Below are 72,089 nucleotides of genomic sequence, written 5' to 3'. Positions count from 1 at the left end.
TACAAATACCAAGTTTCTTCCAGAAACCGAAAATAAGCCCTGAACGAGCTCTTCACACCCTAGACGCCAGAAGGGCCGTCATGCAATACATTGAAAGAACAAAGGATCACAGGAAAACAAAGCAATTCTTTGTTTCCTTCGCAAAGAGCTTCATGGGAAAGCCAGTAACTAAAGGAACAATCACGAGATGGATCGCACAGATACAATTCTGCCACAAACAGGCAGGGGAAGAGCTGGCAGGGGGGACACGGGCAGGAAAAAGGGAGCTACAATAGCTTTCCTGGCTTACACACCCATTCAGGACATATGCCTGGTGGCAACATGGGCTTCAGTGCACACGTTCACGAAGCACTACTGCGTGGATATACAGATAAACAAGGAGGCACAAGTCAGACAAAAGGTGCTTCAACACATATTCAATAACCAACACTCATCTTCCACCCAGCCGCCACAAAAATGAGAAACCGCTACAAAGTTTATGCACAGCTTAGTGAATCCAGAAAGATTCACGCTGCAAAACGAATAGTTTCTTACCTGTCGGTGTAGTTTTGCAGCTTGAAGATCTTTCTGGCTTCACTAGCGAACCCACCCACCTCCGTCAGAAAGATGAGGCTGGGGAGGAAGGGGGTTTTAAAAACATGGACAACTACTTGAACAAACAAACCTTGAAGGTTAAAGCGGTGAATGACTTACTAGAACATTGCCATTACTTCGGTAACAGAACGAACACGAGAAAAAAGAATCCGAAGATGGCGCCCACGAGTGGGTGCTACTACAGGAAGCGTGCCAACGTCATCGGAAATACACCAAAGGGTGGGACGTCGACGCCCACCTGGGCTACGAAAAAAAAAAAAAACAAAGAAGACTACGATTCCGGACCCAACCACAAGACCGCAGAACAATGCACAGCATAGTAAATCCAGAAAGATTCACGCTGCAAAAGTATCTCTGCTGCAAGGTCCTTCCGTTAGCTCACTGTACCATATTAATTCATAACAGCTTGCTGTTATTCATAAATCTAGTTTGATCCACAATCTACAGATGGCATTAGCATAGAGTGGCAGGATCAATATACATGTAGTGGAATAGTGCTCTGGCAATATGATGCTTGGTGAAACTGTGCTCCGATTTGCTGAGAAAGTAACATTTTCAATCACATCATAATTAATCTGCAGTTTTAGTAATTTCATATGTGAGAATAATTTATAAAAACTACATTTTGGATTAATTGCTTCTAAGGATGCGGTCTAATTTAATTGTGATGCTCACCTGGGACTTTAGTATTACAGAGAAGTGCAAAAGGAAAAATATTTTATTTCCTGAGCCCCTTCATGACAGACTCTGTAAAGCATATCTTTGAATTTTTGTAATAAAATCTTTAAACTGTTCTGATGACCTAGAACTCCATTATTGAGTAAGCACGTTTACTTGCCTGACTTTTATTTTGATGGACCTCACCTTTGGGACACATTGTTTCATGAAAGTGAGATTGAATAATCTTCGATTAATCGAATTGTGGGCGTTTTTTGTGGTAAAACTGGAACCCCCTAAATCCAGTCTCATGCTGTCTTCTTAAAGATGGGTTACAGCTTTGGTACACCCTGGGTTTGCTGGGCTGATGGCATTGATGTAGACTGCGAGACCAGAGCACTTTGTATGTTAACGTCTGGCCCGGGAGGCGCCGTTATGCTCATTAAGCCGGTGAGGAATTCTGCGTTTGCAGGGGCAGCCCAGCTTTGCTTATACGCAACTAAACATTTGGGTCCTTCTCTCTATGATCTGAATCAGCAAAGAGACTATCTTAAATGCCCGGAACACATGGAAACAAAAATACACAGAGCTCCTGTTCAACATTTGATCCCCTCACATGATGTTTTTACAAGAAATTAATTATTTTAAACATGTCTACTCTAGGTTTGGTCACTATACTGTTATATAGGGAGTAAGTAGGTCTAGGTTTGTATTGGTGACTATAAAGCTTAAGTCAATTCACTGGGCATGGCTTGGAGGCCGATGGGGCAGGCTGCATGAGCTCTGAGCTCCGCGCAAGTCCCGCATTAATCCCGGTATATACCAATCTCTCGACCCGCCTAGCAGCACCAAGTGTATTAGAAGCGGTGCGGGCCTAGGCTGGCGCGATCCAGAGGCTTTTACTAGCGCCAATCGGGAGTTTTGGGCGACTTTCAGGACCGGGGCTGCTGCAGGCGAGGGCTACAAAATGGCGGCGGCACCGAGGATCTAACTCCTGAAGCCGGAGAAGGGGAAGATCGGCACTGCTGATGTAGGAGAACACACGCTGGTGAATTAGAGTGGCCGGCGCAGCAGAGATCTCCTTGCGATCCAGATCGGGGCTGCGTGTGAGGAGTTTGAGGACGGCCGCGTCCTCCCCGGTGGAGGCCCGGTCTAGGGTCTACCAGCAGCAGGGGCGGTGCGGAGACTGGAGGCGCAGGCCTGGAGGCTTTACCTTCCCTGGAGCGATGCTACGAGATCGGGAACAGCACGGCAGAGTGGGACTGCCTGGTACCGTGCGGAAGGACAGCGACACCTTTTCCTGCACTGTTGAGTGGGGTGTGGCACGACCCGGTACCCAGGGCCTCGGAGGCAGAAGCGGGGTGCTGGAGAAGGCCGCGGCCTGCGAGCTGGGGGGCCAACGCACATAGGGTGACGGATAGCAACAGTGACCCCAGGAATTGCTGTGGCATTGTTTGAGGCCCTTGTGATTAACGGGCTTGGAGACGCTGTGGATCTGGACCTGGGGCCCCTGAGACAGCAGGACAGTGAGTGAAGGGGCACGGCGGGGCACAGAAGAGGACGGCGAGGGAGAGTTCTGCACCCAGGGCGAAGCGATTCAGTGCAACCCTGGTGGCCTGGTGTTTTTGGAGTGACTGCGGAAGTGTGGAGCCACAGATGCGACCTGGACCCGGAATAGCAACCAGAGAAACGTGGCCTTGGTACCCGGACTGGCACGGAAAGGGAAGTGCACCCTGAGCAGGACAACAGGCGGTGAGGGTTGCAAGCTTGGGCCTTCTTGGAGACACTGGACCTGGGGTGCTGTGGCTGTCGGCAGGCGCGAAAGCAAGTGGACGGCCTTGGGATCGGCGATAAATGGCGAAGCTGGGACCTTGCTTTCAGTACTCTAGGATTGACATTACTGAATAACAAGGGCGCACCGCGGATTAGGTCACATGAACTGCTGAGCAGGGGAATTACCGGGGAGAGGGCCTACTGGTCTTGCTGGTCCACGCTGAGTCTTCTGTAGGTGGTCGGGACGTGGTGGAGCGCTTATAGCTAACGGAGCACGAGCTGGAAGACCTAGTCATGGGGAAACCAAAGAGAAGAAAGAAGGAGCGCAACAGTTATCGGACACTGAGGTACCAACCCAGAATGAACCGGGGGGTCCTGGAAGTACCTCAGGACCCTGGGATGCAACAACAGTTCGACCGAACTATTGCAGCCATTGCGGATTCTCGCACCGCCCTACAACAGGATATTGCACAGGTAGCGACAGGCCTTGGCCTCTTGCGAGCGGATCACTCGAAGCTAGCGGACAGAGTAAAATAAGTGGAGGGCATACTCCAAAATGTAGCGCCAGCCAAAACTGCCTTGGCGAGCAAAGTGGCGGACGCACTGGACCGTATCCTGGCACTGGAGAGGCGAGCTGAGGATGCTGAAAGTAGAAATCGGCGAAATAACATCCGCGTAGTAGGTCTGCCTGAAAAAGAAGAGGGGTCGGACATTGTGCAATACTTCGAGAATTGGCTGAAGACTGTGGTGGCCCCAGAGGGACTGTACTTTTTTTATACATTGGAACGCGCACATAGGGTACCCGCGAGGCCACCACAACCGGGGCGTCCACACCGCACAGTGGTAGCTCGGCTGCTACATTATAATGATAGAGACTTCTTGGTCCAAAAAGTGGGCACCAAAGGCCCATATCAAGTCGAAAACGGCAAGGTAACTATTCCCGGATTATACTTCAGATATATAGCGCAGTTGCGCGTACTTCATATCGATCAAAAAGGCACTAAGATCGGAGGGGCTCCAGTACTCCCTGCTGTTCCCCGCCAAACTGAGAATAATACTGGACGGTAAGACTCAGTTCTATGACACCCAGACGAGGCGTGGATGTGGTTGGAGTCCAACAGGGCTGGGACGGATCGAATGGGACTCCAGGCCCCAGACTTCGAAGGATCATCAACTCCGCAAGTCACAACGGCTTCGACACAGATGGCGGGGCCTGCGGAAACCATGGACGTCACAAACTGAGGTAGAGCGGCAGGGGGTGCTGGAGGCGGTGTCGGCACTATCGGGGGACCAGCTGACCCAATCACCGGAGGGTACGGACTCAGAACAGGACAAAGCACAGTTGGAAACCGAGACATCGGAAGCAGACAACGCATGCCGCAGGTCCCTCCGTCCACAGCTGATGGACTGTTGGATGAGTAATGGTTTGTACTTTGGGAGGTTGCTGTAGGCCTGCTGGGAGTCAATAGAAGAGCTGGTGTACACTATTGTGGCTATAGGGTGTCGGAGTTTGGTAGCCCACAGAAGGGGGGCTTTCAGAGATCGCTCAGCGGTGCAGGGACTGGACAATTTGTGGGGGCTCAACTGGTCCTGGAGCGGGGCACGGGGTGGGGGGGCGGGGGGGGGGGTGGGAGGATTCGGTGTTCCACTGGGGGAACTAAGCAGAGTGAGTCTTGGAGTTTACGTGGTCGCCTGTTGGCACTGAGCACCCCCGACTGCCCATAAGGCATGCCCGCAGTGACTACTGGTTTGGATGGGGACTGGCAGTTTTGTCCGAGGACCTGTTCTTGAGGGAGGGGGGGGGGGCGGGGGGACAGGGATGTTGGGGATATGGTTGGGAGGTAGGGGCCACTGGTGTGTATGTGCATGTGCAGGGAGAAAGGTGGAACTTGTTCTACTGCAATGGGGACATTACCTGATTTGCGTTGTGTCACTTGGAATGTGAGGGGTCTGCACACTATGCCGAGGCGCCATAAGGTACATGCATATTTAGTCAGGAGAGGAGTACATATAGCACTGCTGCAGGAAACCCACCTTACTAAAGCAGAAGGTCAGGCGTTACAGCGCAGGTGGAGAGGCCAGGTTTTTAGCACATCATATTCGGCATTTGCACGGGGGCGTTGGTCTGGGTGAGAGCAGGGGTCCCTTTTCAGGCAACGAAACAGGCAATAGATCCTGAAGGCAGATTTGTAGCGGTGGAGAGGAGACTACATGGTAGGGACATAGCAACGTGCAGTATAATGCACCAAACATAGACCAAGCGCACTTCCTAGACCGCATATCGGGCGCATTAGCACATTGCATTGCAGGCCCGGTGGTGTTGGGAGGGGATTTTGACTCCTTAGCAGATGTATCCCTGGACAGATCACAACTCCCCCTTAGCAGATTCCCCCATCCGTAGGCTGGCCAAATATAGACTGGATTGGCAAAATAGATGGAACCTGGTGGACATATGGTGCAGCCATCACCCACGAGACTGGGACTATTCCTTCTTTTCAGCGATGCACAAACTACATGTTAGGTTGGATGCAGTTCTATGTTCCCCATCAATAGTACCCACCATGGTGCGCTCTGAATATCTGACTAGGACACTGTCAGACCACAACCCGTTGCGAATTACCGTGCATTGGGTGACTGTGAAATCCGACATTCCCACTTGGAGATTGCGACCCGAAACGTTAGACGATCCTGTTTTCCAAAGGTAGGTTGGGGAGGGAATAATGCACTATTTTATTGAAAATGAAGGAACTGCTTCTACTAGAACAGTGGAGTGGGACGTTGCAGTGTGTGAACCCATGATTCGAGTAGGCACAGAGGCGAGAATTATCGAGTCCGTGGACATTTGAGCTCAAGACCCAGCCGCGTCGGGAATTGAACCCTGGTCCCGGGTCTGACCTCTGCATCAGAGTCTGCCTCCTCTAACCAGTGAGCCACACTTCTCCATCCGGAAGTGGATGCAGAAGTGGTGGAGGCGAAGGAAGCAGTTGCCAGGAGATAGAAAGGTTACGAAGCTTTGATTATAAGACCTATGTTACGAAGGTTCATGCTGAGCGCGACAAGGTGAGAACCTTGTTGGCATGGCTGGCTAATCCTAATTCAAGAGGCTCTCCAATTATGGCCTTGCAAGCACAAGATGGTAGCGCCATATACACTCCGAGTGAGATTATGGCTCGGTTCCTGGAATATTAGGAGGCGTTATATGAAAGCTTGCTAGTGGCAGGGGAGTCGGTAAATGAAGCCTTCTTGGAGAGCGGGCCACTTCCGCAGTTGGAGGAACAAGCATATTTTTTAGGCCGGGATATTACACTTTAGGAGATCCGGAGCGCGATTAAGCACATCGCTCGCAATAAAACTCCAGGTGTAGACGGTCTGTCCGTCGAATTTCACTCAAGATATGTAGATACACTGGCTCCGCGGTTGTTGGAGGTTTATATAGAGGCGCGGGAACTGGGTCACCTTCCTATGTCTATGAGGGAGACTGTCATTATCCCTTTATTAAATTCTGGGCGAGAACGTACAGACATGACTGCCTACAGGCCGTTATCGATGTTATCTACGGATTATAAGATCCTGAGTCGAATATTGGCTTCCCGTCTCCTGCAGCATATGACTGGTTTAATACACGGGGATCAGGCCGTGTTTATTCCAACTAGGAACACAGCTACAAACGTGCGGAAGTTGCTGAGGATTTTGGGGGAAGCTCACCAGGACTTGTCTATGCCCACGATCCTATCAGTGGACATAGAGAAGGCCTTTGATAGTCTGGAATGGCCATATTTATACAAGACACTGGGGCGTTTTGGACTTGGTGATGCGTTTGTGGGCTGGACTAGGGTGTTATATACCTCCGCAGTGGCCAGAGTGCGAATAGGGGCGCTGCTCTCATCCCAATACCGAGTGTCTCGCTGGACGAGACAGGGCTGCCCTCTTTCCCCGCTATTGTTTACCCTGGCAATAGGGCCTTTGGCGGCGAAAGCTAGGTCAGGGCGGAGTTATGAGGGTCTGAGGTTTAGAGGAGATCTGCAGTATATTTCGCTCTACGCGGATGATCTATTGTTGTTTCTGGCGGACACGGGCGGAGCACAGGAGGGAGCCGCAGATTTGTTGTCAAAGTTTGGCGACGTCTCAGGGCTGCAGGTGAATTGGAATAAGACGTGCCTGTTCCCGGTGAAGGCTGGTGGATTAATACCTGTGATATTTAGGGATGTATGCTGGGAGCCGACATGCTTGACATATCTAGGGGTCCGGATTTACCATGAGGTCAATGATATGTTAGAGGGTAGCATAGGGAGATGCATGAGAGCTCTGAAAGGTAGCATGGCATTTTGGTCGACGCTTCCACTGTCGGTGATGGGGCGGATAGCTTTATTAAAAATGGTGGCACTACCAAGGCTGTTGTATTTCTTTAGAACATTGCCTATTTGGGTCCCGGGCTCGGTGTTCAAATTACTGAAGTCTATGATTGTGGGGTTCCTCTGGGGATCTGGAAGCGGAGGGTGGCCCAAACAACACTGGTGAGGCCCAAGGTTGAAGGCGGGCTAGCGGTTCCTGATTTTGAGCTTTATTATTTAGCAGCTCAACTCCACGACTTGACACAGTGAGACGCAATGGAGTTTAGAGGTCCTGAACACCTGAGAGGTACGGGGATTCCAAGACACATACTGTCATTTATAGTCTTTTAGCAAAAGCTTAACCTTAGAGATCTCTTGTTAGAAGAGAAGACATTGAGATTATGCTGGAACCGTAGCCAGCGTAGGGCTGGAGTACTACATCCCTATGCACCAGAAATCCCACTGGGGATGATAACAGCGTTGCCCCATAGTGAAGACTGAACGCCTTTGATGGAGTGGGAACAGGCAGGGATTCAGGTGCTGAGAGACTTCTACGAGGAGGGTGAGTTGCTGCTTTATCAGGTGCTGCAGGAGACATATGATCTATCTGGAGGATGATTTTTGATACATGCCGCTCTGGTCGCCACCATTCGGAAACATTGGAGAGAGGGAGCAGTGGAGCTCAGGACGACAATGGCGTGTCAGTATGTAGTGATGGCGGCAGAGACCTTCAAGGCGGTTACATGCCATTATTCAAGGATGCTAAATGAGGGGCTAGCACCACTGGATACCTTACGACAAAAATGGGAGGCAGGCATTGGGAAGCCCATACCGGAGATCGCATGGGGACATATCCTACGCAGGGCTTGTAAAAGTACTTGGAACGCACAGCCCCAATTGTCGCACATCTTTATACTGCACAGGGCATACCTGACACCGGGTAAGATCAGGAAATCCTTTCAGGCTGAGGACGCAGCGTGTCCTAGATCTGCAAGAGGAGGGGTAGAGCTGGAACACATGCTGTGGGAGTGCCCAAAGCTAGGGGATTACTGGGAAGAAGTGGGAGACCTGTTAAATGCAGTCACCGAGAGACATTTAGGTTTTGATACAGCTACATGCATACTACACTGGTTCCCCCACACTTCCAAAACGAAATTGACAAGTACATTTGTAGATATGGGGTTATTACTAGCAAAGAGGGAAAGAACGATGCACTGGAAGTCGAAGGAGGGTCCCAACAGTAAGAGATGGAGGGCTGAGCTAAGTAAATGGGCTAGTAGCAAGAGTGTTACCAGATTCCAACAGGCGCGATGCTCAAATAATGAGAAAGCACTGGACTCGGCGACAGCATGGGAGGCGCTGGTGCAATCTTTGACTGATCAACAAACAGAGGAGGAATAAACGGAGAGCGGTGTTATTAGAGGAGACCCCTTACATGGCTGTCATGGGTACAATTGGATAGCAGTTGGCTCACAAACTTTCATATTTTGTGCTTACTGTGATACACACCAGTGGAGAGGGAGGGGGTGGGAATTGGTTGGGATCAGAAGTAGTTTAGTAAGTGGGTTGGAGTATGTGTCGAGTTATGTGTAAGGGTCACGACTAGATCACTGTGCCACTATTGAATTGGAGAACTGATGCAATAATGGATTGCTTTTGAAGTGATGTAACAAAGAAGTTCTAGAACATGACTCAGAGAATTATGGCTGTGACCTGTACTGTATTTTGCACTTTGTCAACATGCAACCAATAAATATGTTTAAAAAAAAGGCTTAAGTCAATTCACCAAGTAAAAATGTTATATTCACACATAACGAACCCGCTGGAAATCACAGAGCTTAGCAGTAGACGTAAGGCAAGATGTAGGAATAAGGTTCTCAAACAAAACTGGGCACAATTTACAAAAAGTATTTTTGCTGCTAGTAAAGAATTTTATGAACTGGCTTATGTACAAATAGGTCGATTCATAAAGTTTCAATTCGCAGCAGGTTGCAGTTTGAGGAAGTGGGTAAACTATATCCTTTGATCACCTCCTTTAAACTAAACAAAACAAAAAAAACGCACCCCTCCATCCACAGTTCTAGGTGGTGTCTTTGCACCCTCCTTCGAATTTTAGTGTACTGGATTGCCAGTTAGACTAAGAATTCCATCTCAAACCCAACTTCTAAGGAGAAAAAGGGGGGGGGGCTTGCCTGGCTCTAAGATGGCTGCCTTCTAAAGGAGCTCTGTGAGCCTGGCGACTAATCCTCCACTATACTATTTTCCAGCCAGGCTCTGCCTGTCAATTCCTACTCGGGCGACTGATGAAAAGACAGCGTGGAAGGCCTCGCTGGCCGGACTATCCTTGACCCGGGGAGTGCAGATACAGAGCCCTGTACGCAGCCTGGAGTACGGCCTTCACGAGCTAAGGAGGGGCGGTGTTTGCCGGTACTGCCCAGAGTCTCGGAGGGAGCCCTTCTCGGACTGTGCTGCCGGCGGCCAGGGGTGGATCTGCTTGCCTGCATGGGGGGGGTCTGAGACTTCGCCGGACCTGCGACTGCCTGTCCGGACTGTTAGCTGCCTCTGCAAAGTGGGCGCCCTGCTCATCGCTGTGCTTGAGGCGCCAAGAGTGGCAGAATCGCGATAGATAATGGAGCGCTAATCCTTCTTTGGAGAGAGGTTTTGGAAGACAGGAGGGCGGAAATGAGGTCTCTCTGCTGCTTACCTAGGTGGTCCCTGTTGCTCTGCGGGAGCTCATGTAAGAAGGCCTGCCCCATCCACGTACATCTGATTTCGGCTTGCAGGGGGCGGAAGCGCGTTCCTTGCGGCCTCCTGAGTGTCACCCAAACATCAAAGGTGAAGGATGAGGTGGCATAACTGCACAAGATAAGGAAGTCGGGGTAAACTTTAACACATCGACCTGCGGGGTACTCTCCATACTGCCAGCATCCTTTTGACATTTAGCGGATTAGCGCTCAGGGAATCTGTTTAACAGGGGAGCAGGGATAGCTTCCCCTTTATCCCGAGCTGAATACAGTGTCCAAACCCAGGCAATCATTCCCTCCCCACACGAGGTGTGCATGGACATTGTATGGTGAGCTCTGGCATCGTCTTGGGGTGAATACTCCGCCTAGTCCCATCTGGCAGCATAGGCCCTAACAAATAATTGAACTTTGAACGCTGCTTTGGAGGAGCGAGTTTGGTCTTCACCTGTGCCTTTGGGGGCTTTCTGACCCAGTGGGTTGCTGAAATAGACGTTTGGTGGATTGGTCAGTGGGGCGCTGCGATTGCTCCTATCATGGGGAGAACAGATGAGTCACAATCAAGGCTTCAGTTTGAACCCCGCAAAACACCTAGGCAGCAGGATATGGATAAGAATGCTTCAGAATCTGGCTCTGAGACAGGGGAAACTGCAGCAAACCCTGATCTGAAACACATCCTAACAGCAATGCAACGCAGCCTGACCAAAATTGATGGTAAAATAGACGCATTATCATTTCGTATGGATAGAATGTCTGAGCGCCTTGACAAGCATACAGAAAGGCTTGATGTTGTAGAAAAAAGGGTCTCAGATGCAGAAGACGCCGTGGCCTCTGGTACACTTGCACACACGAAGATGGACAAAATCCTACAGGCATGCAAATCAAGGCAGAGGAATTGGAGGTGCACTCTAGGCGCAATAACATTAGGTTTATTGGCATTGAGGAATCCACCAACATTCCGAATATGGAATTCTTTGTGGAGCATCTACTGGTGACCCTGTTTGGTAGAGATACTTTCGCAACTGTGTTTATTGTTCAATTGACCCTTAGGTCATTGGCCCCCAGACCAGTCTCGGGTGCACCCCTAGGCGCATCATAGCCAAGCTGCTTATTTATAGAGATCGTGATTCAGCCCTACACCAGGCCAGAGAGCTACAGTCACTGCGTTATGAAGGCATGGGCATATCGCTATACCCTGACTTTACGCAGAAAGTTCAGGATGCCCGTCACCAGTTTCTATCGAACAAGAGGAAGCTCCGGGATCTAAACTTAAGACTAACATGTTTCCTGCTAAATTGCACATTCAGGTGGATGCTAAGGCTCATATCTTCCTCGGACCCGAAGCAGGTTCTGCATTTCTTAAAGCAAAAGGAGAATGATAAGCCTCATAAGGAACACTCCGACTCTTCTGTGGCTACAGGGTGAGCTGATCCGGACCGAGATGAACAATAACTCCTTCAAGTGACCCTGCCCACTGATTTCATTTAAGGAGTCTCACCTTGGAGGCGGCATGGACAGCTTATCTGTGAGCTTATTAGGGGTAACCCAATAGCCATCCAGTTACCTTCCTCTAAGGTAGTTTGGCACACAGATCTCATATGGGCATGTTGCTTGGGAAGTACTTGAAGTTATGTTGAGGCCCTGTAAGACCTGGTTTAATACTAGGTTAGGCGAACCTGTACTCTTCGTATCTATTTGATGGTTGCAGCTATGGTCGCACATTGGTGAGAACTTCTCTATTAGCACCCTGAGCTACTTGCCCCAGATAACTTGTCTTGAATACTGAATATGGGGCTGTCACTGTTCTCTCTATAGTGTCTCATGTTATTGTGCTAAAGTGTCTTAGCTTTTTTACAATGTTTAAGCCGGCTAAAAGTAGTAGTAGTACACCAGTAACATCCACCCTTGCATGTTACACACTTCATGACAAGGAAACTGTATTTTTTAGAATTGCACTAATTTAGGTCATGTTTTGTTACAGGATGGTGGTAAGTATATAGTCTATCCCAAGTTGGGGACTGCATAGTGTGGGCGGAAGGGGGTAATAGTTTGCAAATTTACAGGATACATGCAATATGTACATAATGCTCAAATATGGCTGATGATGCAGCGGGGTGGTGGTTGGAGATAGACCGGTAACGTACTCTATGGCTTCTTACAAAATAACACACAACACTCACAACAGAGTCAGATTTGTGACCTGGAACTGTAGGGGCCTCAACGACTTCCGGAAATTGTGCAAAGTTGTGGCGTATCTAAAGCGACATACAGTGGATGTCGCATTTATACAAGAAACACATCTGCCCCCCCATAGCAGCATGCTCACTCGTAAACGATTGAAAGGTCATTATAGTGCTGCTGGGTCTACTACACATGCTAGGGGAGTCCTCTCATGGGTAAATCCAAGATTGGGTATCACATTGGAAGAAGTAGACATTGACCTCAATAGTACATTTGTGACATCCAGGTGCCATAGGGAAGGTTTGAATATTCACTTAGTCAATGTCCACGGCCCAAACCTAACATACTACAGTTGGGGGGGGGGGTTCAATTGTGTCCTTGACCCATCCCTAGACCGCTCGAGGGGCCATCCTCGGCGCCCCTCTGCGGCTGCTAGAGCTATAGAGGACATTAGTGGACAACTGGGCCATTTGGATGTTTGACGTACGAGATTCCCTGGCACAGAGGTTTCACACACTACTTCGCCCCACAGGATATCTACACCAGAATGGATCACTGATTGATTTAACGATTTCTCCTCTCCTGCCCCCCCGAGTGGTCACTTGTAATCCGCTTCCTCGTACATTCTCTGATCACTCTCCTGTACTGTTCGACATTGATATTCCCTCAAAGAGGAGCGCACCCTTCAGATGGAGATTTCCTCCATACTCTCTATTAGACTCAGTCTTTAAGGCAGAGTTGGCCTCATCTATCGAAGACTTTTTTTTAGTGTTAACATTTGGTCGGTTCATCATTTTTCTACAGTGAGAGACATTTAAGATGTTTATTAGAGGGGTGGCCATCTCAAAGCATGCGGTAGTACATTGCTCATTGCAGAACAGGCTGTTGACTCTTGAAGGGCAGATGGCTCGGTTGGAGAAGACTCTCCTACAAGGTGGCGACGCTCAGGTCCTTGAAGATCTGAAAAATGATCTTGAGGAACATCAGGAAGGTGCGGATAGTGAAGTGAAGCACATGGGGAAATATGCTACAGCTAAGACATGGCGAGGGTGAGTTTCCCAGCTCAGTACTTGCTGCACTGCAACAACGCAAAAAAGGCCAGCTAGATAGTAGAGTTGCGGGACGAGTATGGCAGCTCGTTGAAGGAGCCCTCAAAGATTTCCAATAGATAACGCAGACACTACTCAGAGCTGTATAGCTCAAAGGTTGTTCTACACAAAACTGCTATGCAAGATTACCTAGAGCACATACAAATGCCATGGCTTACCAATGCCCAGAGAGCACCTTATGGGCCCCCCTTGATCCCGAGACCCGCACTGCTCTTAATGCTATGCGAGACGGCAGATATCAAGATGGGCTTACAGTGTCCTTTTATAAATAATCTAAGGAGCTGTTCATTCCTCATCTAGCCACACTATTTGAGGAGATGGTGGAGGGAGGTGTGAGGCCTCCCTCTATGAGAGAGGCATTAATAGTGACCCTATTGAAACTGGGAAAGCCTCCGAATGAATGTTCCTCCTTTAGGCCTTCGTCACTTCTGAATGTGGACACAAAACATTTTGCCAAAATCTTAGCGAATTAATTGGCTCAGTTAGTCCCATTCCTGGTTAGACTGGAACAGACGTGCTTTGTTCTGGGGCGCACCTTAACGTATAATCTGAGAACTGTATTTGGGCCCATTCAACATGGGCCTAAAGCTGCTTGCTGTGGTCTTAGACGCAGAGAAGGCATTTGATTCACTGGAATGGGCTTTATGAAAGCAGTGCTACGATGGGTTGGTGTGGGCGATGTCTTTCACAAACTGGTGACAATCTTTTATAACTTGCCGGTAGCCAGGGTTAGGGTGGGTGATACCGTCACGTCTCCTATTGCTATTTTGAGCGGCACTCCGCAAGGTTGCCTGTTGTCCCCACTACTATACTTTATTGTGGCACAGCCATTGGCTTGTGCACTAAGAGTACCATGGACACAGAGGAATTTGTTTTCATAGTTATTATCTCATTCTATCTGTGTATGCTGATAAGCTTTTATACATACAAGAGCCAAGAACAAATCTCACCCCTGTACTTACCAAGGTTATGAGATTTGGCACCACATCTGGCCTCAGTCAACTGGACTAAATCCATAATGTTTCCACTGACTCCTTCCATGACATCTACTGAGCTGGATTTCCCTTTGCAATGGTCCTCTGATCCGGTTCGCTGTTTAGGCATTCAAGTGCACACGGATTCGGAACTGGTGCTCAACGAGATTTATGGGAAGGCTATCTCCAAGCTTGAAGATGATGTGGATCGATGGATTTGTCTCCTATTATCATTGATATGTTGCATCTCCCTTATGAAAGTGATAGTTCTTCCCAGACTTCTATACATGTTCCAAAACATTCCAATAATACTCCTAAAGCATATGTTTAAAGTTCTCCGCTCAATATTAATAAAGCTTGCCTGGGCTGGGAAGCAACCTAGTTAAATCAGACATACTTACATGGCCCTATTCCATGGGTGGCCTCAACGTGCCAGATCTAGAATTATATTACAGAACAGCGCAGTGCTCCCATGCGCACTATTGGATTCATTGCCCGCAGAACCTTCTGCACTTGCAAATTGAAAGGGTGGCAGCTGGTCCTCACACTCTCCTGCCAAAGCTGTTTCAGGCCCCCATCAGGAGACCCGGTACACTTGACTCCATTAATTCTACTGTCCATACTTGGCAGGATTTATTAAACAGACAGGCAAGCACACTCATGTACTCGCCCCTGATCCCATTGGAATGGTGTCACTGGCTCTCAGCTAGCAGAGAAAAGGAAGTAATACAAGCTCTAATGACACTAAGCATTAATAAGATGGGAGATTTATTTTTAGATGGAGGAATCGGCAGGTGGGTTGACATTGAAGTCAAAGGACATGACGTCACACCACCTACACAATAACACTTCTATAGGGTCAGACATGCTCTGCATGAGTTGCTGGGCAATGACAAGCAGGAACCCCCAGAGTTACTATCCCTTTCTTTCCTTCTACGTCCCGCCTGCCCCTCTAAGAATGTGACTACTATTTATAATTTGACGCAGGAAACTAGGAGGACACGTTCCAATAAAGCCAGACTAGATTTGCAGGGCGGTCTAGGTATAGATGATAACACTTGGCGGTACGGTTGTGAAATTACTAAACATTCCACTAAACGGAAAGCACCGCCTCATTCACCTTAAATTCCTCAACGGGGTCTATTGCACTCCGAGAGACTGTCCGTATGGCCTGTGTGACTTGGCAGCTTGCTATCGCTGCTGAGAGGGTGAGGCTGGGTTCATGTACGACGCCTGGTATTGCCTGAAGGTTACAACATTTTGGGACAAAGTAATCCGAATACTAAATGAGGTCACATGGCTCTCACTAAAACTAGACCCGCTACTTGCCATGTTGGGTTATACCAAAAATCTAAATAAGCAGGTCAGACGTTTGGTAGCGATGAGTTTACTAATTGTCAAGGGCAGAATAGCAATGTACTGGGCTAGGGGCCCAGTTCAGACCATAGAGGATTGGTCCAAAGACAAGTTATAGCAACAAGCAGTCAGAAATTTACAACGAGCTGTTACCTCCTCAGAATCAGCCTAAAGGTTTTTGGGGGCTATATCAGCAATATCTTGTGGGAAAGGAAACAAACTGGAGAACCAGAAGGAAATGATGATAATTAGATTTGCTGAATCTCAAACTGTATTGCAACCAGACTGCTTCTGCACATTTGGGGGTTAAGTCTGATGTGTTCTTCGGAATTCAATAATATGTATGCATATATTCCTATTGTAAGTTATTAAGTGCATATAATATATAATGTCTCTAGTTGTGATATTAATCACGTTTTAAGAACCCGCTGTGGGTCGGTGCTGCATCCAGCCAATATCACGGTGTATCGTTAAGAGGTCATGTAATACTGTAAAAGGTTTAAATAAAACAATTTAAGAAAACATCTAAGGAGAAAGCACCAATCAATGTAATCAAATGTTTTCTTTGCACCTAAGAACAACATGGGTGGCTTATAATTCCATACAACTATAGAGCCTGTAAAGCTGCAGTCTAATGGATCTTCGGGACATGATGCCAAATAGTTTAAGTGTGTAAGGGTTGGGATCATTGGGTGTACTGTATTGGCCATGACTATTGCCACTATGTTTGGCTCTAGTTGTAGGAGGAAAATTGCACAGCAGGATGATCGTTCAATCACTGTTATTCAACATTATGTACATCAATATTCCAGGTACTGTTTTGCAAGGTCATATACTTTAAGCAAACCAGTCCCAACTTGGCTGAACAGTCTTTTGAACTGGATCATTCAGCCTTAATATTAGGCCACCAACAGATCTCAAGAGGGGATATTTTTTATTTTTGGGCAATCACTAGCATGTCACCTGGACCATGAAGAGACAGACACACAATTAATACACCTTTTAAACAGTCCTCAGTCTGGATATAAATCCTCTGATCCTTTAAAATTTGAAAAAAGGAAAAACTAGATAATACTATACCAGTGGTCAGTCTTACTATGCTGCACGAGTCCAGAGAAAGAAAAAAAACACAAGAAGTTGAAACTAAGTAACCATTTTATTTACAAAAAGCAGAAACTCTCCAAAATATATCAGTTTTTGTCACTTGTGTAAAAACCTTCACAAAACAAAATATTCTTTGAAATAAAGAACAAAAAATACTTATTAAAAAACTAAAGTAAATAACTCCCTGCAACCACCCCCTAACAGCTGTAAGAAACATTATTTACTACAAAATTCTAAACCAAAGGCACAGATTTCGGAGGAGAGGGTAACCACCTGGTGAAGAAATGACTCTTCACATGTGCACAACCATCTGCGCAACAAGCACTCCTGCCTCTTTTCCTGTAAACCATCACTAAGTCTGTTTGTGCAACACAGGGCCCAACTCTGCTCCACCACAATCATATAATATACAAAACAGCAGCAGCAATAGGGTTTGTGAGGAATACACCGCCTCGACACCCTGCTGTAGCAGGTCTTGCCATGGAGGAACAGCAGGATTCTCATGAGGCTCTGCATCAAGAGAATGCATACATCCAGTGCAAAGCTTCTGGAGCAAAGCTCAGGGAAACCCAGCAGAAGCAGCCTTTGCAGTGGACAGCTCCAATAAGACGCCCTCCCTCAAACCTGAACATTTCAGTCAAGAATGAGGAAGTTCCTAAACTGAGGTAGAACGGACACATTCACAGTATGAGGCGCCCCAACCAGCCATCGGAGACCAGTGAGACGCCTTTTGTAAACACCCACTCAAGGGCCCGACTGGACATAAATACATCAAAATCCTGCGAACATAAATTAGATCATGTAACACACCCTCTGACAATCAAAATACTGAAGTAAGGGGAATGGGGGAGAGGAGGAATACACAATGGATGTATGCAAAAAAGAGAAGAAAAAAAAAGTGAATGACTACATTGCCTCCACCTCATCTAATCCTGGAGTGTGGAGTTATAGACTCTCTCACTTTATATGCAGGTGACAGAGCAACAGAATCAGGACTTTGCACCTGGTGAGGGCTCTGCATAAACCGATAGATGTAGATACCACAGTGAACCGGACCAGTATAGAGATGGAAGCGAAATTTAGGACAGAGTCACACATTAAACTTCACTTCCTGCAATCCCACACTGTACATAAGCCAGCGGCATAGAGCATTCCCTTCAGCAACAGCTCCAAACAGGGTGAAGTGCTCACATCACAGTGCACTTCTTTTCATCCTCACCAAAGGACCGCTCCACACGGTCAATCTCTTCGATGATCTTTGTGAAGATGATGCAGCTCTTCTGTGAAAAGAAAAGAAAGAAGATCAGGTTGCAGGTATGGAGCAAGGGATTGAACAACGGGCTAGAATGCGAGAGCGTACGTTGCATGTTGTCAATAAAATGGTATTACAACACAACAGGCACACTGTAAATGGAATCTTCACAAGACAACTTCTGTTTGAAAGTGGAACTGCTCATACGTTTAAAGGTGGGTTTCTTGGACGGCAAGGTTATTTGTCTCTGCAGAAGACATGACATTCCCATTTTTCCTCCTCTAACAGCTGCACGTTTTTCATTAATTGCCACTTCTGGTTGGGGATAGGCAGCGCTTTAATGAATTGCAGAGGATTTTTTGGAGTCGTTTCTCAGATTAATTTAGGGGCGACGTGAAATACAGGATAATTGGATCACCACAGCGTGCATTAAGAAAAGAACCTACTCTGGGAACAGAGGACATAGTAAAGCAAAGATGCATTTTATTTATGTAAGTGCTGTGGAGCACCAGATCAGTTGCTATGAAGATGGTGCTATGATGGGGCATTAGGATTTTGGCTTAAGTCCTGCCTTACATTTGACTGCAGTAGATTTGAGAAAACTTGTGGTTCACCTTTGGTCAAGGTCTGACTTTTTTGGCTACGAAACAGAATGATTAAACATGTTTTATAAGTTTTGAAAATAGAACATATGAAACCATACAGCCATCCCGTGCTGCAGTTGAACCATCGTATTCTAAACAAGAGTAAGTTAACAGCCATACATGAGAAAAATCAGGAATAATGTTACAAACATAATATCTGTAGCAGGGGTCTCCAACCTTTTCTGTACTGAGAGCCACTTTTGATCAGTGAAAATAATTGTGAGAGACCAAAGGCCAAGTCACTCGTGCATTGTTTCCAGACCCCCCCCCCCGTCTACCTTCATTGGCTTTAAGCCCAATTTCCATAGAGCCTGGTACTATAGTTGGAACAAAATACTTTGACTAGGGGGACTAGGAAAGGGCTGCCATGTGTGTCAGTGAGAGTGTGGTCTTTGGGGGATGTATGAACATGTGTGCATATAAATGAGATGTGTGTGGGTGACTGGGAGCTTGTGTCGCATGTACCTATGGCACAGGACATCTTGTTCGTCATTTGTGGCGCTTTTACATGTATAATGCAAATATACAACCATTTTTTTGTAAATGGGAGAAATGTTAAGTGCAGAATTTTTTTTATAAAAAATGTACACGATATGGCACATTTTTTCTGCACTTTACATTTCTCCCACTTAAAATGTATTTTTCAGTTATAAATAAGGTACAGTCTTTACCAGCAAATGGACAGTGATGCCTGCTGTGTGTAAAGGTGGCACTTGGGAGAAAATTAAACTAAAGAGTTAACTTTGTTCTTACAGATTCCATAAAACTCATCATTTAAATGTTCTACCACTTCCAAGTGTCACATTTGCAAACACCAGGCATCTTGCTCCAAGTGGCCTGGACACGGTGCCATATTTATAAACAGAAAAAATACAGCCATTTGTTTAAATGGACGGAATTTATAAGTGAAGAAACATGCTTTATTAAATATTAAGATGTAACTGGCTTTATTTATTGAAAGTGAAGAAAGATATTACAACTTACTGGTAGATAGAAATATTTTTCTTGACTTTAAATTTCTCCAATCAAAACAAAAATAATAATAATTTTTAGTTATAGATATTGCGCAAGGTCTACTGACCACTGGGAGCAAGAGGCCTGCTATTTGACACTTTGAAATGAAGAAATTAAAATGAAGAGTTATTTTAATCATTGTGGTTACTTTCACTAGAATTTACTCCCATTTAAAAGCATCCAGAAACATAATTTTGTTCTCAGCTCCAATACTGAGCAGACAAGGTGTTTTATTTAAGGAGTGAAATACTTCAGTGCTTTACCTCTGTGCCCCAGCTTATAAATCTGATTGAGCACTGCTCATTATCAAGCCTGGTTATCTGCAGCCTTATGCCAACAATGTAAAACACAGTCTTCCCTTAACTTTGTAAGGAAAACGTGACCCTGTGCTTATTTAAAAATCAACTGGAGGCCATGAGCTGCTCCGAAGGTGTCTGAACAACTGATAGCTTGTGATAGACTGGTTGGAGACACCTGATCTATAGCAATTTATACGTTTGTGTGACAGAATACTCCGCTCAAGACGCTGCATTATCAGTACCATGCTTATTAACATGCTAAGCAATTATGCAAATAAAGTATAATAATTAAAATTGAATTCAAGCTAACCCTGTTTGGCTTGGATTCTGGCACAATTGTCTAGGTATTACATGTTATATAACTGAGCGCTCTTAAAATAATAATGGTGATTTATCAAACTTGGTGAGTAAATAAATCAATGGGCTACCAATTCGGGACCAACGAAAATATCTCGCCTCCCAAAAGTGTGTGACACAATAGCATCACAAGTGTAGTTTAAGTTAGCAGGTTGTGCTGCAGTGATTCCAATAAAGGAAGCATTGAGTTGCTTAAGTGTTAGATACGCTGAAACGTTGCTCACCCAGTGGGAGGAGCCATTCCATGCCATGCCTGAATGATCAGAATGAGTCCTCGCAGACCGGGGACTATGCAGCGCACAGCAATCAGGCAATTATGCCTCAAACATTTACAACCACATTTTCAAAAAACTTTTTGTTTATTTTTTTAAACGAAAAAATTATCAAATGGTGCAATTATCTAACACAATTTTCAAAAAATACATCAATAAATCATAGCTTCAGGGAAATTCATGAATGCATCAATGCAAATTTCATACAATTATATCAAACCAATATCATTTTTCAAGCAAAAGTAAATAAAGCTTTCAAACACCCAATGCATTTCGGGTCCCTCTTGACCCTTCCTCAGGGGTATAGTAAAGTTTCAAATATTCAAAGATTTCAAAAGTTCAAAGTTTGAATCCACAGGGATGGTTCAGGTAACGTATCTACAACAGAATGTGCATTGCATTCAAAATGAATTATATACATTGCATGTCTTACATTTATCACATTCACCGTGACCTCAGGGTTTGCATTCTCCCAAATATCCAGTGATAAAAAGAGAGAAGTGGAACTATCAAAACTTTTTAACGGAACAATAAAGTGCCTATAGAGATATGAGAATAAAAAGTCAAAGTTACATCTTAGAAACCACCCATGCGGTGTGAACATGAAGGTCAAGCTCACCAAGATTAGTGCTGGTCTCCCAAAGAGTAGAAACTGGTAAGGGAGTGACGGGAATGCAAAATAAAACTCGTGGTATTGAAAAATAATAATGATTAAAGTATACTCTGATAAATAATTCAATTATGTACCGTATCGTATTCACAAGATGACACTGATTAATGGCGCCTCTTGAATTATCCTGGCCAAATCTGTGAGTAGGTAGATAAAAATCAAAACCGTGTGGCCCTGTATGTGTCAATTCTCCTAATTTTATCCACCTTAATCAATATGTACATACCAATCTCTATCTAGTAGTATTCCTGAAGTTGTTCCCAAATCACAAAGGCCGTCAATATGTGAATTATATGCCTGGTAGAAGAATGAAGATAAACAATCCCCGTTTAAACCGGTTCCTGATATGTAGATTGTTAAAAAAACTCAAAAAAAGGACCGTAGTCTCCTTCTTACCCCAAGTAGAATGAGACGTACACAAATCTTCCACGTTCCCGCTTCTATCTTCCTCCTTCTATTTCGTAAATCAAGTCTACAAACAAGTTGACTCTCACTTAGTATTATGTATCACCAAAAATTCAAACGCTGCCTGTGCTCGCGCCAATGAAGCCCGTACCTGTCGTGCACCCGATTTCGCCGACAATGTGGAGCAGTGAGCTGCCGACCGATAGAACTGCATATATTCGAACGAATGCGTGTAACAAAGAACATCAAAAGGGGACTGTTCCTCATTTTGCTCCTTCCAGATGGTTCTTGCTCAAATATCGAGCAGCTCCAAAGTAGGAAAGATATACCAAAGTTACATCAATACCAGGAAAAACCGCGAAAGGGTACGAATGGTCAATTATCCAATTGTGAAAAAGTGAAGACATCGTAATAAAATAAAAAAAAGGTGCGAGTGCGATAAAACTAGTTCAAATAAAATGAAATAAATGACCTCAAAAGATAAACTGATATTCCAAAAGGATGCAATATTCCCCCTTACAATCTAAGGCGCATGTTTTTTCACAAATAGCATAAAAGTTCATAGTGGTCATTCAGACCCCCCGGGATTATGGTCCCCAGTTTTTTTATCCATGCAGTTTCTTTTCTAGCTAAAGTGGTGTTGATATCCATGCCTGGGTGTGATGTGATATGTTCTAGGATAGTAAAGCGAAGTTGGGGAATGGTGTGTGTAGCATTCACCCGATGTGCTGCCAGTGATGAGTTTAAGTTCTAGTTCCTAATGCGAGTTTTATGCACCACTATCCTGGTTTTAATTTTTCTACTCGTTCTGCCAATATAGACTAACCAACATGGACACTTTATTGCATAAATGACATTTTCAGTCGTGCAGTCAGATGTGTGTTTCAAAGGTATTGGTTTCCCAGTCCTAGGCTGTTGAAAGACTTTCCCTGTAATGACATTCCCACATTGTCCGCAGTTGTGGCATTTCCTCATGCCCTTGAAACCCTTGGAACATTGTTGGCTTGAAGGTTTTTTCAAAAGTTCCCGTAAATTTTGTGCTCGAGTGTGCGCAAATAAAGGGGGTTGAGTGAAAATATTCTGAAAATCAGGTTCATTTTCTATCAGTTCCCACCTTTTACGGATGATGGCTTTGATCTTCGGAGCTTGTACAGAGTGTTTTAATCCATACACTTCTCTCTTAGATGTGGCCTTTATTTGTTTTTTCAAAAGATCCTCCCTTCGTTTGGTGGACACTGTCCTTTTCGCTTCACTCAGTGTATTCTCTGGGTACCCCCTCTTTCTATATTGTCTTTCTTGTGTTTCAATCTCTTGTTGACAATTGTCCTCATCTGAAGTTATCCTCTTAATTCTCATCATCTGTGAGACTGGTAAATGTTGTTTCAAAGATAAAGGATGCGCACTTGAGAAAGGAATACTACTCGATAGAGATTGGTATGTACATATTGATTAAGGTGGATAAAATTAGGAGAATTGACACATACAGGGCAACACGGTTTACATTTTTATCTACCTACTCACAGATTTGGCCAGGATAATTCAAGAGGCGCCATTAATCAGTGTCATCTTGTGAATACGATACGGTACATAATTGAATTATTTTTATCAGAGTATACTTTAATCATTATTATTTTTCAATACCACGAGTTTTATTTAGCATTCCCGCCACTCCCTTACCAGTTTCTACTCTTTGGGAGACCGGCACTAATCTTGGTTAGCTTGAACTTCATGTTCACACCGCATGGGTGGGTTCTAAGATGTAACTTTTTTTCCTCATATCTCTATAGGCACTTTATTGTATCTTTAAAAAGTTTTGATAGTTCCACTTCTCTCTTTTTTTATCACTGGATATTTGGGAGAATGCAAACCCCGAGGTCACGGTGAATGTGATAAATGTAAGACATGCAATGTATACAATTAATTTTGAATGCAAAGCACATTCTGTTGTAGATACGTTACCTGAACAATCCCTGCGGATTCAAACTTTGAACTTTTGAAATCTTTGAATATTTGAAACTTTATTATACCCCTGAGGAAGGGACCCGAAATGCATTGGGTGTTTGAAAGCTTTATTTACTTTTGCTTGAAAAATGATATTGGTTCGATATAATTGTATGAAATTTGCATTGATGCATTCATGAATTTCCCTGAAGCTATGATTTATTGATGTTTTTTGAAAATTGTGTAAGATAATTGCAACATTTGATAATTTTGCGTTTAAAAAAAATAAATGAAAAGTTTTTTGAAAATGTAGTTATAAATGTTTGAGGCATAATTGCCTGATTGCTGTGGGCTGCATAGTCCCCGGTCTCCGAGGACTCATTTCAGACATAGTACCTAGGGGTTGTGGTACCCTCTCCCTATGCACACAACTTTATCACACACCATACACTGTGATTAAATAGGTTTACTAGAGGAGTGCAGACCCACCCATCCAATTGAATGATCAGAATGTCAGAGGGTGTAACATCGCAGTGTACTGCCAACATGTTTTCTCTGTATTAACTAGTGCATTATAAGTTGTTCAATGTTTAACTGTCGCAAAACTTTAGAGCTATAAAAGCACACGTTTAAGAAGGGACTGCAGGAAAACCCAGTAGTGTTTTGTCCCAATGACTCACTAAGGTTTTGTTTAGTCTTTTCAGACTTCCCCTGTGAAGCTATATTCTCTATTTGTGCCCATTTTACCTAGTCATGCTGTTATTGTGAGGGAACAAGACTATTTCCATTTCATATCAATTGCCGTCCTGGCCATTACTAGTGCCAAGTTTATGAGCATGTAACCCACCTTTCAAGTTGTGGGACGAGCGAACCATCCCAGCAGACAACATTCTCGCAGGTCGGTGCTGTCGGAGGCAGCCTGCAATCAAACCCCTCCCCAATTTTCTTAAGTGAGGTCACTGGCCAATATGTAGTGGTGAAACTTGTCGCAGAAGTCCATCTTTATGAAAACATTTTCTTTCCATTTCCAAATACTCACTTGCGCATTACGGCAAGAACTGGTGCGAGAATGACTTTATCCTTGTACAGCATGGGACATCTAAGCCATCAATGGCACTCCATTGATTTAGGGGAACTGACTCCTTATGACGGATGCCAAATTCTATAAGATTTCAGCAACCTGCAGCACTGATCGAACATAGAAGGTAGTTGGTATAACAATTCTAAACAAGCATTTGCAATGCAATAGGTCTCGCATTAGGAAAGTTTGAGCTATTGGTCTTGTAAATGACAATTTTTTTATTTATGTGTTGGTTTTGAAAATAGCTAAATTAATAGCTTTGTCATTTACAATGCCAATAGTTATAACTTTCGCAAATGTGACACCTATAACCTGGGGTTGCGCTGAGTGATGCTGTGGTGGTGCTGAGTGATGCTGTGGTGGTGCTGAGTGATGGTTCTGAGGTGGTGCCGAGTGATGGTTCTGAGGTGGTGCCGAGTGATGCTGTGGTGGTGCCGAGTGATGGTGCTGAGGTGGTGCAGAGTGGTGCTGTGGTGATGCCGAGTGATGCTGTGGTGATGCCGAGTGATGCTGTGGTGGTAACGAGTGGTGCTGTGGTGGTAACGAGTGGTGCTGTGGTGGTAACGAGTGGTGCTGTGGTGGTGCCGAGTGGTGCTGTGGTGGTGCCGAGTGGTGCTGTGGTGGTGCCGAGTGGTAATGTGGTGGTGCCGAGTGATAATGTGGTGGTGCCGAGTGATAATGTGGTGGTGCCGAGTGATGCTGGGGTTGCGCTGAGTGATGCTGGGGTAGCGCTGAGTGATGCTGTTGTGATGCCGAGTGGCGCTGAGGTGGCGATGAGTGATGCTGGGGTGGCGTGGAGTGATGCTGGGGTGGCGTGGAGTGATGCTGGGGTGGCGTGGAGTGATGCTGGGGTGGCGTGGAGTGATGCTGGGGTGGCGTGGAGTGATGCTGGGGTGGCGCTGAGTGATGCTGGGGTGGCGCTGAGTGATGCTGGGGTGGCGCTGAGTGATGCTGGGGTGGCGCTGAGTGATGCTGGGGTGGCGCTGAGTGATGCTGGGGTGGCGCTGAGTGATGCTGTGGTGGCGATGCTGTGGTGGCGTGGAGTGGTGCTGTGGTGGCGCGGAGTGATGCTGTGGTGGCGCTGTGGTGGCGCTGAGTGATGCTGTGGTGGCGCTGTGGTGGCGCTGTGGTGATGCTGTGGTGGCGCTGTGGTGGTACTGAGTGATGCTGTGGTGGTGCTGAGTGATGCTGGGGTGGCACCTCACACAATGGACGACTAATGGCTTTCAGTTTCTCCCATAGCCCCAGATAAAAGTACCTGATAAAATACACACTGCAGTAGACACAGCAAATGGCACAAAATCAACTCCGCTCAACACAATATGCAAAAGCATTGGAGAAATGGACAGTCAAGACAGACCACAAATTCAGATGCATGCTACTATATAAATATAGGCGAGATGACATTATTAAACAGATAAATCGTCGTCTATGCTACACACAGGCATGATACACACACACAAAACAAAAGATACATTAACCCCTTCCCTGCTCATGACAAGCTCAGCTCGTCATGAGGCACAGTGGAGCTGTGCTTATGACGAGCTGACCTTGTCATGAACAAGTATAGATCTTACTTTCCAGCACAGGAGGGGAAAACCACTAGCAGCCAAGGTGTTAAAATGAAAAACACCCAACTCCGTCTTTGAATGCAGATAACACCACCACAAAAAGATAATCATCATACACAAAAACACATACAGATGGATTCTTGAATGCATACACCAACATCGGTTAACACACACTTACACATTACATAGAATATACACACGCGATGATCTTTGAATGCATACACACCAGACACACACACACTTCCAATGCACACATGCAGGGATGGGTTTTCAACACTATTCAGATATACTCGCATACAACCACGTCGTCACATACAAACACGTCCTCGCATGCCAGTGTACACTGAGATAAACTGTTTCAGACACACATGCATGCACACACACACACACACACACTGCAGAGACACGCGTGATGGGGGTAATAGCAAGGTGGTGAAAAGGGGGGCTGAAGGTAGGAACAATGCCAATGGAATGAGTGAGGGGGAGAGTGGTTAGAGTGGTGGGAGGCAGAAAAGGAAACAAGGCTGAAAAGAGGGCAGTGCCGAAGGCATGTAGGGTCGGGGAAACCCAGAGCCAATCCGTGACTGGCATTACACGGGTGAGAGCCCGGGCTGAAAAAAAAACTAGAGATATTTAGAAAGAGGCATTCTGTTTCTGGTCCAAAATGTGTGGTAAACATTTTGTGGTTTAATATTTAGAGACACTGCGAGCTTTGTCTGCATGGCATTCTCAACAGAGATGTGGGGGATGCGGCAGCCCCCGGTGGAATGCTGCTGAGTACAGAAAAGAAAGAGCGATGAAAGGAGCGAGAGAGAGACAGGAAAGAGAAAAGAGCTAAAGGAAAGACAATAGGAAGAGAGCGAGTGGAAAGACGAAGGGGTTCAGAAGGACAGCAGAATTAAGAGGAAAACAAAGGAGAAATGATCTTGAAGAAGGACGAAGAGAAAGGTCACAGGGGAACAGGAAAATGAGAGAGAGGGAAAGAAGAGCTTAGATGTTCATAAGCAGAGGGAAAGGATGAGAGGAGAGGCGACAACTCAGAAGGGAAGGAAAGGGGAGAAAAGGAATAAACTACGAGGGAAGGAAAGATGATGACGAGAGGTGAAGAAAGAAGAAAGGGAAAAAGTTGCCTGAAGGGGAAAAAGAATAGGAACATGAAAGGAAGTACATGAAACAAGCATTTGAATGCAATCGCGGCACCGAGCTGCAACCTGAGATGTTTACAGCTAAAGCACGAGTGCTGCGGCCCGCGATTGCATTGCAAATGGGAGGTGACACCGAGGGAGGGTGGCGGAGGTGGGGGGGGGTGGGCCCTTATGGGGCGTGGGAGCGGACCCTTTGATGCCGAGGCTCAGACAACAAATGGTGTGGCACACAGATTCAAGGAGACACCAACAGAGAGAGAAGGGGGGGGGAGGAGAGAGCACTAATGCTGGGACAGTGATATAAAGTGACCCAAGAAACAGTGAGACACACCAAAGATCAGGGAACCCCAAGCATGGACGCTGGAGCGGAATGACACGGGACACAAAGAGGAGCAAGCTGCAATGCTGGAAAAAAAGAAACTGCAGGTGCGCGGCTGCTAAAATGAAATTGTGCCGTGCCCATGTGTGGCAGAAAACATCAGAGTAGGAATCAGCCATAAGGGCCATGAGGTACCAGAAGCCGAAGGCCAAGTTCTACAAAAAAACAAAGCGCTTGGCACACAAAGTGAAACTTCAGCAGGCAGACTGCAAGGAAGTGATCGAAGAGTTTGTGAAGGTTTGGAGGGTGGGACCGGGCAGGATGGGAAATGCCACTATTGTTAAGAGTAAAAGCGCACTGTAATGCGCTGAAACTAAAAAAAAAAAAGCAAGCACTGTAAAAACAAACAAGCATTGCTCATTTAACGCTTTAGTCCGGAAGCAACATGGAAGCTTGGGAGGGCGGGACTGGGTGGTATAGAGACGGCCGCTATTGTTAAAAGTGAAAGCGTGCAATTAACAAGCAATGACAGGGTGGGGTCGGAGGCCGGCCGTGGAAACAAGGCAGCGCTGGGAGGGGGGCTGGGCAGCAATGCGAGTCACGGCCTGGCGGCCGTGAAGTGTGAAGCAGTGGGCGGGGAGGTAGGAGCAAATGGTAAGGGGAGCCTTTGAAGAGCAAGGCAGGGGGATAGAAGCGCGTTCACGAGCACGTGCACTTCTACAAATCCGCATCGTGAACTCAGCTTTGTGGTTTGACGGCAATAGGTCTCTCTGCAAGACCTAAAAACTATCTCAAGGCCCAAGTACTGGTACTTTCTAAATTATGATCCAAAGTGATGCTGGTTTCATTGTGCCCCCCCCCCCCCCAATAATTGAAAATGCCCAGGATCTAAACTTATGTGCCAAACAAGGATGCTCCAAGAAAGCTCAAATAACCATTTCAAGAAGTGTTTTCAATTATAGATATATTTCTGGAGTCAATGTACCCCCAAACTTCTGCCCAGTGTGTGGCTGCATGTAGATCCTTGGCCTCACATACATTTACAGTATATGGAAGCCCTTCTTGCACATCTGGAAGATAATCTTCACAGCCCCAAAGCAGTACTGTAACACAGTTGTGCACTTTGTTTTGCAATTTGAGAGATTACTTAACGGGACCCTTACCTAATTAATAAAACTTTGACTCATTTTCTAATCTAAATCTGTTACAGTACAATATTTGGTCTGAGAGAACAGTGCTGTTTAAGTCCACATAGTTATTTTCTTATTTAGAATTGTGGACAGGACCGAAATTAGCAAAGCACTTTAGAATATGGGAATGGCTCACATTGGTCTTCAAATAGAGTACAAGCAAAATGGTCGGTGGTAACCAAAACATCTTCAAGTGAATGGACATGGGACTGGACAGGCTGTAAGAAATGACTGGGAACCTCAGTCTCTCTAAACAATGCAAAAGCTTTAATTCCTCGAATGTTGTGGAGAGCACTAGAAGCAGGCCAAGATTCCCCTCTAAGAGTTCCATATTTTGCAATCAAAAGATTAAATCGAAAAGGCCTCTTCCCATCTCCTGAGGTTTTTCTGAAAGCATGTCTGAAATACAGATATAAATACAAGGAGACGATGGACGGAGCGCTAAACTTTTCAGACACTCGCCCCCATTTACAGATCTGGGTTGTTTAGCTCACTTTGCACCTCAGTGCAGACCCAGCTATATGCAAATCAGTCTTGATCCTGCCCGAAACCGGTCCCAGAATGCTTGTTTCCGGTCCATGGAAGACATGGCTTGGCAGTTCGGGCTGGACTGTGCCCATGAGGCACAGGGTCAAAACTGATTTGCATATATCGGTGTCTGAACTGGGGTGGCAAAGTGAGCTAAAGCATGATAATGGATTCAACCCAGATCTGTGACTGGGGGTGAGTGTTTGAAAAGTTTCAGCACTCCGTCCATCATCTCCTTGTGTTTGCCTTGTTCGCCCTAAGTTGGCAGGGTATGCCCAGACGTGGGTCCCTTGTTCACTTTGCCACTGGATTCAAGCTAGGGCTGTTAGCCTGAAACCGGTCCCAGGAGGCTTGTTTCCGGTCCAGGGAAGACATGGCTTGGCAGTTCGCGCTGAACTGTTCCCATGAGGCACAGGGTCAAGACTGATTTGTATATAGCTATGTCTAAACTGCGGTGGCAAAGCGAGCTAAAGAATGATGATGGATTCAACCCAGATCTGTGACTGGGGGTGAGCGTTTGAAAAGTTTCAGCACTCTGTCCATCATCTCCTTGTGTTAGCCTTGAAACACAGAGATGCCAGAGATTAAATACAGCGTGTCAGATCGCAACACAGCCTACTTAAGGCAAGTAAAGACAATGCATTATTAATGATTGGACACTCGACCTTACTAAAAGGAATAAAAAACAAACCGCATCAATGGACCACAAGTCCCAGTAAACCCTGTTGGCATGACGCACAAAGCACATGCTCACTGAGGGGCTTGTTTCTAATAAAAGGTCCAAATGAAATTGATGCAATATCGTGTGCCTTCATTTGCAGCCCATGAGGAAGGGGGTGGTTCTCTGAAACGTGTCGGGCGTTTGAATGAAATGTGAAGCGGCAAGGCATGCTGAGCTGTAAACCCAGAGGGAAGAGACCTGCAGTGTGCCTCTTAAATGCTTAAGGCACTTCAAGGATTGATATATATATATACATACACACACACAAACATCACTTAACTAACTACATAGTCCGATTTAGTGGAGGTAAAACATACAGTGTACCAAGGGGGAACCAGACAAACCTCTTAAGTGGAGCTTTGTGGAAAACATGTAATACAAGTGTCTCCAACTGCAACTTGGGGCAGTATATAAAATCAGTTTGCAATTCTACTTTTAATAAACCACTCAACATTTAGACATAGCAGTCACTGTCTGCTCATGTTAATGATGAAAACACAATAGCTTATGTGAAGTCAGTATTGTTTCAGCAATGCTCTTAAAGTAGTGTTCAAAAGTTCAGGATGCTTCCATTGTGCTGGAAGTTTCATGTAGATCAATGATATTCAAGGTGTGGCCCCCTGGTCAACAGCAGCACTGGGCTGCCGTTTCCCGACTCAACAGTAATGTTGAAAAATTGTTAAAATGAAGGGGAACATATTTATTTACAGCTTAACTGACGTTAAAGTAAGTAATTAAGGTGTTGTGCACTACTTAAATTTAGTAACACCTTAATTTTAAAGACGTGTTGCAATTGTAAAAATCCGATAGTCTCTTGAAAATTCAAAAAGTGGATTTCATTAACATACAGAAGCATTTCATCTTAGTACATCAGATTATATCAGCACATTGAGAATTCTTTTTCTTTAAGGTGATAGTTTGCAAAGATGATTTAGAAAAATACATGCTTTCCCTCCACCCGGCAACTCTGCAAATAATGAACTAAGAGGCAAATCCGTTGTTTTGTTTACCTCCCTATTGGCCAGTGTTCCCATTACATATATATAACATTATAGTTTAGCAAATAAAAAGCAAGATAACCTTTTGTACAGTGCTCATCCTGAAGTCATGTATTTCGAGGTCCTCTTATATGCGATAATGAAGAAAACGAAGGTAAAGTGAGGGACATTTTAAGGATTTCGGGGCCCTGGGACAAACATTTTTGGAGGCCCTGTATGAAACAACTTTGAATTTATGGTACAAATTCAGCTCTCTCATGCCCTTTTTGGCCAGGTTACTGACAGTGGACAGGTGCGCTCGCCCAAATTCTGTGTTTGCAGCAAATATTTAAGGATATTGATATGTGTTTATTGTTACACAGCAGAAGGTCATTAGTATTATTGCAAATAATCTCAGACACCCTCCAATTTCTAATTTGTGAGGTCCTGTTGTGATCTAAAAGAAACTATTTTTTGTGGATTCTGCATGAACCATAAACACATTTCTCTGCAAAATGTCTGTAATAGACTCTCACACAACACACATGTTAAAAATGAATTAAAGGAAAATGCTGATTAAAAGAATAGGTTTAAGAATTACTCAAGCTCACCAGGTCAAGACTTCTCAGAACAGAGCTGGTTATATTAGGGGGGGGCTTGAAGGGCTGGGGCCCTGGGCTAGAGCCCACTTTGTCAATGCCTTAAAATGTCCCTGGGTAAAGTCAAAGAAAACAATTGTCTACACACAAGTGGGAAAGCTGGTTTATCCAAGGATTTCTTGCTTGTTTCATAATGTGCAATTCAGCCTTTATATGTACATGCTTTGCTTCCCCTAGGCACACCTTATACCTCCCACCTGCCATTATTGCGGCCCTCGATAATACAACAGACACACTTTTTGGCCCCAATGATGTAGATCCTCTATACATAGTGCGAGATTGGTTGGGGGGGGGGGGGGGGGGGGGGGGGGAAGAAGGGAGGGGGTGTCTCAATACCAGATTATATTTTCGTGCATTTCATAGTTTTATTTCCCGTTACACTACTTACAAATATGCTGCAGCATTAAGTCAAATCGGCAAGAAGGGGCTTAAGCAGAGGCACAAACAGCTTATAGCTTCAAGGTGGGGTGGGGGGGTCTATGGTGAAGGAACACAACAGTCAAGAAAGGATCTGATCCAAGGAAACGATTGGCAAGTAATCTGGCCATTGCGGACTGCTTTTGTAGCTTTATACCTGGTATAGATTCACATGCCTTGAATTTTCCTGCAATCTAGTGTTTGGATCCAGAAGACCCCCCCTCAAAGAAATCTCTTCAGACAGACATCAAATTAAACTTTAACAAAAATCAGTATATCGATCGGGATCCAACAAGAACAGGTTTTATTTGTGGATCTTTCAATGTTTAGCTGGGACAATATGAAGATGGTTCTGTCCCATTAGCAGGTGGGTAGAATCCATATAATGTAACAATGTTTATTTGTAAAGCACGCGTTCACCCATAGGCATCTTGGCGCTAAAAAAACAAAGATTTTTTGTTATCCAAATCAATGGTTCTATAAGGGTTCAGTGGCCATTTGTAACGTTCCGTGTTGGGGCCTCCTGGCTCTCACATCAGGACACAGGGGCAAAACGCAAACTTTTGCAAAAATTAATACACCTTTAGAAAAGTAACCAAGGTGGTGTGACCAAAGGAGTGAACTAACTTAGGTCAGTACCTACCAGTAAGACTGTGAAAGTAATCCAGTCAGTTAACTTACTCCTTACAAGGTCAGTAACCGGTCTGCCAAGATGACAGGCGAGTATAGTCTTTTACGTTATTACTGCATTCAACATGTGACAAACCAAGTTTCTCCACAAACACTGCTGTCTCCAACTGTATGGAACTGTGGTAATGTCCTCCTTTACCAGAATATTAAACTGCAGAGGTTGCTAACAGCCATGGCAGCTGCCTCTATCCATCCGTGGAGCCAGGTTTATTCCGAATGGTAACACTTTAGACTTCAAATCAGAGAGCTTGTGAATACTAGATTACAATATTTTGGATGAATTGAAAGGTCAATTTACACTACAACTTGAGCGTGTGTGCTACTGTAAAAGAGACCCAGTGCTTCAGGGATCCGTCAAGTGTTTAACTTTGTATGGGTTTCCCCTCACCTGCACAACCCTTACCTTAAAAAACAAAAAAGAACCAGAGAAGCTTGGGCCTGGGCTGCATTCGGAGTTCAAACGCAAACCGCTAAATTGCTGTCATCTGGTCTCATTGCACCAGATCGATGTACACTGCTTCTCGCATTCACCTAGTGAATTTATATTATCTTTAACAGAAACGTCTGCCATCCGCTCATGCCATTCATTTATTCATCCATCTTCTTCCACAACCATGAACAGCAACAACGCTTTCCATTGATCGTCTGGTGTGCTTTACTCTCCAGGTCGGGTTAGTTTCATTAATAGAATTGCTCAATGTTGTCATGCAATATTCGAGCAGTGTACTGGTCACTATCATTCATGCCAGGTCCAGTGTTTTTTGGAGAGTTAACATAGCCTTTTTAAAAATAACAATACTGGACCCTCCATCACATATCAGTGCACAATAATTTTGTTCCTAATGAATAAACGTTATCGAGTTGAAGTTTGTGCCCAAAATTCAAAGGGCGTTTGGCATAAGCAGGTTTTAGTCAGAGTTATTATCGATGCAGAATGATCTTTGGCTCCAAGACTGATATTAGCCAAAGTTGTAAGTGATGTAGAGACAGCAGGAGTAGATGCAGGCTGTCTGCTTTGGGGCCCCAGGCGCAATGTTTTAAGAGTCTGATGGACTGAAAAGTTTTTCCTGGGATGAAAGTTGAACAGCTATGATCTTCCCCATTAAATCAAACCCCTTATAACCAGTCCAATATTTAGGAGTCACAAGGCTAGTCCATTGGTCAAAGTATTATTTAGGTCTGAAACCCTGAATCCAAGTTGTACAGTGCTTCTGGAACCCAGTCTAGACCTCCACCAGTCACATGCAAATGTTTTGAATGAAATCTGTATACAGGTTAGCCTGATGTTTTTAAGGACGACAGCAGTTGCACAGATTTATTTACTGCAACCTGGAAAAAACTAAAAAGCTTACTGCACTATAACTCCGCTAAGCTGGAAAAATCAATGAGAAAAAAAACCATTCATAAAGCCTGCTCCCAGGTTTTACGGGATACAATACACATTCATCGATACCAAAAGCAAGGCTCATTTCTGTCGAATTACAGTGGACTTTCCACAGGATGATAAAGCCGAAAAACAAAAGACTGTGGCTTACAAAACATGCGGGGGAGATTCAGCATAATAAGGGAAAGTAGGAGGTTATTTAAGTCGGTTTCGACAAATATATGAGCTATTTTAGTTTCTCTGCCTGTAAAGCGGAGAACAAATCTGGGTCAAGCAACTAGATGGCAGAAAATAAACCTAGCTTTCCACACAGGACCAGTTCCATCAGATGTACCAGATTGTCTCCAATTGCTTCATAGTCTCTAGAGCATTTTTCACTAACATTTTAGAACCATAATCCAATTTATACATCAAACTTTCATGAGCCACCTTACTTTAAAGGAGATGGGCAATTTTTGGATGTAACTAAAGCATAGTGTGGTAGTGCATTCATTTACAGATAACACATTTCCCCCCTAAAATAGCCACTTAATTTGCACAGAAAAAGCTTTACTGAAAAATGTATGGCACACAAGTGTTAATATATGGAAATCAGGTTTATGAGAATATCTATCATTTGTGCATCATCAAGTAAAGGGTCTTGATTTCCTTGTGATATCAGTTTCCAGCACACTTTAGATTTACAAACAAAACTGTGCATACAGTTTTTCACTGCTGAACACATACAGTTAATTTACAGGTATTTACATTTTCGTGTGCTGCAAAAAAAATATGCATTGTAATGTCTTACCTTTCTCATACCCTATACTCCTGCAAAATAGTCACACAAGTTGCTTTAAAATACTCCTCTTGCTTTGCAGTCACCAATCCCCATGTTAAAAGAATAAGCTGCAATTTGTCAGGAGACGTAGCCTTGTTTTAAAGGTCTCGGTCTTTAACAGCATATGTGGCAGGCTAAACACAGAATTTAAGGACCTCTTTATTGATAGTTTGGACTTTGCCCGACCACCAAAAATCAGCTCGACCCAGTTGGGGAACGCTGCTCTATAGACTAATCAACAGAAAGCAGCACCCTTAGTGCACCCTCTGTTAACCACTGCCCCCATGACAGCCCACTTGCATACCTCAGGGTCTTTGGCAGATGACTCCATGAAGGCTGCACCCCAGGCATCAGCCAACTTCTGCCCCTCTTCAACCTGGACCTCCCGACTGCGTAAGACAGAACAGAGGTGAGATTATTACATAGTGCACACAAGATTAGGGCACAGATAATAAATCCAAAAGGGCGACTTACCTGTGGGGAGGAAGATCGGTCTTGTTCCCAACCAGGACAATTGGCATTCTGTGAGAGAGAAAGCAAAGTGATTCAGAGAGAACAGGAGTAAGAGTGCTCGAGTGGCAAAAGTGGACAGATGCACTGGATGGTCTACAGCACCGTGGGGAGATTTTTTTTTTTTTTTTTAGGTAGAAGGGTCCTTTCAGGATGTGTATTAGAAGAAGAAAGGGAGGGAAAATGCACCCGCTTGAGTCACTAGCCCAGAGCAACAAATGGATGCACCCAGAGTTTAAAAAAAATGCGAGGCATATTTCATTTGAAAGAAGTGACCGCGATTGTACCGGGCTGCTGGGAAAGTGAAAGGGCTCATGTTGCGCTGAATATTGCAGGAAAGCATGTCGCGCCTGCAGTAGGAGAAACTCTTTAAAGAAAATAGTGCTTACAGAATAAATAAGACATACCGTGTAATAACAGGAGTAAAACGGCTAGTCCTCATGAAGGTTACAAGTGAAGACAAGGCGGTACTAAGGAGGGACTAACAACCCTATTAACAAACCAGAAGCCAGCATTTACAAAAGGACAATGACACAGGCCAAGGAAAAATATGGGCTGAGCTTCAAGTCCATACTCCAATACAGCATGCCTCACAGAGCAGCACATGGGCTGCCCAGGCTGGACCTAAAATGGGGTAGCGCACACAGGCACATCAACGCGTGCGGTTAGATATGGTGGCCAAATGGATGGATGTCACTTAAGGTTCTACTTTCCTGTCATGGCTGGGCCTTGGCACAAACTTAAAAGGTGAACTAATGGAGGTAGTGAGATATCCCTTGCTCACGTCCGCCAGCTTGAAAAGTTAATGGGCTGAGGGAGCAGAAATAAACGGAGGTTTAGCAGTGCTTAATTTGTGCCGGTGGTTTCCGGGGCTCAGCACTTATGACAGGTGCCATATGGTGGCACGATTTGGTAAATTTAGAGATAATCAAAACAATAGTTGTTTATTAATTCAATATACAATTAAATTACTAATACCTGCTGCCCAAGCCATTCTTATAGCTTTATGGGGCTGAAATTGTCACACTTTTAGGAGTGAGGTGGTTAGGAATTGTATTGGTACTGTCATTAGTAGCGCAGGTATGGGCAATGTGTGGTGCCGAGTGAGATACCCTCCTAACGAGGGCTCTGGAACTTATTTGTTTTTTTTACAAATTAATCACTGGAGGATTGGGAGCGTTCCTGGCCCGGAAATTATCCTAAGAGTGGCGTTGCTTTCCCTGGGCTGTGACACACATTGTATTGGCACAACCTAAGAGAAACGCAGCTTGTTCAGAAGAGGTGCGGCCCAGACTGTGGGTGCTGCCCATGATGGCCCCCACAGCACTCAAGCTTTGGGCATTAAAAGCCAATCTTTCTGACTTTGCCAATGCTTGCTTGATGTTGCGCTTAATGTACAAGTCCTGCAGTATGACGGCACTGTGAATAACAGAGGGCTGAAGTTAATTGCAACCTCCGAGTGCCACCCGCTCACTCCGAATTAATGTGCCAGATGACGTGACTCGGGCCCTTTAAATCCCCACACCCAGATTTACTGCTCCCTTGTGATCTGCAGCCGCCACCGGAGTGAAACCAGCTGCACCAACACCCTGCACCCTGGACACGCAGGTCGGGGTGGCTCTGCCAGGGTTGTATGGCGACACAAGCAGTTTTACTTAAGTTTGAATGTTGGTGGCGCGGGTAGTGCGGGCGCATGAATGTCTAACATTAACGGCATTCAACAGTTATTGAATTCAGGTTTTACTTGTTTAGTTCCAGTAACAAGCACTGCCCCTTTTCTCCATTTTGGCTCAGCCGGTCATCTTTTCCATGTCGATCACAACAGTACCATGGAGCCCGGTGATAACAAGGACCTTACCCACCCGCCAGTAGATTATAGCAAGCCAGTTACAAGAAAGTGCTTCTTCATGGAAAACACGCCTGAGCAGCCCTAGTCGCCATTGTCATTGTGGGTGCCGATGAGACTGCGCATTGCGTTGTCTGCCAGGGAGTTTTGCGTCTTCTGAACATGAAGACAGCTGAATTATTGTTAAAAATGGAGTTGCTGTGTTGGTTATAACTGAGACCAACCAACGCACGTATAACGATACCAATAAACGGTATCACAAGATTAGCATTTTTAGTTTAGGTTGCGTAAAAGTCCCATTTAATGTTGCGTTTGAGTTTGTAACTTTTAACGGTGTCCTGGTGGAGCTGCGAAAACACTGCCCAACAAAGTTTGTCCAGCGGCGCTGAGGAAATTGAAAGTGTGGCTCGCCGAACTTTGTTTTTTTCAATATTTTATGTGTTTCGTAAGCAGCGCAGCATGTCGCCTGTACAACGCTGCATGTTCAAAGCCTAAAATATTTAAACAAGGCAATGAAAGATAGTGGCAGCTGGCCAAACGACTTAGCCTTAAAAAACATTTATTTCATCAGTTCAAGACGTACCTCGGACACGCACGATCCCCAGCTGGCCTCCTATGACCCAGCAACAGTCAGCAATGTCACGTCTTGGACATAAGGACTGATGGCACTCATCGTCAGCAGCGTGGAGCATTCTGCTAGACAGCAATATGATCAACAAGCATTGGTGGCCGCGAAATTGAATTAAAACAAGCTGTGAGCTTGCACATCCCGAAACCGGAAGTTCGGGAGCGTCACGCCTGTCGTGGTGCGGAACTTCCGTCTTCTGAGGGAAGCCCGCGCCCACGGAGTGGCTGGCCCAGAAGAGCAGTGGTGACGCAGGACTCCCATGCCTGAGGGAGAGACCTGCGGAGGCTGCAGAAATTAGAAGTGGTGGCAGAGGCCGCCTGTGCGGTGAGTGGGGCTTACTTGTACTGGTGGAGGCGGGGCCGGGGGTGTGTGGGTGTGTGTGTGTCTGTGTTGTGTGTGTGTGTGCGTGTGTGGCCTAAGTAACGCGAAGCAAAAGCAGGGGGGAGGGGGTGTGGCTGTGTGTGTGCGCCCCGTTACTGCATGCGAGAAGTGCATGAGGCTTGCAAGGGAGACAGATGTGCACAGCGCATAACTGTACGTGGTGAACACGCGCATTCACCAATCCGATCTGGCCTGCAGGCTGCGCGTGCCCATCTCCTGTCCCCCTTTAAGCCCTTGAAAGCATAGCCGACGGCTATAGGTCTCGCTGTGACAGAGCTTCGCGCAGCGTTGCAGGTGCGAGACCTAAAAATAAAAAACTTGGGAGTTGCAAAGGTAGGAGATGTTTGCAAGAGTGGTTACTTGACATACGTGTGCCTTGGAGACAGATATACTTACAAACACTTTCCTCTCCGGTCCTGCAGCTTGGAGAAGATAGATTTTGCAATGATGAAGCTGGAAGAAGAAAGAAAAAAAACATTCCTATATTGAACTAACATATCCCACCGCCACAAATAGCCTTCTGTATAGCACTGGGATGCGGCGCATCAGAGACACAACAGTGAGCAGCTTTGCACTTGGTATGTTTCCTGTAGTGCCAAAAAGGTATAAATGAAGCAGTGATCAGTTACAAAAGGGGACAGTACTTTACCAAGGGATACGTTAACTCAGGGTAAAGATATATACAGATAGGCTTATGAGAATGCCTGAAGAAAACTGGCCACTTCAAATACAATTTCCGCTGACCTACATAGATCGAGGTGTTCAACACTTGTAGTATTGTGACTTGTAATAATCTCCCACCCCTTTGACAGCAAGAAACTGTCACATATTTTGCAAGGAAGAGAAGCCTTTGGTTCTTGCAGTAGTTCCATGCATACCATTTTATTTCACCACAAGCAGAACGCCAGTGTGCACGAAGAGGTATGGGAATACTTTTTGCGATTCTTTCCTTTTATAATACAAGAGCTACTAAAAGGCTACTGCAAACTCACTTTCCAGCAACTATAGGTATTTTAGAATAACATGCGATTTTGATTCACCTGCCACGTACACACAATTATCTGCATAGTTTCAAGTTTTTAAGTGTCACCAGCATGGTATATGGGAGTCCAATTTATTTTTATTTAATGTAACTTATTTTGGCGTTGCCGCGCATCTATTGAGTGAGCAGAGGCCCAAGCCCATTCCTGAAAATTTTACATCCAGGACCTGTACAGTTATCTGGGGCGGTGTGCTAAGTGTGTCCTAATAGTGGATGAATGACTATAGGCGCAGTACTGGGCATAGCACAAAGTTGTGCTGGCAGAATATAGTGTTTTATGAATCTTTAGTATCAAAAGCACTTTATGTCTCTATCAATGAGAGTGCGATCTATTTACCATTCCTGTGTTGAGTTCTTCTGTTGTATTCTCCAGAACCTTTTGCCGTCACTCAGTGTGCATGGCAAATACAAGGAGATGATGGACAGAGCACTGAAACTTTTTAGACACTCACCCCTAGTCACAGATCTGGGTTAAATCCATTATGAATTTTGCTCACCATGCCACCCCAGTTTAGACCCAGCCATATGCAAATCAGTCTTGACCCAGTGTCTCATGGGAACAGTCCAGCCTGAACTGCCCAAGCCATGTCTTCCCTGGACCGGAAAGAAGCATACTGGGACTGGTGTGCCTTGCCCTTCAGGAGACTGTCAAGTAAGAGAAGCCTAGTGTGTTCCTGATGTCAGGGGGATCCAGACGCAGCATACCTTATCAGAGGGCGTAACCATTCGCTTACTATAAATTGAATTGTAAACATGTAGCTCTGTTGCATGATGAAAGTATTTGCTTCTTTTGAAAGACAATCACTGTACTGAGATATATATTTGGGGTGATCAGGCTACTCAGCTGATCCTAGCCCTGTGTGCTGGATTAGACACTAGAGAACACAGACCCTGAGGAACTCCGTTACTAAGAGGGAAGGCACTGTACAGTGGAGCACTGAGAATCACAGACAGGAGTTTAGCCCTGTATTGCACGCCCTTAATTGTGATGTGTAATATTAAGTAACGCGATTACAGTACTTTCTTGTACTCAAAAGACTAGAACTGTGCTGGACCAATACTTTACTGTGCCTGTTGGTTGTTTGTTGATTTCACTGGTGATTAGAAACTAAAGAAACAAGAAAGCACTGGCAAAAGCCAACGGGTCTTGCTGTAGAGACCTCCTGTTTACGCAAATGTATTTTCTTCATGCTCTACAGCATCAGAGCAGATGTTGTACAGCATAAAGGAAAGGGGAAAAAATAAATAAACAAACAGTATAATTATGCGGCCATGAGGCTGTGTCATTTTCTACAAAATGAGGAATGCCAATGACTTCTTCATTACTCTTATTTTGGTAGGAGAGGAAGGACAGAGAAGCACAGGGGCAAGAGCTAGCAATGTGGAGCGGTGAGCGAATCACACAAATGAATGAGAGAGGAACATGGAAGAAAGGCAGGGGGCAGGAGAGAAAACAGAAGGAGGCAACTGGAATACACATGTGCTCATTAGGCACTTTAACAAAAAACAAGCAAATATGCTAGTCTTATATAATAAAATATTGTTTGCGTCACCGATGGGTTTAGGCACACAATAAGTAAATATACATGCACTAGGTCACTCGCCTTTGCACGCATGCATCCATACACTGACTCACTCCTACATTTATCTTTTCATAAAACCGCAAAAAAACAGATTCAACAATATAATATAAATTACAATACAAGTAAAAAATTAAACATGCTGCTATATTAATACTGCGGGCCTATGCTTCCACAAAAGAAGCTAAACATAGCAGCAGTCATCCATATTACAGAGGTATTGTAAATAGTCCTTTCTTGTTTTAAAGTTCCAGCAGGGCTACTACATTTAGAACCAGTGAGCTGGCCATCGTGAAACGGTAAAATAATAAGAGGCCAATAAAATATAGAAATTAAAAAAAAGGGAAAATGGTGCCAGTATTATTTAGTAATGATTCAGAAAAGGGGGTGGTGATGAACAGAGTGTCTGAATTAAGCAGACCACTCTTACCCAGTCCAAAGATCAGGGCTTGATCCATCACCGTTTTTCAGCTCACTGCACCATCCCAGCTCAGAACTTGGCTATATGCAAATTAGTCTGACCCTGGCCCAGTGCATCATGGGAACAGGGCAGACCAAACTACCAAGCCAATTCTTATACTGGGAAGGAAACAAGCTACCGGGGACCGGTTTCTGGCATTTCAGCCGTCTTCGGCCCGGCTTGCTTGAATCCTGATGGTGCAATGAGCTAGGGACTCACATCTGAGTATACCCTTCCACGCTTATAGTGGACAAAAATGATTCAGGGTATACTCAGACATGAGTCCCTTTCTCACTGCACCATCAGGATTCAAGCAAGCCGGGCCGAAGACGGCTGAAATGCCAGAAACCGGTCCCCGGTAGCTTGTCTCCTTTCTGGTGAAGAATTGGCTTGGTAGTTTAGTCTGCCCTGTTCCCATGATGCACTGGGCCAGGGACAGACTGATTTGCATATAGCCAGGTTTTGAACTGGGATGGTGCAGTGAGATAAATAACGGTGATGGATCAAGCCCTGATCTTTGGACCGGGTAAGAGGGGTCTGCTTAATTCAGACACTCTGTTCATCACCACCCCCTTTTTTGAATCGTTTTCGGCCACTATAGGTGTGGCAGGGTATACTCAGACATGAGTCTCTTTCTCACTGCACCATCAGGACTCAAGCAAGCCGGGCCAAAGACGGCTGAAATGCCAGAAACCGGTCCCCGGTAGCTTGTCTCCTTTCTGGTGAAGAATTGGCTTGGTAGTTTAGTCTGCCCTGTTCCCATGATGCACTGGGCCAGGGACAGACTGGTTTGCATATAGCCAGGTTCTGAACTGGGATGGTGCAGTGAGATAAATAACGGTGATGGATCAAGCCCTGATCTTTGGACCGGTTAAGAGTGGTCTGCTTAATTCAGACACTCTGTTCATCACCACCCCCTTTTTTGAAGTATTATTTAGTAGGTGTGTGGCAATCGCAGCAACGCCATCAAGACTCATTTTCCCCCTCAAATACTTATCAGCATCAGCAAAAAGCACTGGCAAAGCCAGTTGGTCCCAAAGTGTTGATCGGTTGTCAAATCCCTCCTTGACCAGCTGGAACCAGTACAGTTGCCGTGAAGTGGGAGGGTGGGTGAGCTAATTCTGGCTGCCATTTACCCAACTAACAAATGTAGGGACTACATACATACAGGCAGAGAGCCACTAGAATTATGCGACTGAGGCAGCTGTGTTTTATTTTTGTGCAGAACTAGATTTCGCCCTATAATTGCATCATCTGCAGATTTTAACAGAAAAATTAATTCATTTCCAGCTCAAACAGTTCAAAAAGTTAATAAAAATTAGGCAACATGTGTTCACGTGCAGTGGAAGGCCCTTTGCACAGGTTGACCGGTCCCATTTCGGTTGCTTCTTGCTATATTTGGGTGTTAAACTAGTACTAATACAGTGCAACCAATGCCCAGCCAGTGTTAACAAGCGTAAAACTGACAAAATAATAAAGTAATATGATCACAAAATTTGCTGCATACTTTACCTTTCCTTGTTGCATAATTTACTCAAACCTGCCACATAATTTGACCCTCCCCTGCTGCATAATTCAAATGGCCCTACATTTAGGATGGAACTTAAACAAGGAATCCTACCCTAGCCGCCGCAGGCACTACACATAAGCTGGGGGAATTGAGGGAACAAAGTTATGAAATTCTACATGGACTGCCAGAAGGCAAACAAATTTGTGCTACACAGAAACAGGTGTGTTAAGTTGAGGACAGAGTTGGCACACTGATTGCTTTTGGTGCGATTTGCTAACTAGCATGTCAACTAGGAGACTATCCTCCCCCAACTGTTGGGAGGCCAAGGTATTGTTTGTTACTGTGGAATTCACACCTGCGAGCAGGATTATATAAGATTTCCCTCAGTAGCTGTGACAAGCATCAGTACTTCTTCACAGGTAGCTGTGTATAAGCAAAGGATGCTGATCACATGTCAATAGACTGACGAAAGCCTTGGCGCTGCCCACACATGCAGGGACGTACCTCTTCTGTGAGGCGACCGAGTACACAACGATGTAGCCATGAATTCCCAGGACAAATGCAGGAGGTAGCAGACTGTACTCATCCTGAGAAAGAAATAAAAAATAAGTTATTACCAAAACCCAAAACACAATGCCAACACTCAATATTTTCCAGTTCACATTCAAGTAATATATTTTTAAAACAATGGTGCTTTCATGTGCGAGAGTATATTGGCAATGACTCAAAATCCAAAACTCCCAAGTGCAGATATGTGGTTTTCTGTAGGAAACGAAAACTTTTGCAAAATGGATTTGCTGCTGGCAATGTTTTTTGTTGTTGTTTTTACAGCTGCAATATTTCGAATGCAGTGCTTTGTTTGAATGCACCCTGGCATGATATGCAAATCTGTCATTTTGTATTATATTTTAGTGCAAAATACATCCGCTCATCAATTTTGCCAAAATTGTGTGCTATTCTGACACCGCAAATTACGCACCGCCCTAACTACTATACATTCATTATGCTTCTCCCATTCCCTGCGGTTGGCTAACCCACCTTTCGCAATACTTAAGTACAGCACAATCTGATCCCACACATTTGGAAATAGGCTCCAATCCCCTTCACATGACAAGAAATCAGACATGAACAAGAAAGACAAAAGAACAGGATCAGCATGGATTCTATGCCAAGACCTGAGGCACAATTATGACTGCAAAATCTCTGGCAGCCCAAACACCAGGTGCCTTTGAGATCTACAACAGTAAGATACCAAAGGCACCTGTTAGTGCCTCTATCGCTATAATGTCACAGACACCCCACGAATCCTACACACGTTACACTACTTAAGAACGGGCTGAACGTCATTTCTCCTTTGCTACTCAAGGAGATTGGTGCATTTTAATCGACATAGCTAATATACAGAACAGTAACTACCATCAAGCAATTTTAGGGGGGGAAACAAAAGCGGATGACAATGTGTTGCCAGATGAAGACCCTAATAAGAAGCATTAGTTTTACATATGCGTGTAATGTGCAACCCTCACCTGCCCAGCTGTGTCCACCACCGTCATCTGGAACTCGTCTTCTCCAATTTTAAATGTTTTGTTAAAGGCTATAAGGCGGGGGAAAGGGAGAGGAGAAAAACTGGCAGTCAGTTTTCAAGCCACTACAAAGAAATACAATGTGTGTCTCCCACCCACCCAACCCCCACTTCCAAACAAGTGTCTCAGGCAGGTGTCAGAAGCCAGACAACAAATATTCATCAGCAGAGAGAATACCAAAGATAAAAAGATATGGCATCACCATTCCAATTAGATATTATTATACTGGGTGTTTCGTGTACAGGTCAGTCATACACAAATGCTACACTAAGGACATTTTACCTCATGCAATCAAAAGGTACACATTTCGATGAAGTTTGAAAAGAACCAGGGCCAAAAGGGGCATAACTGAATGTTGGCAAGGAAGGAGGGGCATTGGTGGTTTGAGGAGATTTCCTTCAACTCCGCATATGCAGCATCGGGGTACCTACTGTTCTCAATAGTAGGTTCATAATCCTCACAGAAGTTTCCCCGAATGAACTGCAGGGCCAAAGAGGATTTCCCTGTTGAGAGAAAGATACAGCGTCAGCATCCACAGCCCCCATGTGGACAGATAAACACAGGCACTATAGCCTCCATGGGGATAAATTTATCAGGACTACAGCCCTTCCTTCATAATAGATCATTTACAAATTCGTTTTCTGAAGCACATCAGAGAATGTCAGTTAAAAAAACCTTAAAAGGTGGACCCAATCCTCCTCCCACCACCTATTCTTCTGGGCCTATGGCTGAACTAAGGGCCACTCACTCCTAAGGAAGTATTGCCATGAGTGGTTTAACGAACCATGGTTATAAAGGACTATTTACTTATACTTTTTAAATAGCATTCATATCAGGCTTTCTGGGCAGTGCAGTGCTTTACACCGTAGAAAATAAGTAATTTGGTGAAACTCAATTTGACATTATAGAAAGCAGAGACCCCAAGGAAAATTTTGGGAAATCCAAAGTGATTCCTAGATAGCGGGGAAGGTTTATTTGCTAAAGAAGGGGTCTTTGCACACACAAAAAATAAAATGTGTCAAGTTAAACAAATGGCCAATCCTAATACTAGATTTCGTTTGCTTCTGGAAGTGCATTTGCCGCCAGAGATAGTGTTCTTTCTTGCCAGATATTTAGGCATGCTTGGGTTATATCGATAATTTTTATTTACATCTTTGCTCCAGAGGGCGTCACTGGAGGTCGTTTAGCACAACGGTATTATGATCACTGTGGTATTTTCAAGCAAGCAATCTTGCAGTGGCATGTAATACTGCTTTTCAAAGATGCCAATCTGTAATTCGGGAAACCAACTAGAAATGCATTACCATAATCAATTCTGTTCAGAACCTAGGGCTGTAGTACTACTTCTAAATGATCTTGATGTGACTGGTTTCATTATGTAATATGCTCCATCCAGTCAAAACATCATAACACACACATATATATATTATGCGAATAAATCAAGGTTTTTTTCAAATCAAATATCTTTTTATTTAGGTTTTCCAAACACGCCATATTACATATCTTCCAAATCAAGAAGACCGCCTGAATGTTAGTGTCTGGAATCTAAGTTATTTAAAGGGGGACAAAAATTATAGGAAGGAAGACCCCCCCCCCCCTCATTATGCCCATTTAACATATTACAGAATCTAGTTCAACACAATCACCCCCCTCAGATTTCATCTAAAGGGTAATCCCTTAATGTACTGAGTTTGTCATTTCTTTCAATGAAAACTCAACCCCTCCTACCAAGAGACCCATTGCCCTTGAGCGCAGGAGACATAGAATGTTGGACAAACCCCGGCAATGGTTTCAAATTAAATTTCCATCCTTGTGGCAGCCTTCTTAAATCTGAGATGTAAAACCCTGTGTCAAACCTGTGCTTATCTCAGTCTTTCTTCCTCATCTATGTGACAGCCCTCCTTGCACTGTTCAAAAGATTTGACAATGCGGTCATGTTACATGTCCAAGACCATTTCACAACAACCCTTTAAAAAAAAAAAATTGAATACCTAAATATTGAATATGTCGCTTAGCAAATCTAAAGGGAAAAGCTGGACCTATTCTTTGGGGGCGGGGGAGATGGGGGGTGTCTATTAAATGTTTCCGATTGTTCATTAATCTTATAACCTAACACACTCTCAAAGGCTTCCAATTGTCTCCTTACTTCTGGAAAGGAGGTTGTAAGTGATCCTAGACAAAAAAGGACATCATCTGCATACAACTTAATATATTAGTTTATCCCAAATGTAATACTTGTGTTAATTGGGGATTGTCTCAATAGCATCCGTTTTTGCTCTGAGCCCGCCTGAACAAAAGGTTTTGAGGTCAGAGCCCCCTCCAAAACTTTATAACATAGACTGGGGGTGCAGAAGGGGCATGGCTTATGAGATGGTCTCTGGGGTACTTTTTCTGTAACTCCTAATCCACCCTAAATGTGAGGCCTATAAAAGAGCAAATGTTGTTATAGATGAGATCCAAAGTAGGATTCTGCCTGCTCTTCCCCCTTCACACCCTCCCCACAATGCCTGTCTATCACTCCTATCTTGAAACAGTCGACCCGTCCCTTTTGTGAAAGGTGAATAAATAATAGGTCTCACATATTGCCCCACTCTTTGGAGCAAGGGTGCCTTCAGCAATAATGCTAGCAAGTAATACAAGGCCTGACACCCTTCTTGTAAAGCAAGACAGACATAATTGTGATTCACTGGGCCGGGCACACAGCTGTGCCCCAGTGCCACTGCACCGGCTTCACTAATGATAGCTGCTAACTTCATCATTGCCAACGGGCTGTCTACTCTGCACTGTCTACTATCACATCCCTGAACAACTAATCCAGACCTTGGGGTGCCTTTTGCTGAAGAGAAAGAGAGAAAGAAGAAACAGGCCTTCTCATAAGGATGCCTGCTATCTGAAAGAAACGTAATTGTGTGGAATGTGTTAATCACCAAATATAAAGGCTGCCTTGAAGCCAGTATGGAGAAAAACAGGATGATGTGGAGGGATACCACACAATTTGCGTAGATAAAGCATGACTTAATTCCTACTTATAGGTACACAGCCCCTTCATATTTATTTGCATTAATTTCTCCAGTCACATATCACCTCCAAATGCAATTAACCCCTTCGATGCGTGTGACAAGGTCAACTCGTCATGGGAGTTACCTGCGCTGTGCGTGTGACGAGTTGACCTTGTCACGTAACACAGGATTTTTGAAATCTCAGCACTCAGCGGGAAAACCGCTAACGCGCATGCGGTTAAAACAAGGAATTATGAAGTTAAACTTTTTCACAACATATAAAATACATAGACCATTAAAAGGACGCATGGCATTTTTTACATGAATGTATGTATTTTTGATGATGCTTCCCGACCGCTGGGAAAATGCAATTAGGTCCCAAGAGGAGACCTATTCACTTTGCCAATGCCTGCTTCTTATTGTTACAAGAAGGTTTGGATATGTGTTTTTTTTCCAAGTTTTTTCAAGTGATTTCCGTCAGAGAGCCCTGGATAATTCTACACAATCCTTCTGGCATAGGCAAATTGTTCAGTAGAATCATGGAAAAGGATATAGATTTGGAGAGAGAGAGACATATGTTAGGAGAGACTAGTAGGTTGTAGGTACGATATTGGAGTGTTTTGGGGAGTATAAAGATGGCACAAAATGTGAAGAAATATTACACTGGCTATAACGTTATCTAACCCTGTTCCATAAACAGCAACATATACAACAGTTCAGCTGCTCTTATAAAAGATCTGAAACCTTATCTTGGTTCCCAAGTCACCATTTCCCACTGAAGTGTGGTGCATTACGTAAACTGGGAGGTGTAATCCAGAGGATCTTTCAAAGTATTGTGGGCTGGCTTCTCAGGGCATCTGCATTAAACTCATGACATTGGTAGATCTGTGAGAACCAACCTAAATTACATGTTAGGGGCTTGCAGCAACATTTGCAGTGGGGACTGTTTTGGAAGACCTCACACTATCCCAGCTGCATTGAATTGAAGTCTGTAGTCCTATTAGTGTTATCCAACACAATATACATAAGGAGTACAAGATCGACATTACCATCTGCTAGTGGAGTGTCTCTCACTACTTATTTCTCAAAGGACAGGTCAACTTGAAATGTTGGTACACTGCCAAGCATGAGACTGTATATTGTGCTTACTGTCTGGAGAAAAAGAGGAGACTCATTGAGCTGACAAATCGGGCAAAGCTAAAAGAGGAATGGAATTGTGAGGCAAGAGTAATAAGAACTCCAAGTACGTGAAACAGCTGACAGGAACCGGATGAACGGTCAATATGAGTGTGGAATTCCTATAGCCCAACTACCAGGACATATTGTTTGGGGTCAAGGACTAGTTTTAATGTTTATTTTGTCCTTGGGACAAGTAGGCCTAACTTTCATGGAGTACAACCCGTTTGGCTGGCAGTTTACAGTACCCCATTATGGATCAAGGAAGGGCATTGTCTGCAGTTAAGGTAATATTTGTATTCATATGTTAATGCTGTTTGAACTTCTATTTATGGTTTGTTAATGCAAAGCCTTTATTTATATGGTATGCACTCTAAGGAAATGTTGTAAGCTGGACTGCACTGCTGACAGTTGTCCAAGGATAAAAAGGTGTATACACGTTGTGAAAGTTTATGATGCTATGTATAATCCTCCCAGTTTAGATGCAAATATTTGCAAGAGTTTGAACACAAGATTGAAGAGTGTGCTTCAAATAATTTGTTCGCAAAAACATGCAACTAGAAAAAAATAAGTTTTTGCTACACTACTGTAAAATGAACTATTTCTTTGAAGCATTAGCTACTCAAATGTATTGATGTATGCTAGTATTCCCAAAAATATTTATAATTGAAAAGTTAGTGCAACCAGTTTCAACAAGATTATGGGAAACATGAAATAAACAATCACTGGCAAAGCCAATAGGTCTGACGTTGGTGGTCAGCCTTTTGGTTTTGTCAATGCGTCTTTTTCGTAAAACATTATTGTTTTTACAATGCCAGGCCCTCATCATTATAACAAACATTGGCAAAAGGGAATAATATTTTTTGGTCTAAAAAAAAAAAGCACATTGCCACAGTAGTCTCTGGCACTTGTCACTTAGCAAAACTATTTTGTGTGCCGATATGCTCCTTGTCAAATAAAGCTATCACTCACAGTGCAGCCAGTCTATAGAGAGAGAGAAACTGAATTTTAATAAAAATAGTTTAGGTTAACTAAAGTCTAAATTAAATGCCTAATTCTTAAGTAAAGTCACTAAAGCGTACCCATTTGTTAGTACAGATTTACAGCTTTCATTAATTCACAATAATTTACAGAAAGTAGGCCAAGAAATCTTACTACTGAAAAATATTTGTGAAACACATTTTAACCCAAGCACGTATGCATGTGTGGATTTACTCCCCCCCCCCCCTCTCCCCCGAAACAGTGGAAGAAGTTTAATTTCTTCTCTTTTCAGGACTACATTTCCACCCTCTCTCAGTGAGGGAAAAAGATTTCAGAACAGCATGTGAAAACCCCTAAAAACATACAAGCAAGCATGTTTTCACATACCCTGTTTCCAGCCCTGAATTATTGATCTACGCTACCTCCAACCCCAATATGTAGATCTGAGGTAAGGTGGCAAAACGCGGGGACTGCTGGAATTCAAACTCTACTTTAGTATGAGCCCTGGTATAATCAGTGAGGCTATTATAAGATCTCCTATATAATGAGATTACTGCTATAATTTATCGCCGTACTACATGGCACCAAAGGGACAAGTGGATTATTTAACAGAACATGTATATTTCTGAAGCAACCGTCCCATCGCCAAGTAGCTTTGATCCAAAGGACCTGCAACTAAATGGAAAGTTAGTAATGTTCCTGCAACAAGCAGCACCATAGCAAGGGCCAGCGGTACCCTGAGCTAGCGTAATAACAAAAAAACTTCAGCCTTCACAATTACAACTTGTGTATTGATCCTGGACTGCCCCGAGTACAGCGGGAATATTGGAAACTTTTCAGTTTTTTTAAATGACCTAACAAATACAATTTTAATCAGAGTGCATTTTTGTTATGGTTTTAATTAATCAAAAACAATAGAAAAAATTACTTTCCCCATCGCCAAGTAGATATTTTATTAAATTTCACAACCCTGACTAAGGGAACAAAATCTGTCAACAGTTAGACCTAGGTAGCTTTGCAGGATTCAGACGGCAAGGACTGGTCTTGTGTGACTTGGATTATGCAGTCACTTGCAAGCCCCATGCATGTCAATAAACCCAATGGAGACTGCAATATAATTAAACGGGAGAAATACATTCTGATTATTTTTTATAAGTCTCCCACCTTCCTCTTCCTAAATGTTGGCATCTAAAAAAAAAAAAAAAAATATATATATATATATATATATATATATATATATATATATATATATATATACATACATACATACATACACACATACATATACACACATACATACACACATACATACATATACAGGCACACACACACCCATTTATTTGGAAACAGCATTTGACTTTTATAAAATCGGGGGGGGGGGGGGGGGGCTTATTTTTCACAACTGAAAGGAAAGCAATTGTAAGTGGAAGAAAACTTAAATGAAGTCAATTTTTGCATTCAAATATGTGTCTACCACCTGAATCGATCGGGTGTGTTGGCATGATACACTCATACATAGAGTCGTCTACTTTGACACAGCCTGTCTATCGCAACACATCAATTCAATTACTTTTTGTGGTAAGGCAAACTACGAAGGAGTACACCGCATGGCAGAAAAGGGCCGCAGGGAGGACCTTCGGACGCGGAAGGTGGATATGAAGCACACCAGAAGAAGGCGTCTCCCGGTAAAGTAGCAAATAAACTAAAGCTTTTTAAAATAAAGTCGAAACTTTAAGGGCAGAAAAGCGTAAACGAGGCAGGAGACGTGTGGCGAGAACACGAAGATATCCTAATAACAGACACTAAGTAACACATTCCTCTTTCAGAGAGGTGCAGTTCATTTCTCTCTAAAAGAGCTGTCCTCTTTACTCTCGTACAGCGCATGCGCAGTAACCGAAGCGCGGGATGCGTATTTCTTCGATGCACGCATGCGCAGTATGACGACGGTTTTTCACTCACCGACCGATGGGTAGCCAAGAATTACTATTTTACGGAACTTCGGCATGGTGCGAACCAAACAAAGTGTTCAGGAGGGTTTAGGCTGGCAAAGAACTAGCCGAACCGGAACAGTCGTGTATGAATGCTGGCTGCGACGGCAAATCGTAACACGAACACTCGCGCTTCTAATTAGCAGACTGAAAAATTCCGAAGACCAAGCGCTACTCCTACATCCTTTCCGCTTCCAGCCCGCCATAAAGAACACCCCGCTGGCTGCCCCTCCCCGAGGCAGTACATTCCAGCGACCCATTGGCTGAAGGAAAGAGACGTAGGCCTGGTGGAACATGCGCGGTGCGGCACTCGCTGACTGTTCATTCAAGAATTTTTGGGGCACCGCCTATCCTGGCTAGGGGGCGGTTCATCGGTCGAGTGATTGGCGGTTAACGCCCTACTCTTGCACGTAGTTGGCGGGCAGAGACCGCTCTGTACTGTTTGCAAACAAAGCCATGTGAGAGGGGGGAGGGTGCGTATTAGTGCCCGCTTGTCTAGTCAAACGAGGCGGAGCGGACTGGAGGACTCCTGGTGTTTTGTCTAAAGTGGGATAATGGGAGAGCACACCAACGGCCGATAGAAAACGCCTTGAAATAAAGATCACCCTCGATCCTATTATTACCTGGAATTATTGGATCGCGCTAAAATTGGTAGAATACCCGGTAAACAATCTAATAATAAAAATAAAAGGAACAAGATAATTAAAGCTGAATGAATTTTAATGGACACCCACCGGGAGACTTGTGGCTACAGCAAGGTTACAATAGGGAACTGACCAACAGCTTGGATCAACACATTCCAGCTGATGTCATATGCATTCTTAACAGAGAATGCTTCACTTAAAGGACTAGTTACAACACATCTCCCTTATATAATAAAACAACTAAAAAAGAGAAAACAAGAAATAAAAGTAAAAGATGAAAATGAAATAAGGAAACATAACTCAAGACAATAACCATTAATTCAATTCAAAATTTCTTTATTCGACTGTAAGTAAATTCAGTCATAAAAGTACAGAGAGAAGAAAAATACATATGTAAACAGTTCATTGGTTAAAAAAAATTCAGTTTAAAACGGTGGATCTCGAAATAGCCTATCATAGCTCACGCAAGCATAAATGTACAGTTTATCAGAGGTTTGTATACATAAATAATACGGGACAAGTAGAGGTTAGCCTTCCATACTTTTTCTAAATTTCAGGGCTGTTTTTAAAAAGTTGCATGTAAATAAAGTGCTTTCACAGTGCAGCATTTTAAGATAAATTAGTGCAGGCCTTATTTGCACAAAATTCAGTTTTTTAAAAAGAGGTTTTAATTTTTTTTTTCGTGGTAACGTATAGTAGGAGCATATAAATAAAAAGTGTGCCAGGTCTTGCGGAGACTTATTGTCGCAGCCGCAAGCTGGCAACACTTGTCCCCTATGAGCTCCACTGGGCACAGCTAGCATCAGGTGAAATAAATCAAAGCGAAATCTAGTCAATAAGAAGCGCTCATATCTGGAAATGGACCAGGATAGGTATGGTTCTATTTGTATACATGATTTTGTCAAAACATGATTCATCACACTACCCTTCTTCAGTTCGGACCCTTCCCTGGTCAGCTGCCGAGCCATCAAAAAGGCGTCGTTTACAGATATTACATTGCGCTTAGATACTTGCTGTGGTGTTAGGAAGAGGTCCAACCTGCCCTATTCTTGAAGACAATTTCGGATATATTTTATCCAGGGTATCTTGAATTTACCTTCCCAATTGAGTGCTTCAAGTAAAATGTTTTGGGTGAAAGGTATTTCATTATTCAACCAACTGTTTAGCCAGCACAACAGTGGGTTTAGAGCAATTTTGTCCTCTAAATGGGGCATGCCCAGTTCCTCATGAGTGGAGAAGTTAGCCGTGCTCTTCGGTAAACATAAAACTTGTTTTAAAAAGTTGTTTTCAGTGGTTGCAAGATCGGTCGCTGGTAAGAAACCCCAAAGATCACTCCCATAACAGGCGACTGATAGACTTTTGGCTTGATATAGTTTCATCAGTGCAACCACTGGGGTGCTACCCATTTTGCGAGCAAAGTCAATTATTGCGGCATTGGTCCTTATTAGATCTCCTCTCTTTTTCCTTAATGCAGGGCCCCATGTGAGTTTATGGTCAAACAATACACCAAGATATGAGAAGGTTGTTGTAGTAGGTATTTTTTCCCCATTAACAGAGAATGGGTAGGACTTTTTAGATCCAGATCCTACCTTCATGACATATGACTTGGCATTGTTGATACAGAGGCCTCGTGAATTCATAAAATAGAAAAAAGAGTCTAATAAAGTCTGAAGGCCAAGCGCAGTTCTGGAAATAAGGACGGCGTCATCAGCATAGAGCAGGACGGGGACGCCCCTTTTCCCTATGTATGGGTAGTCCGTATTTGTTTTTAAAAGGTGCTCCTCTAGGTCGTTGATATATAGATTAAAAAGAAATGGCGCTAAAATACAGCCCTGTCTAACCCCCCGATTTATTTTGAAGTCTCTGGTTACTTTTAAGTCTTTTGTATACCGCACATTTGCTCGTGTATCGCTATGGAGGTCGGCCAGAAAGTTGATCAGATTTTTTTCAACCCCCATTTTCAACAAGACATCCCAGAGTTTACTTTTGTCAACGCAATCGAAGGCCGATGAAAGGTCCATAAAGGCCATATTTAGTGTTCCATTTCTGACCAGGGTGTATTTGCCACTGATTAGGTATAGATTCAGGCATTGGGTTATTGTAGAATGTCCTGGTCTAAAACCGTATTGCACTGGTGACATAACTTTGTTGTTTTTGGCCCATACAGTCAACCTGTTTAAAATGATCCCTCCAACAACCTTAGCGACTGAGTTGATCAGGGAGATTGGCCTATAGCATGCTGCATTGCTTCTGTCTCCTTTCTTGTAAACGGGTACAATAGTTGAAGCTCCCCAAGACTTTGGTACCCCAGTGGCAGCTCCAGCATTAACAACCGCCGTGAGAATTGGGGCCCAAAAGGAAACATTGGATTTAAATAAATCAGGGGGAAGGCCATCTGGACCCGGGGCCTTATTGCTAGTTAAACAACGGATCCCCCTTTCCACTTCCTTATCTGTAAACAGCAGAGGAGCTTCTACGGGAGGAATAGGAGCTTGTGTCGGCCGAGGATCATCACTCTTGAAAATTAGGCTAAAATGGGAGATCCACTCATTTTCTGGTATGATAGATCCGATGCTTGCAGCATTGGGGTCATCGAACATCGGTTTGTTGATTATGCCCCAGAATTTGGAGCTGTTTCCCAGGATTGATGGGTCAAGTAGAGACTCCCAGATCTTCGCCTTTATGACCTTTTTGCGGGATACCAAGGCAGATTTGTATTCATAGCGCAGGGATTTAATTAATACAGGATCCCTTGGATTGTTCTTAAGAGCCGTTTTCAGTTGTCGACTGGCTCTTGATCAGGTGTGGTCAAACCATCTTGGCTGTTGGTCAATTGGTCCCTTCAGTGGTACTGAGAGTAATTGATCGACTTTACGAGTCATTACGGCAAAAGCAGATAATATAAAATCAGGAGGTGTAATATTAGAAATGCAGAGGGTAAGTTCTTGATCACAGCTCTTTTTAACGGATTCGAGCAGAGCGTCACTGTTTATCGAAGTCCACTTTTAACGGCGGTTACCATTGATTAGTTTTAGGACACCCGGATCTTTGCGATTTTTGCGAAGTTCAAAGAGTCCGTTTTTAACTTCCACTGAAATTGGATTATGGTCGCTGTAGATGCTTTCGTGAATATTGAAATTTATAGCTGAGTTAGCCATGTCAACAGAAAGAAGTATATGGTCTATAAAAGATCCTTGCTCAGAACCTTTGTAAGTTGGTATTTCATAGATGAAGGAGTCCTCTTTCAGGGACATTGCAATTTTCAAATCCAGACCATCTATTAAGTTGTTCATGTTCGAGCCTCGTGGGCAGTGCGCAAAGTGAAGGCCTGACCTGTTACCACAACCCAAAGAGCCCAAAGTTGACGTTGTCGAATGTCCACAGATATGCGCATTAAAGTCGCCAACGATTATTTTGTTCCGTGGTAGATTTGCCAAGTTGTCGTGAATGTGGTCATAGAGTTTGGTAATATTACATTCACCGAATGGCGTTATGGAATTATAAAAGTTGACCAGGGTTAATGTCTTTTTGCCCTTCCTAAGCTCCAGGGTCTGAATATTCCTGTTGTCCGATTGCTTGTTTTTTGTCTGTAGGACCAGGGAGAGGCTGATGAATATTGCCAGGCCCCACTTGGCCCTACCACTGGGTGATGGAGATGCAGGGACAAAGAAGCTTTGAAACCCCTCAATAAAAACGTTATTATCGGTGAGCCAAGTTTCCTGAAAGCACAATATGGTGTAATTTCTGACAAAAGCTACCCACATCTGGTCGTTAGCTTTTGCAGCCAAACCTGCAATGTTCCACGATAGAATTTTAATGGAGTTAGGGTCATTATGGTCTTTCACTGGCTCTAAGGACATGTACAAAGGTGGATGCAGGTTTAAGTTAGAGTGACTTTCGAAATCTATGTGGTAGTTTCTGTTACTTTCTGGAAAATTGGAACATGTAATATTGGAGGGAGGGCATGGGTCAACAGTAGGATGGACAGGTGCACCTTGTGAGGAAAAGCTTTCAGGGCTAAGTGCTATCTGCTCTGTTTTAGAGATATCTAATGCCGTACTAGGGGAAGCATGGGTACTCACAGATTTATTCAATTTTACTGAATTGAGAGGTTCAACAGGGTTTATCTGACCAATTAAGGAGCTAGAGTACGGGATGGATGGCAGTCAATCCACCTCGTCCAGATAGTCATATGTGGACAGGGCATCATATCTGTTTGAAATTGGGATCTCGTATTGGTTATGGGCCAGGTATGAATTTGTAAAGTCTTGTTTATATGGATAAGGAACAGGTTCTAATCTCTCATACATTGGGTGGGATGGATAATTATAGGTTCTTCCTTCCCAATAACCATTACTTAAGATAATAATCTTGCAAATACAATGGCAACTTCTTAGTTCTAGTACAGCGAACAAAGGAATCAGAACTGTCTCTGCTGTAGGTACTCTGAGAGGGAACACTTTGTGACAAACTGGCCTGACTTCTCAATTTAAGATGAGGATGACCAACTTTAAATTTGTTTTTGTTTTGAGTGTGACCATACTTAGTTTGCACAAATCGAGATTGAGACTTAACATACTCACCCCCCTTCGTACATTTTGTCAAGCAAGACATACTCCAAACATCCCCACCAGCAAGCATAACAGCATTGTTCATAATCTTGGTAATGCGCCTTGGGCCAAAATATTTTGACTCAACTTTAGGTGACCACACTCCTTTTTTCACAAAAACAAGATCACCCACTTTCCATAACAATTTTCTTGCCCCCATTTTGATGTCAAACCTTCTTTTATAATTGTTTTGATATTTCTTTACTTTCCAATTATTGACAAGACAACCCCTGTCCTTTGCGCTCAACCATAAAGGATTCAGTTTAGAACCAGCAGTCCTACCCTTTAGTATTTTAAATGGAGAACAACCAGTCACACTGTTGGGTGTATTCCTGTGTGATCAGTAAACAAGAAAAGAGTGTCAAATGGTTATACCAGACCACAGTCAGGAGCATCTAAGAAAGGAGTTGACGGCCTCACTCAGGACGTTAAGGAAAGCCCTCACTCACCACCTGGTGATGAAATGTATTCCTGTGTGAATCTCGCGTTGGACGGAATTTGCAGGGCGCAGAGGCAGGGATTAAGACACGCCTGATCGGCGTCCCTGTGTGGCACTGAATAAGGGCCCGGCTACAACCGGTAGCAGTGATAGGACCTTTGGGCATTCACTGTGGGGAAACACGATTGATTGACACATATTAGACTTCCCCTTCCTACCATGCATGGTTGCAGGTATATATGATGTACGCAACCGGATGGTTTGATGTGAGCCTACCATGAGATTTTAATTTGGAACCCCAGCAGCCCTGAAGAAGTTGCCTGAAATTCCTCATGGGCAATGAAACATGTCGGCGCAATTGATTATGGTTTGATTGGAACCATTTTTAGTTTGGGAAGATAGCAGCATTAAATAAAGGTAGTTTCAGCTAGGTAGCTTCACCAAGTTTTAGTTGTGAGGATTCTCTGTTTATATCCTCTTGTGATCCATTGGGCGTACATGCTAGGAGCATGTTATGACACTTAGGTTTTGAGTTTTGACTGATTTCATGGGTTAATGTCTTTGTTTAATAACACATACACACATGTTTCTTTAAACAGGAAAGGTGGCAACCCATGATGATAAGTAGACTTGCTGACGAGTACCAGCTAGCAGTCCCCTTGGTTTTACGACCGTGAGGTGCCTCCTTTCCTCTCCACACTTTTTAATTAGGTTTCGCCTGGTCGAAAGCTGCGCACCACGCAGCTTTTTGGCGCAGGCGAAATCTAATGAGAACAGTATATGGCTTGGTCACCGCTTCTCTGTTCCATTGGCTAGCTCCATAAATGGAGGCTAGCCATTGGAACAGAGATCTGTCCGTCATAGCCGGAGCAGATTCGTGGGCGTTCCGGCGATTTTTAGGCTTTTTGCAACGTCATGAAGACGTGTCCACTGTGGGCATGTACTTATTTTTTTTTTTACATGGCCATTTGTTCGATTGTCCTGGTCCCGCATGGTTGTATCCCGCTGTCCGCCCCACTCCCGCTGTCTGTGTCTTTGTTCCATCTTCCCAGTGGTTTAGAAGAAGTCTAGTTGTTTTTATTGTTAAAAGCAGTAATGTTTATATATAGCGCCACGAACCGCACTCCTATTTCTAAGCGCTAACGTCTATACAACTCTTCAGAAGATTAGTTGCTCCAGACTGGACTAATTCGCGATATACTACGGGTTACATGGTAAAACCAGAATCCTACTGAGACAACACATGCTCAAGCGCTTCAACGCCTCGCATTGGGGTAGGAAGCGATAATTAAATACAATGTATATGTAGTTTGCCCACACTGTAACACGGTCTCCCTTCACCCTGCTCTCTTAGCAGCAATGAGGGAGCTGCAAAGCACAGGGTGAAGGCATACTCCACCTCCTCCCGCTCACTAAAGAATGCAAGCGCTCACAACACGCAAGCCCTTACCTGCTGTGTGATGCGGGGGCTCTGGAGCGGGCCCCCCGGGCTCCTACAGCCTGCCCGGGCTCAAGGTCCCATCAGTGCCTGGCCGGAGCCGACCCGAGCAGCAGGAACGCAGCTGCTTGCAGCTCCCGCCGGCTCTTCCCTGCCACCTGCGGAGTCCATTTCCTCCCGGGAGGGAGCCGCGGCAGCAGGCCCCAGCCCCTCCGTCCTCCTCCTCCCGGCCAGGCTCCGCCCCTGCCTCATAGGTGGCTCTCCACCTCGGCCCCCGGTGCGCTGCAGAAGTCCCCGGGCCGCCCCAGCCCCGCTGCTCTCCTCTTTCTGTTCAATTAGAAGTCAGGAAGGAAGTTGTGAAGCCTGTCCGGGGTCGAACGGAACAAGTTTCTGCTCTCTCTCCTACCGCTGCCAATGCTTGGCAGGCCGCTGCAGGGAAACACTCGGAAATGTTCCATTGTTAAACTCGAAAAATGTCGCAGCCTTGGGCTTTAAAGATGCAGCGTCTATTTTTTTTTTATTTCTACATGGCCCCTTATTGTCAAACGTTTCGAGCCGTATGAGGACATTGACAAAGTTTATTGTTTTATTCTATTTTTGGGGGCATCGCAGTGGTTGCAGACGGACTCCGGTCGAGCCATATGAGAACACTGGCAAAGTTTATTGTTTTATTTCATTTTTGGGGGCATCGCGGTGGTTGCAGAAGGACTCCGGGCGGCACCGGGGGATTAATTTTATAGTTTTACGCTGTGGCCTCTGCACGAGGCTTCCATGTGGTTTACAGTTTATTCTGGTGTCTCAAGTTTGGGCCCTTCGTTTTCAGGTTTGTTCACACAAAAATGTTTTAGGGTGAAAAACAAACAATACAACGAAAAAAAAGTTTCTCTTTTCGGTTCCATTTGGAACAACGCAGCATCCTGTTTTTAGTTCTTTCGAAGGTTAAAAAAAGTTACAGTCGTAATGCTTTGATGTCTGGACTGTGAGCTGTTAAGCAAATATTGCAAAACAAATATTGTCAAAGCCAACAGACTTGGCTTTTTTATAGTAAAAAATATTATATGCGTGCAATAATAGTACAATTGCTATAAGTTATCTTCTAATACTCAGCTTAGAGATTTCAGATACATAGAATTTACAATTGCAGATTTTCTGTAACACTCCTGAATGAAAAACATTTGCGAATTTATACTTGCAGCTATGCACAGGGCTTTCCGCATGCTCACTATTACATAATGTACAACTGTGCACACAAAAATGTTTTCTGTCCTGTTCAATTATATATTTTTTCTTCTATTACTTTTTCGACAGAGAAAACTATTTCTTTTATTTCTTGTCTCAGTTTGCGATCACATGGTTGTAGAATAACTCCGCCTCGTGTTTCGAAGGAGTGTTTCCACCTGTGGTGTTTACGGCGAGTTTTCTGATTATTAGTTTGCATGGAGGATAACTTTGTTTTAGGGATGGCGTAATGGGCGTCTAGGCCGCCAATGGCGAGAATATGCTGGTTTCCACGCCGCATCCTGTCTCTACACATACCATAAATCAAGATTTTTGCTCCTGTTTGGTTTATTTTTAGTGTTCATGGTTGCTTTTGCTCAATCCAGCACTCCGCATGGGCTGAATTGATTAGCAGAGTAGCTCGCTGGCGCTGCTCAAAAAGTGCTGTTAGCGCACTTTAGTTCAATTACTTGTGGATGAATGGAGTTAAGTGGTGGCTAGTTTTCAGTACTGCAGCGGAATGTCCGCCGCAGCGAAGGAGCTAATTGCTCAGGGGCTGAGTCCCTATGTGTGGATACTAGAAGCTTAGCCCCGCCCACACTGTCGCTGTATGTGCACATTCACCCTGGTTGCCTAATATTGTCCCTTTCTTGAGTCCTCCTGACTTCCTACCAAGTGGCATCCTGCATAGTCCTGTATGTGCGCCACCTCCTGCACAGCGCTCATTTACAGTTTTCCCTGGACCTCTGAGTGTTCGCATGTTTCAGTACTATGGAATATGGGCAAATGAATTCTTTCATTTGTATGGGGCCAGACGTGCAAGAATGGAACTGCATTCAGTTTTACAGAAAGAGGATTATTAATCCTTCTGTAAAACAAAACTGTTCTAGGGGCACAGCAGACATGCTAGAGGGTAATTTGACACGAGGCATGACTCCTGCGTTCAGATCCTGGCTCTCACACTTCATCAAACAAGCATTTGCAATGCAATAGGTCTCGCATTTGCGAGAGATTAAGCTAATGGCAATGTAAATGACAATGCCATTTATTTATCTGTTTTCAAAACCAACACATAAATACAAATTTGATCATTTACAATGCCAATAGCTCAAACTTTTCCAAAGGCGAAACCATTGCATTGTAAATGCTTGTTACACATTGGGTGGATTATGATGGTATAAACATTTTTAGAATTTGGATACACCACAGCTTAGGGACCTAGTTAGGCCCATGAGGGAGCGAGAACATTTTTTAGTGACCTCTCCATTGCTGGATATACAGTGTTGGGTGTATTGTTTGGTGATCAGGCCTATTGTTGATTGGTAACACGTTGAGTGGGGGGCTGCCTGATCCCATCTTCTTCCCCCTATAGCTCCTATTTTTTGGATGATTAGTGAGACTAGGGCTAAGATGCCCCTCATGTGCAAGAGTAATTATTTTTTCACGCATCATAAGTGGAGGTATCAATCTATCATCACGGAAAAGCTCACCGTGCACAATGTTTAACTCGTCACGCACATTCCAGTAACCTTTGACACAGTCAGGAAAATCTTTCAAAGAAGGCCAACCATTTACAGTGAAATCCATAACTGGCGCCCTAGCTTCCTCACTGTCAAACATTTTTTCCACTCATCCTCATTGAAGGCTGACTCTTTTACCCAAGAAACATTCGCACAATCATGATTACTTTGAACATGTTTTTTTAGAGGCATCCTGGAAAGAAAATCTGCTGGAATATTTTTAAGACCACGCAAATATTCCACACAAAAATTATATTCCCAGAGTCCTTCAATCCATCTCTTGATCCTTGGAGTGGTGCTTTCAACATTCCTACAAGAAAACATATGCACAAGGGGCTTGTGATCAGATCTAAATAAAAAAGGCAAACCCCACAAGTAAAATCTAAAATGGCTTATCGCCCATGAGCAGTCTAAGGCTGCACGCTCTATTAGTGAGTAACTTTCTTCTGCTTCTTTTAATGATCGTGATGGAAAACCAATGTCTTTTTCACAACCATCCACCATTTGAGATAGGACAGCCCCTAAACCTCGCACACTTGCATCCGTCGTCAAGATGGTCTTTTTGTGTACATCAAAATGCCCTAAAGTTGGCATCTTGGCAATTTCACTTTTAACCTTATTAAAAGTGTCAACACAATCAACATTCCAATCAAAAACAGCACCCTTTTTCAAAAGTAGTCTTATAGGTTGCATAACACTAGCAAAATTGTATACAAACTTCGAATTGTATTCTGACAAACCAAGGAAAGATTTCACTTGGTCTTTGTTGCAAGGAGGTGGTGCTTGTAATATGGCTTCAGCAAGGTACATTTTTGGGCTAATACCCTCCCCCAAGATGGTATGTCCAAGATATGATACTGAATTGACCCTGAATTTACATTTCTCACTCTTTAAGGTGAGTCCATGTTTCTCCAATCTAGCTAAAACACTAAAAATAACGTCATCATGTTTAGCCTTGTCTTGACCATGAACAAGAATATCATCCTGGATAAATATTACTGAGTTGATTCCAGATAACACATTTTTTATTACTCTTTGGAAACAAGCAGCAGCACTTGCTAAACCAAAAGGCATTCTTATAAATCTGTATGCACCTAAAGGAGTTACAAAAGAGGTTAAATGTCTTGATTCTTTATGGAGTAGGATCTGATGGTACGCTGCTGATAGATCCATATCGCTAAACACACGAGCCCCTCCTAGTTTTGTCAAGGCTTCGTTGATATTTGGCAGTGGTTGTCTGTCAACCCAAATTTAATTATTCAAGCTTCTCAAGTCCACACACATCCTAATCTTAATTCCTTTATCCTTAGGTGCCAAAACAATGGGAGCAAGCCATTCCGGTGACTCTATCTCCTCAATTACTCCCAAATCAAGTAGCCTGTCAATTTCCTCCTGAAGTGGCTTCATCATAAGGTTGGCCACTTTTCTTACATTGTGCACAACTGGTTTTCAATATTATTTTGTGAGTGAAACCATTCAAAAGCCCAAGTTTATCTCTGAAAACTCCAGGAAAGTTTTCAACGATGTCCTCAGCATCACTCTGAGAGATTAACATAACTTGTTCAGGTGCATTAGGGTTCAGAATGATGCCAAGATCTCTCTGGTGGCGCCAACCTAAAAGATTGTCACCACGCTTAGCAACATAAATTTTGCCCACCGTTTCTCTGTCTTTGAACACATTGGACTGAATAGTGTAACCTACCAAGTCAATGGTTTGTCCTCCATACCCTACAGGGTTAATGTCAGGAGTCAGGAGCTTTATTTTATTGTCCCCAAAGGTGGAAAACCAAAACTTGTCGCTTATTAGACTAGAGTATACGGGGAACCAGAATCAGCTAAAACTGGAACAATTTTATCAACAATGTGTATGTCACATTCAGGCATGGTAACACTGTCAGAATCCACAGGCTTCACATCATTGACAGGTTCAGGTGTCCCTTCAGTAATACAATGAATTGCTTGTTGATGAAATTCCTCATTATCATCAACAAAATTAACTTTTGTGTTCCTACACATCCGTGCATAATGACCTTTTTCCCCACAATTCCTGCAGTTTGTACTTCTTGCAAAACAATTTGGAAAATTCGGCCCGTGATTTTTTTTTAACAACTCTTTTTATTGAAAGATCACAATATCACCACAGCACTCCGAACCCCCGGAGGCACTGCAAACAAATACTTCCATCAGCAATTACGATCTGTTCAATTTATAGTATTATCCCCCCAACCCCCAACAACCCTCCACTCAACAAGCCCTCCCCCACCAGAACTCCCACCCTGCCCCAAGTCCACCCCCGCACAGTGTTGCTAAGTCCCTATGTAACACAGAAGTAAAATACACATACAACTACCTTGTGTACTATATCACCCCCTGGCACCTTCCCACTGGTCCCTCATTGTCTCTAGTTAGTGGCAGCGGCTCCAGCCATATCCCCCTGTAGTCTGCCCACCGTTTCCATATTATGTAGTGTTTCTTAGGGCAGCCTCTGGCTTCATAAATAGGTCTTTCCAATCCCATACAAAAGTCAAGGCCTTGTTTCCATACCATCACTCTAGGAGCCCGAGTGTCTTTCCAGGCTTTAGCTATATCCCTCTTTGCGACCGTGAGGCCCAGTAGCAACAAATGTCTCTTGTAAACATTGCCCCCAACTCCCTCAAGGACATGAAGGAGCCCCGATTTGGGGGTGCGTGGGAGGTCCCAACCCAGTACCTCTGATAGGCAGTCCCACACTCCCTTCCACCACTGCGTCAACCGGTCACAACTCCATACCGTATGCAGGAATGTACCAACTGCTTGACCATATCTCAAGCATTCGGGGGGCGCAATCAAACCTGCCTTCCACAATCTCTCCCGCGTGTAGTAGGCCCTATGCAAATATTTGAATTGAATAAAGCGCAAGCGCACAGCGATAGTCGCTCCCCTTGGGGCCTCAAGCTTTCCCGCCAATCCTCTTCCTCTAATTCACCCACATCCCCCGTCCAGACCTCCCGCAGGTGTTGTAGGGACGACGAACAGTGTACTACTAAGATCTGGTAGATACAGGAAATTTTCTTGTCTTCTCGGCCCGTGATTTTGACTTCCACACTTGGACATTTGAATTTTCCATCTTTATTTTGATTAAAATTAAATTTCTGTCTGTCAGGCTTTGCATAGCTTTTCTCTTGTTTACTGTTTACTTTGCTGACAGTAGCAACTTGGATATCAGGTGAAGTGTTCTCCTGGTAATCTTTGTTAATATTGGCCAAAGAATCAGCATTGCCCGTGCCCTTACGTATTTCTTTCACCCAATGAGAAGTGTGTTCAACACACACAACGATGGTTATGGCCTCTTTTAAATTAGGATTTTTCGATAGCAATTTTTCCTGAATTTTGGGATCATTTGTACAGCGCACAAGTTGGTCACGAATAAGAGAGTCGGTCAACTAATCAAATTCACATGTTTGCGCTAATGATTGCCAACCCTCTCTCCTTTAGCTTGTACACACATGAAAAATTTGTCTCTTTCCATAACCACATTTAGACGGGCTCCAAAATGTTTTTGCAGTAAAAGAACACTCATTTCATAAACATCACTTGGTTCTCCAGCCCCTCTTCTGATGGGTATAGGATCTAAGCTGTCATAAATATTTCTTCCTTCAATTCCAAGGTTGTGTAACAAAACACCTTGTTTTCTGGCAGCAGATAATTTTTCTCCACCAATAGCAACCAAGTAGGAGTCAAAAAGTGGTTTCCACTTTTTCCATGGAAGTACAGGTTTACCTTGTTCACTTAAAAATTGAGGAGGTTGACTCATTCCACTGGCCATTGTCATCCTATAAACTCAAAACAACTTAAAAAAATAACAAAATAGACTTAAACAACTATCCAACTTAACAATTTAACATAAGAAGTGAAAAATAACAAGCTAACTTAAATTTCATGTAACTGTTACTCTTTTTCTTGAAGCTTAGACTTGTAGTTGTTGCTCTAGTTCTTGTAGTCTTTATGTAGATTTTCATTTAAAAAAATTAGATAAAAACTAACATAACAAGTTAAAATAATTAACTTCCTTCTTTTTTTTTGTTAAAATGTTATCTCTTCTTTCGTATTAATTAACATAGAGATCGCTTTATTGTCAATCTTTAAAGTATCTTGCATTTCATTGTCTTTGAAACTCTCCTTGCTGTGTATGTGCCACTCTGTTCTCTTTCACGTTTTAGACAGTTTCAATATCGTGTTTCTGAGCAACACTACTGCGCATGCACCGCTTTCTATTCACCGCTATGTCTTTAAAACTTTCCTTTTTTAGGTCGAGTTTACTCGAACCCATTGTTGTCAACCCAAAAAATTCCTAAAATTCCTTTCCTAACAGGCGGATTCGGCGGATTTTGGACAGTGCACGAGAGAGTCATGTGACTCCTTGTGGACGAGCATGCCCAGCCCTCCCACTGCCAGCAGCATTTCTCCACGGCCGCCAGGCCACATCAAAGGCTTCCCCAGCACTGCCCCGCCCATCAATCACCCTCCCACTGCCAGCAGCATTTCTCCACGGCCGCCAGGCCACATCAAAGGCTTCCCCAGCGTGCGCTCGGCCGGCATATGGTATTTCTCCTCCCCTACCCCATTCTGCCCTGACAATTTTAATAATGAATCAACAGTCACATCAGTTGTCTTGTTTCATGTATGTCTTAGCATTTGCCGGCTTCCTACTAGACGTCTCCCAGCAAATATGACTTAAAACGATGCTGAAATGCAGTGTTTTTTAAAATTATTATTTGAGAAGAAGGATCGACTGCCCTTGTAGTGGATCGGGAAAGAGATTTATACCAATACATGGGTGCACTGAATTAGAAACGACAGTTCCTGGCCCTCTCCTCCCTTGCGCCCACCGCAAAGATGTCTCAGCTGCGCTGAATTAAAAGTGCATGAGGTTTTGAACATTTTTTTTCTACGCGCTCAGTTTCTTTTGACAACCTTCCCTGACTGCATCAAGGGAATGCTTTGTAGCCGGGGGGGGGGGTGACAACTGCTACCAGCGCCAGTTCACGGCCGATGCATAGAACTGCAGTAAAATGTCACATCTGACATTTGAATCACTGCCCCAGAGCCTTTGTACAGTCAGAGCTGCCGTGTGGTATTTCTAGCTGTTGCATTCATATAGATTCTGCCCCGCCTCTCTCCTAACATTTCTGAGCTGGTTCCAGGTAGACACAAAAACACTTATCACGTCAAACAAATCTACTCCCAAAACCACGTCCTGCGCACGTTATTTACATTAAATGCACATTCGCAAGGTGTTTAATGATGTATTTCTGACGTTGACGTGTATTCTTCGTCAAATCAGGTTGTGGTTTGCTCAAAGAGACCGTGTTGGTTAAGGATAAGTGGCACCATTCTGTAATTTGGTATCAAGTGGCAACTCCATCTTTTCTGAATGGATTAGCCAACGTGTTTTTTCTAACAAATGCTTCCGATTTAATTTGTTTTGTCACATTGTATAAAAACCCTGTTTGCAAAATCTGTAGAGAAAAGAAAATCACCGCAAAAAAAAAGGGTGGTAGACAGTTTTCAGCCCAACAGATGGCTAACTTCTAGAAGCAACTACATGATAATAAAAATAAATTAACGTTAACTAACATTAGCGCATGGGAAGCCGGCAACCAACTTGTAAAGCAGCCTTCACGAGCAAAGACTTCATTCGCGTTCCTAGTTTCCTTGTAAATAAACAGGAACCACGCTGTGGCCCCATTTTAAGGCACGCAGGTCGGTGTTCAGCCATTCCCAGGAAATGGTGAGGCAGATGGGCCGCACCCGGCAATGGTTGTTCTCACATTCAGTGACCAGAGATGCTTGTGAGGAGTGTCACTATCAACAATGGTCCCCAGCTGCAACTCATTGTAAAGGGCCACCTCCACTAATAAGGTTCATCACAATGCGTATCTATGGCAACCGACATTAGTAAATAGAACCGGGGTGCCCTCTGGTTTACCGCTAGAGCTGCAACTGTTCCTTTTCATCTACCAATAATCTGATAAAATCACGTGATTGGGTTCTTTTTTTAGGTTACTTCTTGTTTGCCGTTTTTTCCCACCATCGAAAACTCAGAAAATTGCATCACTTAAGGTTTCTAAGAATTGCTTACGTTTTTAACGTAGTATATTCCAGTAATGCTGTCTTCCTTATGATCTTTATACACTGTGAACCTTCGTTCTTAGGCTCTATCAGAAACCTTCAGTTTCACAACATCACCTTAATACAAAGTTATAAAAATGTAAAAAAATTACATTGTATAATATTTTTAAAAATGGATGCCAAGTCTGTGCATTTAACATGCTATATTTTCATAATGCAGGTTAGGGGTGGTATTGATATTTTTAAAAGGTAGCGTTCAATTTTGGAATCAATCAGAAACCCTCAATGGCTTGATAAGCCCATTTAACACACAGTTTAGCTGGCTGTTAACACTCACTGTAACTATCATGGCTATACACAACAGACAATGTTTCATAAAACAGAAAGTCTTCACAGATATAATCTATTTCACCCAAATGTGCCACAGTTCCTAAAGAAAAGCCTTAGTGACAACAAATGAATTCAACCCAAACCCCATTTGTTTATGTGAGCTGGTTCGTTTTTGGCAGAATTCGTATGTATATTAAACTATTTGTACATGTTACTACTGACATACTCATCATTGTTTGTCATACACGATGAATGAGACATGAGTCTGGTTTCTGCCACATTGAGAACCAGGACACTCTTAACAGTCCACTGTCAGTTATGGTTACCTTGGAGCATTAGGACTGGTGCAGGGCTATGCAAGAGGAACAGCAGTAGTTAGAGCATAAATGTATGAGAGGAATGATCTCTTATCTAATATTCTTCTGTGCACGCGCTTTTCTCCCGAGCCTCGGCATCACTCTTCAAAGGAATTCCTTCCGCTCCTTATCTCCTCAGGCACTTAGCGTACACGTGTGTCTCCCAGGCTCCTCACAGTGCCATATGTCCTCAGGGCATTACACTTCTAACGTCAACGACCGTCTGCTCCTTGGAATGCTGGCATGGTTGCCCAGTGCTGCCTGATCTTCTTCAAAGGCAGCTTGTAACCCGCTCAAAGCAACATACATTCCAAATACCACTCAGTGCCACATAGTTATATGCAACATAATTACACTGCACACAATGCAACATACACTCCAAATACCACTCAGTGCCACATAATTACACACCACATAATTACACTCTACTGAATACAACAAACACTCCACACAATACCACTCAGTGCCACATAAATATATGCTACATAATTACACTGCACTCAATGCAACATACACTCCAAATACCACTCAGTGCCACATAATTACACACCACATAATTACACTCTACTGAATACAACAAACACTCCACACAATACCACTCAGTGCCACATAATTACACGCCACATAATTATACTGCACTCAATGCAATATACACTCCAAAAAACACTCAGTGCCACATAGTTATGCGCCACATAATTACACTGCACTCAAGGCAACATACATTCCAAATACCACTCAGTACCACATAATTACACGCCTCATAATTACACTCTACTGAATACAACATACACTCCACACAATACCACTCAGTGCCACATAATTATATGCAACATAATTACACTGCACTCAACGCAATATACACTCCAAATACCACTCAGTGCCACATAATTACACTGCACTCAATGTAACATACACTCCAAATACCACTCAGTGCCACATAATTAAACTCCACATAATTACTCTGCACTCATTGCAACGTACATTCCAAATGCCACTCAGTGCCACATAATTACACGCCACATATTTACACTGCACTCAATGCAACATACACTCCAAATACCACTCAGTGCCACATAATTACACGCCACATAATTACACTGCACTCAATGCAACAGACACTCCACACAATACCACTCAGTGCCACATAATTACACACCACATAATTACACTCTACTGAATGCAACACACACTCCACACAATACCACTCAGTGCCACATAATTACACTCTACTGAATGCAACACACACTCCCCATATTACCACTCAGTGCCGCATAATTACACGCTACATAATTACACTGCACTCAATGCAACATGTACTCCAAATACCACTCAGTGCCACATAATTACACGGCACACAATTACACTCTACTGAATACAATATACACTGCCCATTTTACCACTCAGTGCCATATAATTACATGCCTCATACTTACACTCTACTCAATGCAACATAAATACACTTTATCTATCTGTCTCTCTATCACCCTCACTCTATCTATCTATCTATCGCCCTCACTCTATCTATCTATCTATCGCCCTCACTCTATCTATCGCCCTCCCTCTATATATCTCTCCATCTATCGCCCTCACTCTATCTATCGCCCTCCCTCTATCTATATATCGCACTCACTCTATCTATCGCATCACCACAGCATCACTCAGCACCACCAGAGCATCACTCAGGGGTACCACAACATCACTATGCGCTACCACAGCATCACTGAACGCCACAGCATCACTTGTCGCCACCACAACATCACTCCGTGCCACCACAGCATCAATCTGTGCAGCCATTCAACAACTGGTTCAAATATGTTCTCTCAATGTTTCAAGCTTCATTACGAATGTCACAGAAATATGTTAATAGTTCACTTCTGTTCTTGGATTTTCATCACAATAAAATACAATGAACATAATCTTCACAAAAGTTATTTACAAAAGCTATTGCCATTATAAAATACAATAACTTAAGTATTAATTATTAAAAGAATAAAAGCCATTTTTATTTGTAATATCAATACATCTAAGTCACGTAAATACAACACATATTGCATTACAAATGCTATAGGTGTCACATTAGCGAAAGTTACAACTATTGGCATTGTAAATGACAAAGCTATTCAATTCACTATTTTCCAAACCAACACATAAATAAAAAAATTGTCATTAACAATACCAATAGCTCAAACTTTCTTAATGAGAGACCTATTGCATTGCAAATGCTTGTTTTTAATATGCTTCAGTGCGCATGCTGCGTCATTCGCATCGCTCACAACTAAGGATTCTTCAAGCTTCCTTCCTCGCACACACACGCACGTAGCCTCAGTCGCGTTGCCTCAGTCGTGTCTTGTTCCTTGTGCTTGCAACAACAAAGGATTCGTCATGCATCACGCCTCTGAGCTTCCATCATGCGCGGTAAGGTTTTAATGCCTCGCGCATAGTTTAAATGATGCTCAACAACATTCGATCAGCTCGCGCTTCCGTTTAATAATTCATATCTTTACGTATTACCGCCACTGCTTCCATCCTTTCATTTACTCCAATTCAAATATTCCACAACTCTTTAAAGTAAAATCGATGCTTTCCAACTCCTCTTAGCATGAATTATTTTCACCAACCTTTTTCAAGTTGAATTTACCGATTTGTTTCTCTCCTCACTCTGGGTTCTTCAGTGGGTGCCCTCCCGTCGCCAGTAATAAAACGAAAGGAACAAGATAATTAAAGCTGAATGAGTTTTAATGGACACCCACCGGGAGACTTGTGGCTACAGCAAGGTTACAACAGGAACTGACCAACAGCTTGGATCAATACATTCCAGCTGATGTCATATGCATTCTTAACAGAGAATGCTTCACTTAAAGGACTAGTTACAACACAATCTTTACGTATCCTGGTTCAAAGGGATCGAAATAAAAAAACAAGCATTGGCATAGCCAATAGGCCCTCGCTTTTGGGACCTTCTAAGTATTTAGTTATGCAGCACAATATCCTTGGTGCAACAACATCCACAGGTCTCGCTGAGATAACGCACATGCGTTCTCAGCAAGACTTATGTAAGGGGCATTAAAAAATGCTCCCAAGCAGGCGGGTTGCCTACAGTGCATGTGTGCAGGATCGTGCACATCGAACACCATTTGGCAGCCTGTGAGCCTCTCTCCGCACTCACACTTCAAAGGAATCCGCATCCCCGCCCCCTGCAACGCATTGCAGAGAGCTTTTGTTTACAGACAACACCCCAGTTGCTTTTGATCCGGAATCCGCTCCCCCGCCCCCCCTCCTCGCAATGCCAGAGCTATGCTGCACACTCACTACTCTCTACTACTCACTCTCTAGTACACACTCTCTACTACACACTCTCTACTACACTACTATTCTCTACTACTCACTCTATACTACACTCACTAGTCTCTACTACACACTCTCTACTACTCACTCTCTACTACTCACATTCTACTACACACTCTCTACTACACACACTACACACTCTCTACTATACACTCTCTACTATCCCCACTCAACCACACACTCTCTACTACACACCTTTTACTACATACTCTTTACTA

General features: G+C 43.8%; 1 protein-coding gene across 1 annotated transcript; it reads right to left on the bottom strand.

Moving 5' to 3' along the window:
• Positions 1–16,853: 16,853 nt before the first annotated feature.
• RHEBL1 (RHEB like 1) lies at positions 16,854–52,071 on the bottom strand. Its single transcript, XM_086963704.1, has 8 exons — positions 51,832–52,071; positions 45,148–45,219; positions 44,660–44,727; positions 43,638–43,720; positions 38,938–38,994; positions 35,651–35,698; positions 35,481–35,565; positions 16,854–18,100 (listed from the first exon to the last, which is right to left on the bottom strand). Exons 1-8 carry the CDS (start codon positions 51,875–51,877, stop codon positions 18,008–18,010), a joined length of 552 nt encoding a protein of 183 aa, XP_086819830.1. The 5' UTR covers positions 51,878–52,071; the 3' UTR covers positions 16,854–18,007.
• Positions 52,072–72,089: the final 20,018 nt, after the last annotated feature.

Source organism: Lissotriton vulgaris, chromosome 1_1 (assembly GCF_964263255.1).
Source record: "Lissotriton vulgaris chromosome 1_1, aLisVul1.2, whole genome shotgun sequence".
Taxonomy (NCBI): Eukaryota; Metazoa; Chordata; class Amphibia; order Caudata; family Salamandridae; genus Lissotriton; species Lissotriton vulgaris.
The sequence above is the reverse complement of the archived record's forward strand: the minus strand, read 5'-3'. Positions and strand labels throughout refer to the sequence as shown.

Coding starts and splice junctions, on each gene's coding strand:
- RHEBL1 (XM_086963704.1), bottom strand. CDS start 51,877: ATGCCGAAGTTCCGTAAAATAGTAATTCTTGGCTACCCATCGGTCG. Junction 35,699..38,937: donor GACCGGAGAGGAAAGTGTTT/GTAAGTATATCT, acceptor TCTCTCTCACAG/AATGCCAATTGTCCTGGTTG. Junction 35,566..35,650: donor ACCGATCTTCCTCCCCACAG/GTAAGTCGCCCT, acceptor TGTCTTACGCAG/TCGGGAGGTCCAGGTTGAAG.